The sequence below is a fragment of the Hypanus sabinus genome, chromosome 13 (assembly GCF_030144855.1).
Source record: "Hypanus sabinus isolate sHypSab1 chromosome 13, sHypSab1.hap1, whole genome shotgun sequence".
Classification (NCBI taxonomy): domain Eukaryota; kingdom Metazoa; phylum Chordata; class Chondrichthyes; order Myliobatiformes; family Dasyatidae; genus Hypanus; species Hypanus sabinus.
The window spans coordinates 109,957,950-110,025,512 of NC_082718.1; positions in this window are offsets into that span (position 1 = coordinate 109,957,950).

Consider the following 67,563-nt stretch of genomic DNA (forward strand, 5'->3'; position numbering starts at 1 on the left):
TAGCCGTCTCCTCTAGACCCCAGCCTCTAGCCGTCTCAAGCCGCTCGACCCCAGCCTCTAGCCGTCTCAAGCCGCTCGACCCCAGCTTCTAGCCGAGTCCCAAGCCGCTCGACCCCAGCCTCTAGCCGAGTCCCAAGCCGCTCGACCCCAGCCTCTAGCCGAGTCCCAAGCCGCTCGACCCCAGCCTCTAGCCGTCCCAAGCCGCTCGACCCCAGCCTCTAGCCGTCCCAAGCCGCTCGACCCCAGCCTCTAGCCGAGTCTCAAGCCGCTCGACCCCAGCCTCTAGCCGTCCCAAGCCGCTCGACCCCAGCCTCTAGCCGTCCCAAGCCGCTCGACCCCAGCCTCTAGCCGAGTCTCAAGCCTCTAGACCCCAGCCTCTAGCCGTCTCAAGCCTCTAGACCCCAGGCTCTAGCCGAGTCTCGCCTCTAGACCCCAGCCTCTAGCCGTCCCAAGCCTCTAGACCCCAGCCTCTAGCCGTCCCAAGCCTCTAGACCCCAGCCTCTAGCCGAGTCTCAAGCCTCTAGACCCCAGCCTCTAGCCGAGTCTCAAGCCAATAGACCCCAGCCTCTAGCCGTCTCAAGCCTCTAGACCCCAGCCTCTAGCCGAGTCCCAAGCCTCTAGACCCCAGCCTCTAGACTCCAGCCTCTAGCCGAGCCTCAAGCCTCTAGACCCCAGCCTCTAGCCGAGTCTCAAGCCTCTAGACCCCAGCCTCTAGCCGAGTCTCAAGCCCCTTGACCCCAGCCTCTACCCGAGTCTCAAGCCCCTTGACCCCAGCCTCTGGCCGTCTCAAGCCCCTTGACCCCAGCCTCTGGCCGTCTCAAGCCCCTTGACCCCAGCCTCTGGCCGTCTCAAGCCCCTTGACCCCAGCCTCTGGCCGTCTCAAGCCCCTTGACCCCAGCCTCTGGCCGTCTCAAGCCCCTTGACCCCAGCCTCTGGCCGTCTCAAGCCCCTTGACCCCAGCCTCTGGCCGTCTCAAGCCCCTTGTCCCCAGCCTCTGGCCGAGTCTCAAGCCTCTCGACCCCAGCCTCTAGCCGTCTCAAGCCTCTCGACCCCAGCCTCTAGCCGTCTCAAGCCTCTCGACCCCAGCCTCTAGCCGAGTCTCAAGCCTCTAGACCCCAGCCTCTAGCCGTCTCAAGCCTCTAGACCCCAGCCTTTAGCCGAGTCTCGCCTCTAGACCCCAGCCTCTAGCCGTCCCAAGCCTCTAGACCCCAGCCTCTAGCCGTCCCAAGCCTCTAGACCCCAGCCTCTAGCCGTCCCAAGCCTCTAGACCCCAGCCTCTAGCCGAGTCCCAAGCCTCTAGACCCCAGCCTCTAGCCGAGTCCCAAGCCGCTCGACCCCAGCCTCTCGCCGAGTCTCAAGCCTCTCGACCCCAGCCTCTAGCCGAGTCCCAAGCCTCCAGACCCCAGCCTCTAGCCGAGTCTCAAGCCTCTAGACCCCATCCTCTAGCCGTCTCAAGCCTCTCGACCCCGGCCTCTAGACCGCAGCCTCTAGCCGAGTCTCAAGCCTCTCTACCCCAGCCTCTAGCCGAGTCTCAAGCCTCCTGACCCCAGCCACTAGCCGAGTCTCAAGCCTCTAGCCAAGTCTCAAGCCTCTAGACCCCAGCCTCTAGCCGTCTCAAGCCTCTAGACCCCAGCTTCTAGCCGTCTCCTCTAGACCCCAGCCTCTAGCCGTCTCAAGCCGCTCGACCCCAGCCTCTAGCCGTCTCAAGCCGCTCGACCCCAGCTTCTAGCCGAGTCCCAAGCCGCTCGACCCCAGCCTCTAGCCGAGTCCCAAGCCGCTCGACCCCAGCCTCTAGCCGAGTCCCAAGCCGCTCGACCCCAGCCTCTAGCCGTCCCAAGCCGCTCGACCCCAGCCTCTAGCCGTCCCAAGCCGCTCGACCCCAGCCTCTAGCCGAGTCTCAAGCCGCTCGACCCCAGCCTCTAGCCGTCCCAAGCCGCTCGACCCCAGCCTCTAGCCGTCCCAAGCCGCTCGACCCCAGCCTCTAGCCGAGTCTCAAGCCTCTAGACCCCAGCCTCTAGCCGTCTCAAGCCTCTAGACCCCAGCCTCTAGCCGAGTCTCGCCTCTAGACCCCAGCCTCTAGCCGTCCCAAGCCTCTAGACCCCAGCCTCTAGCCGTCCCAAGCCTCTAGACCCCAGCCTCTAGCCGAGTCTCAAGCCTCTAGACCCCAGCCTCTAGCCGAGTCTCAAGCCAATAGACCCCAGCCTCTAGCCGTCTCAAGCCTCTAGACCCCAGCCTCTAGCCGAGTCCCAAGCCTCTAGACCCCAGCCTCTAGACTCCAGCCTCTAGCCGAGCCTCAAGCCTCTAGACCCCAGCCTCTAGCCGAGTCTCAAGCCTCTTGACCCCAGCCTCTAGCCGAGTCTCAAGCCGCTCGACCCCAGCCTCTAGCCGTCCCAAGCCGCTCGACCCCAGCCTCTAGCCGTCCCAAGCCGCTCGACCCCAGCCTCTAGCCGAGTCTCAAGCCTCTAGACCCCAGCCTCTAGCCGTCTCAAGCCTCTAGACCCCAGGCTCTAGCCGAGTCTCGCCTCTAGACCCCAGCCTCTAGCCGTCCCAAGCCTCTAGACCCCAGCCTCTAGCCGTCCCAAGCCTCTAGACCCCAGCCTCTAGCCGAGTCTCAAGCCTCTAGACCCCAGCCTCTAGCCGAGTCTCAAGCCAATAGACCCCAGCCTCTAGCCGTCTCAAGCCTCTAGACCCCAGCCTCTAGCCGAGTCCCAAGCCTCTAGACCCCAGCCTCTAGACTCCAGCCTCTAGCCGAGCCTCAAGCCTCTAGACCCCAGCCTGTAGCCGAGTCTCAAGCCTCTAGACCCCAGCCTCTAGCCGAGTCTCAAGCCCCTTGACCCCAGCCTCTACCCGAGTCTCAAGCCCCTTGACCCCAGCCTCTGGCCGTCTCAAGCCCCTTGACCCCAGCCTCTGGCCGTCTCAAGCCCCTTGACCCCAGCCTCTGGCCGTCTCAAGCCCCTTGACCCCAGCCTCTGGCCGTCTCAAGCCCCTTGACCCCAGCCTCTGGCCGTCTCAAGCCCCTTGACCCCAGCCTCTGGCCGTCTCAAGCCCCTTGACCCCAGCCTCTGGCCGTCTCAAGCCCCTTGACCCCAGCCTCTGGCCGAGTCTCAAGCCTCTCGACCCCAGCCTCTAGCCGTCTCAAGCCTCTCGACCCCAGCCTCTAGCCGTCTCAAGCCTCTCGACCCCAGCCTCTAGCCGAGTCTCAAGCCTCTAGACCCCAGCCTCTAGCCGTCTCAAGCCTCTAGACCCCAGCCTTTAGCCGAGTCTCGCCTCTAGACCCCAGCCTCTAGCCGTCCCAAGCCTCTAGACCCCAGCCTCTAGCCGTCCCAAGCCTCTAGACCCCAGCTTCTAGCCGTCCCAAGCCTCTAGACCCCAGCCTCTAGCCGAGTCCCAAGCCTCTAGACCCCAGCCTCTAGCCGAGTCCCAAGCCGCTCGACCCCAGCCTCTCGCCGAGTCTCAAGCCTCTCGACCCCAGCCTCTAGCCGAGTCCCAAGCCTCTAGACCCCAGCCTCTAGCCGAGTCTCAAGCCTCTAGACCCCATCCTCTAGCCGTCTCAAGCCTCTCGACCCCGGCCTCTAGACCGCAGCCTCTAGCCGAGTCTCAAGCCTCTCTACCCCAGCCTCTAGCCGAGTCTCAAGCCTCCTGACCCCAGCCTCTAGCCGAGTCTCAAGCCTCAAGCCAAGTCTCAAGCCTCTAGACCCCAGCCTCTAGCCGTCTCAAGCCTCTAGACCCCAGCTTCTAGCCGTCTCCTCTAGACCCCAGCCTCTAGCCGTCTCAAGCCGCTCGACCCCAGCCTCTAGCCGTCTCAAGCCGCTCGACCCCAGCTTCTAGCCGAGTCCCAAGCCGCTCGACCCCAGCCTCTAGCCGAGTCCCAAGCCGCTCGACCCCAGCCTCTAGCCGAGTCCCAAGCCGCTCGACCCCAGCCTCTAGCCGTCCCAAGCCGCTCGACCCCAGCCTCTAGCCGTCCCAAGCCGCTCGACCCCAGCCTCTAGCCGAGTCTCAAGCCGCTCGACCCCAGCCTCTAGCCGTCCCAAGCCGCTCGACCCCAGCCTCTAGCCGTCCCAAGCCGCTCGACCCCAGCCTCTAGCCGAGTCTCAAGCCTCTAGACCCCAGCCTCTAGCCGTCTCAAGCCTCTAGACCCCAGCCTCTAGCCGAGTCTCGCCTCTAGACCCCAGCCTCTAGCCGTCCCAAGCCTCTAGACCCCAGCCTCTAGCCGTCCCAAGCCTCTAGACCCCAGCCTCTAGCCGAGTCTCAAGCCTCTAGACCCCAGCCTCTAGCCGAGTCTCAAGCCAATAGACCCCAGCCTCTAGCCGTCTCAAGCCTCTAGACCCCAGCCTCTAGCCGAGTCCCAAGCCTCTAGACCCCAGCCTCTAGACTCCAGCCTCTAGCCGAGCCTCAAGCCTCTAGACCCCAGCCTCTAGCCGAGTCTCAAGCCTCTAGACCCCAGCCTCTAGCCGAGTCTCAAGCCCCTTGACCCCAGCCTCTACCCGAGTCTCAAGCCCCTTGACCCCAGCCTCTGGCCGTCTCAAGCCCCTTGACCCCAGCCTCTGGCCGTCTCAAGCCCCTTGACCCCAGCCTCTGGCCGTCTCAAGCCCCTTGACCCCAGCCTCTGGCCGTCTCAAGCCCCTTGACCCCAGCCTCTGGCCGTCTCAAGCCCCTTGACCCCAGCCTCTGGCCGTCTCAAGCCCCTTGACCCCAGCCTCTGGCCGTCTCAAGCCCCTTGACCCCAGCCTCTGGCCGAGTCTCAAGCCTCTCGACCCCAGCCTCTAGCCGTCTCAAGCCTCTCGACCCCAGCCTCTAGCCGTCTCAAGCCTCTCGACCCCAGCCTCTAGCCGAGTCTCAAGCCTCTAGACCCCAGCCTCTAGCCGTCTCAAGCCTCTAGACCCCAGCCTTTAGCCGAGTCTCGCCTCTAGACCCCAGCCTCTAGCCGTCCCAAGCCTCTAGACCCCAGCCTCTAGCCGTCCCAAGCCTCTAGACCCCAGCCTCTAGCCGTCCCAAGCCTCTAGACCCCAGCCTCTAGCCGAGTCCCAAGCCTCTAGACCCCAGCCTCTAGCCGAGTCCCAAGCCGCTCGACCCCAGCCTCTCGCCGAGTCTCAAGCCTCTCGACCCCAGCCTCTAGCCGAGTCCCAAGCCTCTAGACCCCAGCCTCTAGCCGAGTCTCAAGCCTCTAGACCCCATCCTCTAGCCGTCTCAAGCCTCTCGACCCCGGCCTCTAGACCGCAGCCTCTAGCCGAGTCTCAAGCCTCTCTACCCCAGCCTCTAGCCGAGTCTCAAGCCTCTTGACCCCAGCCTCTAGCCGAGTCTCAAGCCTCTAGACCCCAGCCTCTAGCCGAGTCCCAAGCCTCTCGACCCCAGCCTATAGCCGAGTCTCAAGCCTCTCGACCCCAGCCTCTAGCCGAGTCTCAAGCCTCTTGACCCCAGCCTCTAGCCGAGTCTCAAGCCTCTAGACCCCAGCCTCTAGCCGAGTCCCAAGCCTCTCGACCCCAGCCTCTAGCCGAGTCTCAAGCCTCTCGACCCCAGCCTCTAGCCGTCCCAAGCCTCTTGACCCCAGCCTCTAGCCGAGTCTCAAGCCTCTAGCCAAGTCTCAAGCCTCTAGACCCCAGCCTCTAGCCGTCTCAAGCCTCTAGACCCCAGCTTCTAGCCGTCTCCTCTAGACCCCAGCCTCTAGCCGTCTCAAGCCGCTCGACCCCAGCCTCTAGCCGTCTCAAGCCGCTCGACCCCAGCTTCTAGCCGAGTCCCAAGCCGCTCGACCCCAGCCTCTAGCCGAGTCCCAAGCCGCTCGACCCCAGCCTCTAGCCGAGTCCCAAGCCGCTCGACCCCAGCCTCTAGCCGTCCCACGCCGCTCGACCCCAGCCTCTAGCCGTCCCAAGCCGCTCGACCCCAGCCTCTAGCCGTCCCAAGCCGCTCGACCCCAGCCTCTAGCCGAGTCTCAAGCCGCTCGACCCCAGCCTCTAGCCGTCCCAAGCCGCTCGACCCCAGCCTCTAGCCGTCCCAAGCCGCTCGACCCCAGCCTCTAGCCGAGTCTCAAGCCTCTAGACCCCAGCCTCTAGCCGTCTCAAGCCTCTAGACCCCAGGCTCTAGCCGAGTCTCGCCTCTAGACCCCAGCCTCTAGCCGTCCCAAGCCTCTAGACCCCAGCCTCTAGCCGTCCCAAGCCTCTAGACCCCAGCCTCTAGCCGAGTCTCAAGCCTCTAGACCCCAGCCTCTAGCCGAGTCTCAAGCCAATAGACCCCAGCCTCTAGCCGTCTCAAGCCTCTAGACCCCAGCCTCTAGCCGCGTCCCAAGCCTCTAGACCCCAGCCTCTAGACTCCAGCCTCTAGCCGAGCCTCAAGCCTCTAGACCCCAGCCTCTAGCCGAGTCTCAAGCCTCTAGACCCCAGCCTCTAGCCGAGTCTCAAGCCCCTTGACCCCAGCCTCTACCCGAGTCTCAAGCCCCTTGACCCCAGCCTCTGGCCGTCTCAAGCCCCTTGACCCCAGCCTCTGGCCGTCTCAAGCCCCTTGACCCCAGCCTCTGGCCGTCTCAAGCCCCTTGACCCCAGCCTCTGGCCGTCTCAAGCCCCTTGACCCCAGCCTCTGGCCGTCTCAAGCCCCTTGACCCCAGCCTCTGGCCGTCTCAAGCCCCTTGACCCCAGCCTCTGGCCGTCTCAAGCCCCTTGACCCCAGCCTCTGGCCGAGTCTCAAGCCTCTCGACCCCAGCCTCTAGCCGTCTCAAGCCTCTCGACCCCAGCCTCTAGCCGTCTCAAGCCTCTCGACCCCAGCCTCTAGCCGAGTCTCAAGCCTCTAGACCCCAGCCTCTAGCCGTCTCAAGCCTCTAGACCCCAGCCTTTAGCCGAGTCTCAAGCCTCTAGACCCCAGCCTCTAGCCGTCTCAAGCCTCTAGACCCCAGCCTTTAGCCGAGTCTCGCCTCTAGACCCCAGCCTCTAGCCGTCCCAAGCCTCTAGACCCCAGCCTCTAGCCGTCCCAAGCCTCTAGACCCCAGCCTCTAGCCGTCCCAAGCCTCTAGACCCCAGCCTCTAGCCGAGTCCCAAGCCTCTAGACCCCAGCCTCTAGCCGAGTCCCAAGCCGCTCGACCCCAGCCTCTCGCCGAGTCTCAAGCCTCTCGACCCCAGCCTCTAGCTGAGTCCCAAGCCTCTAGACCCCAGCCTCTAGCCGAGTCTCAAGCCTCTAGACCCCATCCTCTAGCCGTCTCAAGCCTCTCGACCCCGGCCTCTAGACCGCAGCCTCTAGCCGAGTCTCAAGCCTCTCTACCCCAGCCTCTAGCCGAGTCTCAAGCCTCTTGACCCCAGCCTCTAGCCGAGTCTCAAGCCTCTAGACCCCAGCCTCTAGCCGAGTCCCAAGCCTCTCGACCCCAGCCTCTAGCCGAGTCTCAAGCCTCTCGACCCCAGCCTCTAGCCGAGTCTCAAGCCTCTTGACCCCAGCCTCTAGCCGAGTCTCAAGCCTCTAGACCCCAGCCTCTAGCCGAGTCCCAAGCCTCTCGACCCCAGCCTCTAGCCGAGTCTCAAGCCTCTCGACCCCAGCCTCTAGCCGTCCCAAGCCTCTTGACCCCAGCCTCTAGCCGAGTCTCAAGCCTCTAGCCAAGTCTCAAGCCTCTAGACCCCAGCCTCTAGCCGTCTCAAGCCTCTAGACCCCAGCTTCTAGCCGTCTCCTCTAGACCCCAGCCTCTAGCCGTCTCAAGCCGCTCGACCCCAGCCTCTAGCCGTCTCAAGCCGCTCGACCCCAGCTTCTAGCCGAGTCCCAAGCCGCTCGACCCCAGCCTCTAGCCGAGTCCCAAGCCGCTCGACCCCAGCCTCTAGCCGAGTCCCAAGCCGCTCGACCCCAGCCTCTAGCCGTCCCAAGCCGCTCGACCCCAGCCTCTAGCCGTCCCAAGCCGCTCGACCCCAGCCTCTAGCCGAGTCTCAAGCCGCTCGACCCCAGCCTCTAGCCGTCCCAAGCCGCTCGACCCCAGCCTCTAGCCGTCCCAAGCCGCTCGACCCCAGCCTCTAGCCGAGTCTCAAGCCTCTAGACCCCAGCCTCTAGCCGTCTCAAGCCTCTAGACCCCAGGCTCTAGCCGAGTCTCGCCTCTAGACCCCAGCCTCTAGCCGTCCCAAGCCTCTAGACCCCAGCCTCTAGCCGTCCCAAGCCTCTAGACCCCAGCCTCTAGCCGAGTCTCAAGCCTCTAGACCCCAGCCTCTAGCCGAGTCTCAAGCCAATAGACCCCAGCCTCTAGCCGTCTCAAGCCTCTAGACCCCAGCCTCTAGCCGAGTCCCAAGCCTCTAGACCCCAGCCTCTAGACTCCAGCCTCTAGCCGAGCCTCAAGCCTCTAGACCCCAGCCTCTAGCCGAGTCTCAAGCCTCTAGACCCCAGCCTCTAGCCGAGTCTCAAGCCCCTTGACCCCAGCCTCTACCCGAGTCTCAAGCCCCTTGACCCCAGCCTCTGGCCGTCTCAAGCCCCTTGACCCCAGCCTCTGGCCGTCTCAAGCCCCTTGACCCCAGCCTCTGGCCGTCTCAAGCCCCTTGACCCCAGCCTCTGGCCGTCTCAAGCCCCTTGACCCCAGCCTCTGGCCGTCTCAAGCCCCTTGACCCCAGCCTCTGGCCGTCTCAAGCCCCTTGACCCCAGCCTCTGGCCGTCTCAAGCCCCTTGTCCCCAGCCTCTGGCCGAGTCTCAAGCCTCTCGACCCCAGCCTCTAGCCGTCTCAAGCCTCTCGACCCCAGCCTCTAGCCGTCTCAAGCCTCTCGACCCCAGCCTCTAGCCGAGTCTCAAGCCTCTAGACCCCAGCCTCTAGCCGTCTCAAGCCTCTAGACCCCAGCCTTTAGCCGAGTCTCGCCTCTAGACCCCAGCCTCTAGCCGTCCCAAGCCTCTAGACCCCAGCCTCTAGCCGTCCCAAGCCTCTAGACCCCAGCCTCTAGCCGTCCCAAGCCTCTAGACCCCAGCCTCTAGCCGAGTCCCAAGCCTCTAGACCCCAGCCTCTAGCCGAGTCCCAAGCCGCTCGACCCCAGCCTCTCGCCGAGTCTCAAGCCTCTCGACCCCAGCCTCTAGCCGAGTCCCAAGCCTCCAGACCCCAGCCTCTAGCCGAGTCTCAAGCCTCTAGACCCCATCCTCTAGCCGTCTCAAGCCTCTCGACCCCGGCCTCTAGACCGCAGCCTCTAGCCGAGTCTCAAGCCTCTCTACCCCAGCCTCTAGCCGAGTCTCAAGCCTCCTGACCCCAGCCACTAGCCGAGTCTCAAGCCTCTAGCCAAGTCTCAAGCCTCTAGACCCCAGCCTCTAGCCGTCTCAAGCCTCTAGACCCCAGCTTCTAGCCGTCTCCTCTAGACCCCAGCCTCTAGCCGTCTCAAGCCGCTCGACCCCAGCCTCTAGCCGTCTCAAGCCGCTCGACCCCAGCTTCTAGCCGAGTCCCAAGCCGCTCGACCCCAGCCTCTAGCCGAGTCCCAAGCCGCTCGACCCCAGCCTCTAGCCGAGTCCCAAGCCGCTCGACCCCAGCCTCTAGCCGTCCCAAGCCGCTCGACCCCAGCCTCTAGCCGTCCCAAGCCGCTCGACCCCAGCCTCTAGCCGAGTCTCAAGCCGCTCGACCCCAGCCTCTAGCCGTCCCAAGCCGCTCGACCCCAGCCTCTAGCCGTCCCAAGCCGCTCGACCCCAGCCTCTAGCCGAGTCTCAAGCCTCTAGACCCCAGCCTCTAGCCGTCTCAAGCCTCTAGACCCCAGCCTCTAGCCGAGTCTCGCCTCTAGACCCCAGCCTCTAGCCGTCCCAAGCCTCTAGACCCCAGCCTCTAGCCGTCCCAAGCCTCTAGACCCCAGCCTCTAGCCGAGTCTCAAGCCTCTAGACCCCAGCCTCTAGCCGAGTCTCAAGCCAATAGACCCCAGCCTCTAGCCGTCTCAAGCCTCTAGACCCCAGCCTCTAGCCGAGTCCCAAGCCTCTAGACCCCAGCCTCTAGACTCCAGCCTCTAGCCGAGCCTCAAGCCTCTAGACCCCAGCCTCTAGCCGAGTCTCAAGCCTCTAGACCCCAGCCTATAGCCGAGTCTCAAGCCCCTTGACCCCAGCCTCTACCCGAGTCTCAAGCCCCTTGACCCCAGCCTCTGGCCGTCTCAAGCCCCTTGACCCCAGCCTCTGGCCGTCTCAAGCCCCTTGACCCCAGCCTCTGGCCGTCTCAAGCCCCTTGACCCCAGCCTCTGGCCGTCTCAAGCCCCTTGACCCCAGCCTCTGGCCGTCTCAAGCCCCTTGACCCCAGCCTCTGGCCGTCTCAAGCCCCTTGACCCCAGCCTCTGGCCGTCTCAAGCCCCTTGACCCCAGCCTCTGGCCGAGTCTCAAGCCTCTCGACCCCAGCCTCTAGCCGTCTCAAGCCTCTCGACCCCAGCCTCTAGCCGTCTCAAGCCTCTCGACCCCAGCCTCTAGCCGAGTCTCAAGCCTCTAGACCCCAGCCTCTAGCCGTCTCAAGCCTCTAGACCCCAGCCTTTAGCCGAGTCTCGCCTCTAGACCCCAGCCTCTAGCCGTCCCAAGCCTCTAGACCCCAGCCTCTAGCCGTCCCAAGCCTCTAGACCCCAGCCTCTAGCCGTCCCAAGCCTCTAGACCCCAGCCTCTAGCCGAGTCCCAAGCCTCTAGACCCCAGCCTCTAGCCGAGTCCCAAGCCGCTCGACCCCAGCCTCTCGCCGAGTCTCAAGCCTCTCGACCCCAGCCTCTAGCCGAGTCCCAAGCCTCTAGACCCCAGCCTCTAGCCGAGTCTCAAGCCTCTAGACCCCATCCTCTAGCCGTCTCAAGCCTCTCGACCCCGGCCTCTAGACCGCAGCCTCTAGCCGAGTCTCAAGCCTCTCTACCCCAGCCTCTAGCCGAGTCTCAAGCCTCTTGACCCCAGCCTCTAGCCGAGTCTCAAGCCTCTAGCCAAGTCTCAAGCCTCTAGACCCCAGCCTCTAGCCGTCTCAAGCCTCTAGACCCCAGCTTCTAGCCGTCTCCTCTCGACCCCAGCCTCTAGCCGAGTCTCAAGCCTCTCGACCCCAGCCTCTAGCCGTCCCAAGCCTCTTGACCCCAGCCTCTAGCCGAGTCTCAAGCCTCTAGCCAAGTCTCAAGCCTCTAGACCCCAGCCTCTAGCCGTCTCAAGCCTCTAGACCCCAGCTTCTAGCCGTCTCCTCTAGACCCCAGCCTCTAGCCGTCTCAAGCCGCTCGACCCCAGCCTCTAGCCGTCTCAAGCCGCTCGACCCCAGCATCTAGCCGAGTCCCAAGCCGCTCGACCCCAGCCTCTAGCCGAGTCCCAAGCCGCTCGACCCCAGCCTCTAGCCGAGTCCCAAGCCGCTCGACCCCAGCCTCTAGCCGTCCCAAGCCGCTCGACCCCAGCCTCTAGCCGAGTCTCAAGCCGCTCGACCCCAGCCTCTAGCCGTCCCAAGCCGCTCGACCCCAGCCTCTAGCCGTCCCAAGCCGCTCGACCCCAGCCTCTAGCCGAGTCTCAAGCCTCTAGACCCCAGCCTCTAGCCGTCTCAAGCCTCTAGACCCCAGGCTCTAGCCGAGTCTCGCCTCTAGACCCCAGCCTCTAGCCGTCCCAAGCCTCTAGACCCCAGCCTCTAGCCGTCCCAAGCCTCTAGACCCCAGCCTCTAGCCGAGTCTCAAGCCTCTAGACCCCAGCCTCTAGCCGAGTCTCAAGCCAATAGACCCCAGCCTCTAGCCGTCTCAAGCCTCTAGACCCCAGCCTCTAGCCGAGTCCCAAGCCTCTAGACCCCAGCCTCTAGACTCCAGCCTCTAGCCGAGCCTCAAGCCTCTAGACCCCAGCCTCTAGCCGAGTCTCAAGCCTCTAGACCCCAGCCTCTAGCCGAGTCTCAAGCCCCTTGACCCCAGCCTCTACCCGAGTCTCAAGCCCCTTGACCCCAGCCTCTGGCCGTCTCAAGCCCCTTGACCCCAGCCTCTGGCCGTCTCAAGCCCCTTGACCCCAGCCTCTGGCCGTCTCAAGCCCCTTGACCCCAGCCTCTGGCCGTCTCAAGCCCCTTGACCCCAGCCTCTGGCCGTCTCAAGCCCCTTGACCCCAGCCTCTGGCCGTCTCAAGCCCCTTGACCCCAGCCTCTGGCCGTCTCAAGCCCCTTGACCCCAGCCTCTGGCCGAGTCTCAAGCCTCTCGACCCCAGCCTCTAGCCGTCTCAAGCCTCTCGACCCCAGCCTCTAGCCGTCTCAAGCCTCTCGACCCCAGCCTCCAGCCGAGTCTCAAGCCTCTAGACCCCAGCCTCTAGCCGTCTCAAGCCTCTAGACCCCAGCCTTTAGCCGAGTCTCGCCTCTAGACCCCAGCCTCTAGCCGTCCCAAGCCTCTAGACCCCAGCCTCTAGCCGTCCCAAGCCTCTAGACCCCAGCTTCTAGCCGTCCCAAGCCTCTAGACCCCAGCCTCTAGCCGAGTCCCAAGCCTCTAGACCCCAGCCTCTAGCCGAGTCCCAAGCCGCTCGACCCCAGCCTCTCGCCGAGTCTCAAGCCTCTCGACCCCAGCCTCTAGCCGAGTCCCAAGCCTCTAGACCCCAGCCTCTAGCCGAGTCTCAAGCCTCTAGACCCCATCCTCTAGCCGTCTCAAGCCTCTCGACCCCGGCCTCTAGACCGCAGCCTCTAGCCGAGTCTCAAGCCTCTCTACCCCAGCCTCTAGCCGAGTCTCAAGCCTCCTGACCCCAGCCTCTAGCCGAGTCTCAAGCCTCAAGCCAAGTCTCAAGCCTCTAGACCCCAGCCTCTAGCCGTCTCAAGCCTCTAGACCCCAGCTTCTAGCCGTCTCCTCTAGACCCCAGCCTCTAGCCGTCTCAAGCCGCTCGACCCCAGCCTCTAGCCGTCTCAAGCCGCTCGACCCCAGCTTCTAGCCGAGTCCCAAGCCGCTCGACCCCAGCCTCTAGCCGAGTCCCAAGCCGCTCGACCCCAGCCTCTAGCCGAGTCCCAAGCCGCTCGACCCCAGCCTCTAGCCGTCCCAAGCCGCTCGACCCCAGCCTCTAGCCGTCCCAAGCCGCTCGACCCCAGCCTCTAGCCGAGTCTCAAGCCGCTCGACCCCAGCCTCTAGCCGTCCCAAGCCGCTCGACCCCAGCCTCTAGCCGTCCCAAGCCGCTCGACCCCAGCCTCTAGCCGAGTCTCAAGCCTCTAGACCCCAGCCTCTAGCCGTCTCAAGCCTCTAGACCCCAGCCTCTAGCCGAGTCTCGCCTCTAGACCCCAGCCTCTAGCCGTCCCAAGCCTCTAGACCCCAGCCTCTAGCCGTCCCAAGCCTCTAGACCCCAGCCTCTAGCCGAGTCTCAAGCCTCTAGACCCCAGCCTCTAGCCGAGTCTCAAGCCAATAGACCCCAGCCTCTAGCCGTCTCAAGCCTCTAGACCCCAGCCTCTAGCCGAGTCCCAAGCCTCTAGACCCCAGCCTCTAGACTCCAGCCTCTAGCCGAGCCTCAAGCCTCTAGACCCCAGCCTCTAGCCGAGTCTCAAGCCTCTAGACCCCAGCCTCTAGCCGAGTCTCAAGCCCCTTGACCCCAGCCTCTACCCGAGTCTCAAGCCCCTTGACCCCAGCCTCTGGCCGTCTCAAGCCCCTTGACCCCAGCCTCTGGCCGTCTCAAGCCCCTTGACCCCAGCCTCTGGCCGTCTCAAGCCCCTTGACCCCAGCCTCTGGCCGTCTCAAGCCCCTTGACCCCAGCCTCTGGCCGTCTCAAGCCCCTTGACCCCAGCCTCTGGCCGTCTCAAGCCCCTTGACCCCAGCCTCTGGCCGTCTCAAGCCCCTTGACCCCAGCCTCTGGCTGAGTCTCAAGCCTCTCGACCCCAGCCTCTAGCCGTCTCAAGCCTCTCGACCCCAGCCTCTAGCCGTCTCAAGCCTCTCGACCCCAGCCTCTAGCCGAGTCTCAAGCCTCTAGACCCCAGCCTCTAGCCGTCTCAAGCCTCTAGACCCCAGCCTTTAGCCGAGTCTCGCCTCTAGACCCCAGCCTCTAGCCGTCCCAAGCCTCTAGACCCCAGCCTCTAGCCGTCCCAAGCCTCTAGACCCCAGCCTCTAGCCGTCCCAAGCCTCTAGACCCCAGCCTCTAGCCGAGTCCCAAGCCTCTAGACCCCAGCCTCTAGCCGAGTCCCAAGCCGCTCGACCCCAGCCTCTCGCCGAGTCTCAAGCCTCTCGACCCCAGCCTCTAGCCGAGTCCCAAGCCTCTAGACCCCAGCCTCTAGCCGAGTCTCAAGCCTCTAGACCCCATCCTCTAGCCGTCTCAAGCCTCTCGACCCCGGCCTCTAGACCGCAGCCTCTAGCCGAGTCTCAAGCCTCTCTACCCCAGCCTCTAGCCGAGTCTCAAGCCTCTTGACCCCAGCCTCTAGCCGAGTCTCAAGCCTCTAGACCCCAGCCTCTAGCCGAGTCCCAAGCCTCTCGACCCCAGCCTATAGCCGAGTCTCAAGCCTCTCGACCCCAGCCTCTAGCCGAGTCTCAAGCCTCTTGACCCCAGCCTCTAGCCGAGTCTCAAGCCTCTAGACCCCAGCCTCTAGCCGAGTCCCAAGCCTCTCGACCCCAGCCTCTAGCCGAGTCTCAAGCCTCTCGACCCCAGCCTCTAGCCGTCCCAAGCCTCTTGACCCCAGCCTCTAGCCGAGTCTCAAGCCTCTAGCCAAGTCTCAAGCCTCTAGACCCCAGCCTCTAGCCGTCTCAAGCCTCTAGACCCCAGCTTCTAGCCGTCTCCTCTAGACCCCAGCCTCTAGCCGTCTCAAGCCGCTCGACCCCAGCCTCTAGCCGTCTCAAGCCGCTCGACCCCAGCTTCTAGCCGAGTCCCAAGCCGCTCGACCCCAGCCTCTAGCCGAGTCCCAAGCCGCTCGACCCCAGCCTCTAGCCGAGTCCCAAGCCGCTCGACCCCAGCCTCTAGCCGTCCCAAGCCGCTCGACCCCAGCCTCTAGCCGTCCCAAGCCGCTCGACCCCAGCCTCTAGCCGTCCCAAGCCGCTCGACCCCAGCCTCTAGCCGAGTCTCAAGCCGCTCGACCCCAGCCTCTAGCCGTCCCAAGCCGCTCGACCCCAGCCTCTAGCCGTCCCAAGCCGCTCGACCCCAGCCTCTAGCCGAGTCTCAAGCCTCTAGACCCCAGCCTCTAGCCGTCTCAAGCCTCTAGACCCCAGGCTCTAGCCGAGTCTCGCCTCTAGACCCCAGCCTCTAGCCGTCCCAAGCCTCTAGACCCCAGCCTCTAGCCGTCCCAAGCCTCTAGACCCCAGCCTCTAGCCGAGTCTCAAGCCTCTAGACCCCAGCCTCTAGCCGAGTCTCAAGCCAATAGACCCCAGCCTCTAGCCGTCTCAAGCCTCTAGACCCCAGCCTCTAGCCGCGTCCCAAGCCTCTAGACCCCAGCCTCTAGACTCCAGCCTCTAGCCGAGCCTCAAGCCTCTAGACCCCAGCCTCTAGCCGAGTCTCAAGCCTCTAGACCCCAGCCTCTAGCCGAGTCTCAAGCCCCTTGACCCCAGCCTCTACCCGAGTCTCAAGCCCCTTGACCCCAGCCTCTGGCCGTCTCAAGCCCCTTGACCCCAGCCTCTGGCCGTCTCAAGCCCCTTGACCCCAGCCTCTGGCCGTCTCAAGCCCCTTGACCCCAGCCTCTGGCCGTCTCAAGCCCCTTGACCCCAGCCTCTGGCCGTCTCAAGCCCCTTGACCCCAGCCTCTGGCCGTCTCAAGCCCCTTGACCCCAGCCTCTGGCCGTCTCAAGCCCCTTGACCCCAGCCTCTGGCCGAGTCTCAAGCCTCTCGACCCCAGCCTCTAGCCGTCTCAAGCCTCTCGACCCCAGCCTCTAGCCGTCTCAAGCCTCTCGACCCCAGCCTCTAGCCGAGTCTCAAGCCTCTAGACCCCAGCCTCTAGCCGTCTCAAGCCTCTAGACCCCAGCCTTTAGCCGAGTCTCAAGCCTCTAGACCCCAGCCTCTAGCCGTCTCAAGCCTCTAGACCCCAGCCTTTAGCCGAGTCTCGCCTCTAGACCCCAGCCTCTAGCCGTCCCAAGCCTCTAGACCCCAGCCTCTAGCCGTCCCAAGCCTCTAGACCCCAGCCTCTAGCCGTCCCAAGCCTCTAGACCCCAGCCTCTAGCCGAGTCCCAAGCCTCTAGACCCCAGCCTCTAGCCGAGTCCCAAGCCGCTCGACCCCAGCCTCTCGCCGAGTCTCAAGCCTCTCGACCCCAGCCTCTAGCTGAGTCCCAAGCCTCTAGACCCCAGCCTCTAGCCGAGTCTCAAGCCTCTAGACCCCATCCTCTAGCCGTCTCAAGCCTCTCGACCCCGGCCTCTAGACCGCAGCCTCTAGCCGAGTCTCAAGCCTCTCTACCCCAGCCTCTAGCCGAGTCTCAAGCCTCTTGACCCCAGCCTCTAGCCGAGTCTCAAGCCTCTAGACCCCAGCCTCTAGCCGAGTCCCAAGCCTCTCGACCCCAGCCTCTAGCCGAGTCTCAAGCCTCTCGACCCCAGCCTCTAGCCGAGTCTCAAGCCTCTTGACCCCAGCCTCTAGCCGAGTCTCAAGCCTCTAGACCCCAGCCTCTAGCCGAGTCCCAAGCCTCTCGACCCCAGCCTCTAGCCGAGTCTCAAGCCTCTCGACCCCAGCCTCTAGCCGTCCCAAGCCTCTTGACCCCAGCCTCTAGCCGAGTCTCAAGCCTCTAGCCAAGTCTCAAGCCTCTAGACCCCAGCCTCTAGCCGTCTCAAGCCTCTAGACCCCAGCTTCTAGCCGTCTCCTCTAGACCCCAGCCTCTAGCCGTCTCAAGCCGCTCGACCCCAGCCTCTAGCCGTCTCAAGCCGCTCGACCCCAGCTTCTAGCCGAGTCCCAAGCCGCTCGACCCCAGCCTCTAGCCGAGTCCCAAGCCGCTCGACCCCAGCCTCTAGCCGAGTCCCAAGCCGCTCGACCCCAGCCTCTAGCCGTCCCAAGCCGCTCGACCCCAGCCTCTAGCCGTCCCAAGCCGCTCGACCCCAGCCTCTAGCCGAGTCTCAAGCCGCTCGACCCCAGCCTCTAGCCGTCCCAAGCCGCTCGACCCCAGCCTCTAGCCGTCCCAAGCCGCTCGACCCCAGCCTCTAGCCGAGTCTCAAGCCTCTAGACCCCAGCCTCTAGCCGTCTCAAGCCTCTAGACCCCAGGCTCTAGCCGAGTCTCGCCTCTAGACCCCAGCCTCTAGCCGTCCAAAGCCTCTAGACCCCAGCCTCTAGCCGTCCCAAGCCTCTAGACCCCAGCCTCTAGCCGAGTCTCAAGCCTCTAGACCCCAGCCTCTAGCCGAGTCTCAAGCCAATAGACCCCAGCCTCTAGCCGTCTCAAGCCTCTAGACCCCAGCCTCTAGCCGAGTCCCAAGCCTCTAGACCCCAGCCTCTAGACTCCAGCCTCTAGCCGAGCCTCAAGCCTCTAGACCCCAGCCTCTAGCCGAGTCTCAAGCCTCTAGACCCCAGCCTCTAGCCGAGTCTCAAGCCCCTTGACCCCAGCCTCTACCCGAGTCTCAAGCCCCTTGACCCCAGCCTCTGGCCGTCTCAAGCCCCTTGACCCCAGCCTCTGGCCGTCTCAAGCCCCTTGACCCCAGCCTCTGGCCGTCTCAAGCCCCTTGACCCCAGCCTCTGGCCGTCTCAAGCCCCTTGACCCCAGCCTCTGGCCGTCTCAAGCCCCTTGACCCCAGCCTCTGGCCGTCTCAAGCCCCTTGACCCCAGCCTCTGGCCGTCTCAAGCCCCTTGACCCCAGCCTCTGGCCGAGTCTCAAGCCTCTCGACCCCAGCCTCTAGCCGTCTCAAGCCTCTCGAACCCAGCCTCTAGCCGTCTCAAGCCTCTCGACCCCAGCCTCTAGCCGAGTCTCAAGCCTCTAGACCCCAGCCTCTAGCCGTCTCAAGCCTCTAGACCCCAGCCTTTAGCCGAGTCTCGCCTCTAGACCCCAGCCTCTAGCCGTCCCAAGCCTCTAGACCCCAGCCTCTAGCCGTCCCAAGCCTCTAGACCCCAGCCTCTAGCCGTCCCAAGCCTCTAGACCCCAGCCTCTAGCCGAGTCCCAAGCCTCTAGACCCCAGCCTCTAGCCGAGTCCCAAGCCGCTCGACCCCAGCCTCTCGCCGAGTCTCAAGCCTCTCGACCCCAGCCTCTAGCCGAGTCCCAAGCCTCTAGACCCCAGCCTCTAGCCGAGTCTCAAGCCTCTAGACCCCATCCTCTAGCCGTCTCAAGCCTCTCGACCCCGGCCTCTAGACCGCAGCCTCTAGCCGAGTCTCAAGCCTCTCTACCCCAGCCTCTAGCCGAGTCTCAAGCCTCTTGACCCCAGCCTCTAGCCGAGTCTCAAGCCTCTAGCCAAGTCTCAAGCCTCTAGACCCCAGCCTCTAGCCGTCTCAAGCCTCTAGACCCCAGCTTCTAGCCGTCTCCTCTCGACCCCAGCCTCTAGCCGAGTCTCAAGCCTCTCGACCCCAGCCTCTAGCCGTCCCAAGCCTCTTGACCCCAGCCTCTAGCCGAGTCTCAAGCCTCTAGCCAAGTCTCAAGCCTCTAGACCCCAGCCTCTAGCCGTCTCAAGCCTCCAGACCCCAGCTTCTAGCCGTCTCCTCTAGACCCCAGCCTCTAGCCGTCTCAAGCCGCTCGACCCCAGCCTCTAGCCGTCTCAAGCCGCTCGACCCCAGCATCTAGCCGAGTCCCAAGCCGCTCGACCCCAGCCTCTAGCCGAGTCCCAAGCCGCTCGACCCCAGCCTCTAGCCGAGTCCCAAGCCGCTCGACCCCAGCCTCTAGCCGTCCCAAGCCGCTCGACCCCAGCCTCTAGCCGAGTCTCAAGCCGCTCGACCCCAGCCTCTAGCCGTCCCAAGCCGCTCGACCCCAGCCTCTAGCCGTCCCAAGCCGCTCGACCCCAGCCTCTAGCCGAGTCTCAAGCCTCTAGACCCCAGCCTCTAGCCGTCTCAAGCCTCTAGACCCCAGGCTCTAGCCGAGTCTCGCCTCTAGACCCCAGCCTCTAGCCGTCCCAAGCCTCTAGACCCCAGCCTCTAGCCGTCCCAAGCCTCTAGACCCCAGCCTCTAGCCGAGTCTCAAGCCTCTAGACCCCAGCCTCTAGCCGAGTCTCAAGCCAATAGACCCCAGCCTCTAGCCGTCTCAAGCCTCTAGACCCCAGCCTCTAGCCGAGTCCCAAGCCTCTAGACCCCAGCCTCTAGACTCCAGCCTCTAGCCGAGCCTCAAGCCTCTAGACCCCAGCCTCTAGCCGAGTCTCAAGCCTCTAGACCCCAGCCTCTAGCCGAGTCTCAAGCCCCTTGACCCCAGCCTCTACCCGAGTCTCAAGCCCCTTGACCCCAGCCTCTGGCCGTCTCAAGCCCCTTGACCCCAGCCTCTGGCCGTCTCAAGCCCCTTGACCCCAGCCTCTGGCCGTCTCAAGCCCCTTGACCCCAGCCTCTGGCCGTCTCAAGCCCCTTGACCCCAGCCTCTGGCCGTCTCAAGCCCCTTGACCCCAGCCTCTGGCCGTCTCAAGCCCCTTGACCCCAGCCTCTGGCCGTCTCAAGCCCCTTGTCCCCAGCCTCTGGCCGAGTCTCAAGCCTCTCGACCCCAGCCTCTAGCCGTCTCAAGCCTCTCGACCCCAGCCTCTAGCCGTCTCAAGCCTCTCGACCCCAGCCTCTAGCCGAGTCTCAAGCCTCTAGACCCCAGCCTCTAGCCGTCTCAAGCCTCTAGACCCCAGCCTTTAGCCGAGTCTCGCCTCTAGACCCCAGCCTCTAGCCGTCCCAAGCCTCTAGACCCCAGCCTCTAGCCGTCCCAAGCCTCTAGACCCCAGCCTCTAGCCGTCCCAAGCCTCTAGACCCCAGCCTCTAGCCGAGTCCCAAGCCTCTAGACCCCAGCCTCTAGCCGAGTCCCAAGCCGCTCGACCCCAGCCTCTCGCCGAGTCTCAAGCCTCTCGACCCCAGCCTCTAGCCGAGTCCCAAGCCTCCAGACCCCAGCCTCTAGCCGAGTCTCAAGCCTCTAGACCCCATCCTCTAGCCGTCTCAAGCCTCTCGACCCCGGCCTCTAGACCGCAGCCTCTAGCCGAGTCTCAAGCCTCTCTACCCCAGCCTCTAGCCGAGTCTCAAGCCTCCTGACCCCAGCCACTAGCCGAGTCTCAAGCCTCTAGCCAAGTCTCAAGCCTCTAGACCCCAGCCTCTAGCCGTCTCAAGCCTCTAGACCCCAGCTTCTAGCCGTCTCCTCTAGACCCCAGCCTCTAGCCGTCTCAAGCCGCTCGACCCCAGCCTCTAGCCGTCTCAAGCCGCTCGACCCCAGCTTCTAGCCGAGTCCCAAGCCGCTCGACCCCAGCCTCTAGCCGAGTCCCAAGCCGCTCGACCCCAGCCTCTAGCCGAGTCCCAAGCCGCTCGACCCCAGCCTCTAGCCGTCCCAAGCCGCTCGACCCCAGCCTCTAGCCGTCCCAAGCCGCTCGACCCCAGCCTCTAGCCGAGTCTCAAGCCGCTCGACCCCAGCCTCTAGCCGTCCCAAGCCGCTCGACCCCAGCCTCTAGCCGTCCCAAGCCGCTCGACCCCAGCCTCTAGCCGAGTCTCAAGCCTCTAGACCCCAGCCTCTAGCCGTCTCAAGCCTCTAGACCCCAGCCTCTAGCCGAGTCTCGCCTCTAGACCCCAGCCTCTAGCCGTCCCAAGCCTCTAGACCCCAGCCTCTAGCCGTCCCAAGCCTCTAGACCCCAGCCTCTAGCCGAGTCTCAAGCCTCTAGACCCCAGCCTCTAGCCGAGTCTCAAGCCAATAGACCCCAGCCTCTAGCCGTCTCAAGCCTCTAGACCCCAGCCTCTAGCCGAGTCCCAAGCCTCTAGACCCCAGCCTCTAGACTCCAGCCTCTAGCCGAGCCTCAAGCCTCTAGACCCCAGCCTCTAGCCGAGTCTCAAGCCTCTAGACCCCAGCCTATAGCCGAGTCTCAAGCCCCTTGACCCCAGCCTCTACCCGAGTCTCAAGCCCCTTGACCCCAGCCTCTGGCCGTCTCAAGCCCCTTGACCCCAGCCTCTGGCCGTCTCAAGCCCCTTGACCCCAGCCTCTGGCCGTCTCAAGCCCCTTGACCCCAGCCTCTGGCCGTCTCAAGCCCCTTGACCCCAGCCTCTGGCCGTCTCAAGCCCCTTGACCCCAGCCTCTGGCCGTCTCAAGCCCCTTGACCCCAGCCTCTGGCCGTCTCAAGCCCCTTGACCCCAGCCTCTGGCCGAGTCTCAAGCCTCTCGACCCCAGCCTCTAGCCGTCTCAAGCCTCTCGACCCCAGCCTCTAGCCGTCTCAAGCCTCTCGACCCCAGCCTCTAGCCGAGTCTCAAGCCTCTAGACCCCAGCCTCTAGCCGTCTCAAGCCTCTAGACCCCAGCCTTTAGCCGAGTCTCGCCTCTAGACCCCAGCCTCTAGCCGTCCCAAGCCTCTAGACCCCAGCCTCTAGCCGTCCCAAGCCTCTAGACCCCAGCCTCTAGCCGTCCCAAGCCTCTAGACCCCAGCCTCTAGCCGAGTCCCAAGCCTCTAGACCCCAGCCTCTAGCCGAGTCCCAAGCCGCTCGACCCCAGCCTCTCGCCGAGTCTCAAGCCTCTCGACCCCAGCCTCTAGCCGAGTCCCAAGCCTCTAGACCCCAGCCTCTAGCCGAGTCTCAAGCCTCTAGACCCCATCCTCTAGCCGTCTCAAGCCTCTCGACCCCGGCCTCTAGACCGCAGCCTCTAGCCGAGTCTCAAGCCTCTCTACCCCAGCCTCTAGCCGAGTCTCAAGCCTCTTGACCCCAGCCTCTAGCCGAGTCTCAAGCCTCTAGCCAAGTCTCAAGCCTCTAGACCCCAGCCTCTAGCCGTCTCAAGCCTCTAGACCCCAGCTTCTAGCCGTCTCCTCTCGACCCCAGCCTCTAGCCGAGTCTCAAGCCTCTCGACCCCAGCCTCTAGCCGTCCCAAGCCTCTTGACCCCAGCCTCTAGCCGAGTCTCAAGCCTCTAGCCAAGTCTCAAGCCTCTAGACCCCAGCCTCTAGCCGTCTCAAGCCTCTAGACCCCAGCTTCTAGCCGTCTCCTCTAGACCCCAGCCTCTAGCCGTCTCAAGCCGCTCGACCCCAGCCTCTAGCCGTCTCAAGCCGCTCGACCCCAGCATCTAGCCGAGTCCCAAGCCGCTCGACCCCAGCCTCTAGCCGAGTCCCAAGCCGCTCGACCCCAGCCTCTAGCCGAGTCCCAAGCCGCTCGACCCCAGCCTCTAGCCGTCCCAAGCCGCTCGACCCCAGCCTCTAGCCGAGTCTCAAGCCGCTCGACCCCAGCCTCTAGCCGTCCCAAGCCGCTCGACCCCAGCCTCTAGCCGTCCCAAGCCGCTCGACCCCAGCCTCTAGCCGAGTCTCAAGCCTCTAGACCCCAGCCTCTAGCCGTCTCAAGCCTCTAGACCCCAGGCTCTAGCCGAGTCTCGCCTCTAGACCCCAGCCTCTAGCCGTCCCAAGCCTCTAGACCCCAGCCTCTAGCCGTCCCAAGCCTCTAGACCCCAGCCTCTAGCCGAGTCTCAAGCCTCTAGACCCCAGCCTCTAGCCGAGTCTCAAGCCAATAGACCCCAGCCTCTAGCCGTCTCAAGCCTCTAGACCCCAGCCTCTAGCCGAGTCCCAAGCCTCTAGACCCCAGCCTCTAGACTCCAGCCTCTAGCCGAGCCTCAAGCCTCTAGACCCCAGCCTCTAGCCGAGTCTCAAGCCTCTAGACCCCAGCCTCTAGCCGAGTCTCAAGCCCCTTGACCCCAGCCTCTACCCGAGTCTCAAGCCCCTTGACCCCAGCCTCTGGCCGTCTCAAGCCCCTTGACCCCAGCCTCTGGCCGTCTCAAGCCCCTTGACCCCAGCCTCTGGCCGTCTCAAGCCCCTTGACCCCAGCCTCTGGCCGTCTCAAGCCCCTTGACCCCAGCCTCTGGCCGTCTCAAGCCCCTTGACCCCAGCCTCTGGCCGTCTCAAGCCCCTTGACCCCAGCCTCTGGCCGTCTCAAGCCCCTTGACCCCAGCCTCTGGCCGAGTCTCAAGCCTCTCGACCCCAGCCTCTAGCCGTCTCAAGCCTCTCGACCCCAGCCTCTAGCCGTCTCAAGCCTCTCGACCCCAGCCTCTAGCCGAGTCTCAAGCCTCTAGACCCCAGCCTCTAGCCGTCTCAAGCCTCTAGACCCCAGCCTTTAGCCGAGTCTCGCCTCTAGACCCCAGCCTCTAGCCGTCCCAAGCCTCTAGACCCCAGCCTCTAGCCGTCCCAAGCCTCTAGACCCCAGCCTCTAGCCGTCCCAAGCCTCTAGACCCCAGCCTCTAGCCGAGTCCCAAGCCTCTAGACCCCAGCCTCTAGCCGAGTCCCAAGCCGCTCGACCCCAGCCTCTCGCCGAGTCTCAAGCCTCTCGACCCCAGCCTCTAGCCGAGTCCCAAGCCTCTAGACCCCAGCCTCTAGCCGAGTCTCAAGCCTCTAGACCCCATCCTCTAGCCGTCTCAAGCCTCTCGACCCCGGCCTCTAGACCGCAGCCTCTAGCCGAGTCTCAAGCCTCTCTACCCCAGCCTCTAGCCGAGTCACAAGCCTCCTGACCCCAGCCTCTAGCCGAGTCTCAAGCCTCTAGCCAAGTCTCAAGCCTCTAGACCCCAGCCTCTAGCCGTCTCAAGCCTCTAGACCCCAGCTTCTAGCCGTCTCCTCTAGACCCCAGCCTCTAGCCGTCTCAAGCCGCTCGACCCCAGCCTCTAGCCGTCTCAAGCCGCTCGACCCCAGCTTCTAGCCGAGTCCCAAGCCGCTCGACCCCAGCCTCTAGCCGAGTCCCAAGCCGCTCGACCCCAGCCTCTAGCCGAGTCCCAAGCCGCTCGACCCCAGCCTCTAGCCGTCCCAAGCCGCTCGACCCCAGCCTCTAGCCGTCCCAAGCCGCTCGACCCCAGCCTCTAGCCGAGTCTCAAGCCGCTCGACCCCAGCCTCTAGCCGTCCCAAGCCGCTCGACCCCAGCCTCTAGCCGTCCCAAGCCGCTCGACCCCAGCCTCTAGCCGAGTCTCAAGCCTCTAGACCCCAGCCTCTAGCCGTCTCAAGCCTCTAGACCCCAGCCTCTAGCCGAGTCTCGCCTCTAGACCCCAGCCTCTAGCCGTCCCAAGCCTCTAGACCCCAGCCTCTAGCCGTCCCAAGCCTCTAGACCCCAGCCTCTAGCCGAGTCTCAAGCCTCTAGACCCCAGCCTCTAGCCGAGTCTCAAGCCAATAGACCCCAGCCTCTAGCCGTCTCAAGCCTCTAGACCCCAGCCTCTAGCCGAGTCCCAAGCCTCTAGACCCCAGCCTCTAGACTCCAGCCTCTAGCCGAGCCTCAAGCCTCTAGACCCCAGCCTCTAGCCGAGTCTCAAGCCTCTAGACCCCAGCCTATAGCCGAGTCTCAAGCCCCTTGACCCCAGCCTCTACCCGAGTCTCAAGCCCCTTGACCCCAGCCTCTGGCCGTCTCAAGCCCCTTGACCCCAGCCTCTGGCCGTCTCAAGCCCCTTGACCCCAGCCTCTGGCCGTCTCAAGCCCCTTGACCCCAGCCTCTGGCCGTCTCAAGCCCCTTGACCCCATCCTCTAGCCGTCTCAAGCCTCTCGACCCCGGCCTCTAGACCGCAGCCTCTAGCCGAGTCTCAAGCCTCTCTACCCCAGCCTCTAGCCGAGTCTCAAGCCTCTTGACCCCAGCCTCTAGCCGAGTCTCAAGCCTCTAGCCAAGTCTCAAGCCTCTAGACCCCAGCCTCTAGCCGTCTCAAGCCTCTAGACCCCAGCTTCTAGCCGTCTCCTCTCGACCCCAGCCTCTAGCCGAGTCTCAAGCCGCTCGACCCCAGCCTCTAGCCGTCCCAAGCCGCTCGACCCCAGCCTCTAGCCGTCCCAAGCCGCTCGACCCCAGCCTCTAGCCGAGTCCCAAGCCGCTCGACCCCAGCCTCTAGCCGAGTCCCAAGCCACTCGACCCCAGCCTCTAGCCGAGTCTCAAGCCTCTCGACCCCAGCCTCTAGCCGAGTCTCAAGCCTCTCGGCCCCAGCCTCTAGCCGTCTCAAGCCTCTTGACCCCAGCCTCTAGCCGAGTATCAAGCCTCTTGACCCCAGCCTCTAGCCGTCTCCTCTAGACCCCAGCCGCTAGCCGTCTCAAGCCTCTTGACCCCAGCCTCTAGCCGTCTCAAGCCTCTTGACCCCAGCCTCTAGCCGTCCCAAGCCTCTTGACCCCAGCTTCTAGCCGAGTCCCAAGCCTCTAGCCGTCTCAAGCCTCTAGACCCCAGCCTCTAGCTGTCTCAAGCCTCTAGACCCCAGCCTCTAGCCGTCTCGCCGCTCGACCCCAGCCTCTAGCCGTCCCAAGCCGCTCGACCCCAGCCTCTAACCGAGTCCCAAGCCGCTCGACCCCAGCCTCTAGCCGAGTCCCAAGCCGCTCGACCCCAGCCTCTAGCCGAGTCCCAAGCCGCTCGACCCCAGCCTGTAGCCGAGTCCCAAGCCGCTCGACCACAGCCTCTAGCCGAGTCCCAAGCCGCTCGACCCCAGCCTCTAGCCGAGTCCCAAGCCGCTCGACCCCAGCCTCTAGCCGAGTCCCAAGCCGCTCGACCCCAGCCTCTAGCCGAGTCCCAAGCCGCTCGACCCCTGCCTCTAGCCGTCCCAAGCCGCTCGACCCCAGCCTCTAGCCGAGTCCCAAGCCGCTCGACCCCAGCCTCTAGCCGTCCCAAGCCGCTCGACCCCAGCCTCTAGCCGAGTCCCAAGCCGCTCGACCCCAGCCTCTAGCCGAGTCCCAAGCCTCTAGACCCCAGCCTCTAGCCGTCCCAAGCCTCTAGACTCCAGCCTCTAGCCGTCCCAAGCCTCTAGACCCCAGCCTCTAGCCGTCCCAAGCCTCTTGACCCCAGCCTCTAGCCGAGTCCCAAGCCTCTAGCCAAGTCTCAAGCCTCTAGACCCCAGCCTCTAGCCGTCTCAAGCCTCTAGACCCCAGCTTCTAGCCGTCTCCTCTAGACCCCAGCCTCTAGCCGTCTCAAGCCGCTCGACCCCAGCCTCTAGCCGTCTCAAGCCGCTCGACCCCAGCTTCTAGCCGAGTCCCAAGCCGCTCGACCCCAGCCTCTAGCCGAGTCCCAAGCCGCTCGACCCCAGCCTCTAGCCGAGTCCCAAGCCGCTCGACCCCAGCCTCTAGCCGTCCCAAGCCGCTCGACCCCAGCCTCTAGCCGTCCCAAGCCGCTCGACCCCAGCCTCTAGCCGAGTCCCAAGCCGCTCGACCCCAGCCTCTAGCCGTCCCAAGCCGCTCGACCCCAGCCTCTAGCCGTCCCAAGCCGCTCGACCCCAGCCTCTAGCCGAGTCCCAAGCCGCTCGACCCCAGCCTCTAGCCGAGTCCCAAGCCGCTCGACCCCAGCCTCTAGCCGAGTCCCAAGCCGCTCGACCCCAGCCTCTAGCCGAGTCCCAAGCCGCTCGACCCCAGCCTCTAGCCGAGTCCCAAGCCGCTCGACCCCAGCCTCTAGCCGAGTCCCAAGCCGCTCGACCCCAGCCTCTAGCCGAGTCCCAAGCCGCTCGACCCCAGCCTCTAGCCGAGTCCCAAGCCGCTCGACACCAGCCTCTAGCCGAGTCTCAAGCCGCTCGAACCCAGCCTCTAGCCGAGTCCCAAGCCGCTCGACCCCAGCCTCTAGCCGAGTCCCAAGCCGCTCGACCCCAGCCTCTAGCCGAGTCCCAAGCCGCTCGACCCCAGCCTCTAGCCGTCCCAAGCCTCTAGACCCCAGCCTCTAGCCGTCCCAAGCCTCTAGACCCCAGCCTCTAGCCGTCCCAAGCCTCTAGACCCCAGCCTCTAGCCGAGTCCCAAGCCTCTCGACCCCAGCCGCTAGCCGAGTCCCAAGCCTCTCGACCCCAGCCGCTAGCCGAGTCCCAAGCCTCTCGACCCCAGCCGCTAGCCGAGTCCCAAGCCTCTCGACCCCAGCCGCTAGCCGAGTCCCAAGCCTCTCGACCCCAGCCGCTAGCCGAGTCCCAAGCCTCTCGACCCCAGCCGCTAGCCGAGTCCCAAGCCTCTCGACCCCAGCCGCTAGCCGAGTCCCAAGCCTCTCGACCCCAGCCGCTAGCCGAGTCCCAAGCCTCTCGACCCCAGCCGCTAGCCGAGTCCCAAGCCTCTCGACCCCAGCCGCTAGCCGAGTCTCAAGCCCCTTGACCCCAGCCTCTGGCCGTCTCAAGCCCCTTGACCCCAGCCTCTGGCCGTCTCAAGCCCCTTGACCCCAGCCTCTGGCCGTCTCAAGCCCCTTGACCCCAGCCTCTGGCCGTCTCAAGCCCCTTGACCCCAGCCTCTGGCCGTCTCAAGCCCCTTGACCCCAGCCTCTGGCCGTCTCAAGCCCCTTGACCCCAGCCTCTGGCCGTCTCAAGCCCCTTGACCCCAGCCTCTGGCCGTCTCAAGCCCCTTGACCCCAGCCTCTGGCCGAGTGTCAAGCCTCTAGACCCCAGCCTCTAGCCGAGTCTCGCCTCTAGACCCCAGCCTCTAGCCGTCCCAAGCCTCTAGACCCCAGCCTCTAGCCGTCCCAAGCCTCTAGACCCCAGCCTCTAGCCGTCCCAAGCCTGTAGACCCCAGCCTCTAGCCGTCTCAAGCCTCTAGACCCCAGCCTCTAGCCGAGTCTCGCCTCTAGACCCCAGCCTCTAGCCGTCCCAAGCCTCTAGACCCCAGCCTCTAGCCGTCCCAAGCCTCTAGACCCCAGCCTCTAGCCGTCCCAAGCCTCTAGACCCCAGCCTCTAGCCGTCTCGAGCCCCTTGACCCCAGCCTCTAGCCGAGTCTCGAGCCCCTTGACCCCAGACTCTAGCCGAGTCTCGAGCCCCTTGACCCCAGCCTCTAGCCGAGTCTCAAGCCTCTAGACCCCAGCCTCTAGCCGAGTCTCAAGCCCCTTGACCCCAGGCTCTAGCCGAGTCTCAAGCCCCTTGACCCCAGCCTCTTGACCCCAGCCTCTAGCCGAGTCTCAAGCCTCTAGACCCCAGCCTCTAGCCGTCTCAAGCATCTAGACCCCAGCCTCTAGCCGAGTCTCAAGCCTCTAGACCCCAGCCTCTAGCCGTCTCAAGCCTCTAGACCCCAGCCTCTAGCCGAGTCCCAAGCCTCTAGACCCCAGCCTCTAGCCGAGTCTCAAGCCTCTAGACCCCAGCCTCTAGCCGAGTCTCAAGCCTCTAGACCCCAGCCTCTAGCCGAGTCTCAAGCCCCTTGACCCCAGCCTCTAGCCGAGTCTCAAGCCCCTTGACCCCAGCCTCTAGCCGTCTCAAGCCCCTTGACCCCAGCCTCTAGCCGAGTCCCAAGCCTCTAGACCCCAGCCGCTAGCCGATTCCCAAGCCTCTAGCCTCTAGCCGAGTCTCAAGCCTCTTGACCCCAGCCTCTAGCCGTCTCAAGCCTCTTGACCCCAGCCTCTAGCCGAGTCTCAAGCCTCTAGACCCCAGCCTCTAGCCGTCTCAAGCCTCTAGACCCCAGCCTCTAGCCGAGTCTCAAGCCTCTAGACCCCAGCATCTAGCCGAGTCTCAAGCCAATAGACCCCAGCCTCTAGCCGTCTCAAGCCTCTAGACCCCAGCCTCTAGCCGAGTCCCAAGCCTCTAGACCACAGCCTCTAGACTCCAGCCTCTAGCCGAGCCTCAAGCCTCTAGACCCCAGCCTCTAGCCGAGTCTCAAGCCTCTAGACCCCAGCCTCTAGCCGAGTCTCAAGCCCCTTGACCCCAGCCTCTACCCGAGTCTCAAGCCCCTTGACCCCAGCCTCTGGCCGTCTCAAGCCCCTTGACCCCAGCCTCTGGCCGTCTCAAGCCCCTTGACCCCAGCCTCTGGCCGTCTCAAGCCCCTTGACCCCAGCCTCTGGCCGTCTCAAGCCCCTTGACCCCAGCCTCTGGCCGTCTCAAGCCCCTTGACCCCAGCCTCTGGCCGTCTCAAGCCCCTTGACCCCAGCCTCTGGCCGTCTCAAGCCCCTTGACCCCAGCCTCTGGCCGTCTCAAGCCCCTTGACCCCAGCCGCTGACCGAGTCTCAAGCCTCTCGACCCCAGCCTCTAGCCGTCTCAAGCCTCTCGACCCCAGCCTCTAGCCGAGTCTCAAGCCTCTAGACCCCAGCCTCTAGCCGTCTCAAGCCTCTAGACCCCAGCCTCTAGCCGAGTCTCGCCTCTAGACCCCAGCCTCTAGCCGTCCCAAGCCTCTAGACCCCAGCCTCTAGCCGTCCCAAGCCTCTAGACCCCAGCCTCTAGCCGAGTCTCAAGCCTCTAGACCCCAGCCTCTAGCCGAGTCTCAAGCCAATAGACCCCAGCCTCTAGCGGTCTCAAGCCTCTAGACCCCAGCCTCTAGCCGAGTCCCAAGCCTCTAGACCCCAGCCTCTAGACTCCAGCCTCTAGCCGAGCCTCAAGCCTCTAGACCCCAGCCTCTAGCCGAGTCTCAAGCCTCTAGACCCCAGCCTCTAGCCGAGTCTCAAGCCCCTTGACCCCAGCCTCTACCCGAGTCTCAAGCCCCTTGACCCCAGCCTCTGGCCGTCTCAAGCCCCTTGACCCCAGCCTCTGGCCGTCTCAAGCCCCTTGACCCCAGCCTCTGGCCGTCTCAAGCCCCTTGACCCCAGCCTCTAGCCGTCTCAAGCCTCTAGACCCCAGCCTCTAGCCGAGTCTCGCCTCTAGACCCCAGCCTCTAGCCGTCCCAAGCCTCTAGACCCCAGCCTCTAGCCGTCCCAAGCCTCTAGACCCCAGCCTCTAGCCGTCCCAAGCCTCTAGACCCCAGCCTCTAGCCGAGTCCCAAGCCTCTAGACCCCAGCCTCTAGCCGAGTCCCAAGCCGCTCGACCCCAGCCTCTCGCCGAGTCTCAAGCCTCTCGACCCCAGCCTCTAGCCGAGTCCCAAGCCTCTAGACCCCAGCCTCTAGCCGAGTCTCAAGCCTCTAGACCCCATCCTCTAGCCGTCTCAAGCCTCTCGACCCCGGCCTCTAGACCGCAGCCTCTAGCCGTCTCAAGCCTCTCTACCCCAGCCTCTAGCCGAGTCTCAAGCCTCTTGACCCCAGCCTCTAGCCGAGTCTCAAGCCTCTCGACCCCAGCCTCTAGCCCTAAAGCCTCTCGACCCCAGCCTCTAGCCGAGTCTCAAGCCTCTTGACCCCAGCCTCTAGCCGATTCTCAAGCCTCTAGACCCCAGCCTCTAGCCGAGTCCCAAGCCTCTCGACCCCAGCCTCTAGCCGAGTCTCAAGCCTCTCGACCCCAGCCTCTAGCCGTCCCAAGCCTCTTGACCCCAGCCTCTAGCCGAGTCCCAAGCCTCTAGCCACGTCTCAAGCCTCTAGACCCCAGCCTCTAGCCGTCTCAAGCCTCTAGACCCCAGCTTCTAGCCGTCTCCTCTAGACCCCAGCCTCTAGCCGTCTCAAGCAGCTCGACCCCAGCCTCTAGCCGTCTCAAGCCGCTCGACCCCAGCTTCTAGCCGAGTCCCAAGCCGCTCGACCCCAGCCTCTAGCCGAGTCCCAAACCGCTCGACCCCAGCCTCTAGCCGAGTCCCAAGCCGCTCGACCCCAGCCTCTAGCCGTCCCAAGCCGCTCGACCCCAGCCTCTAGCCGTCCCAAGCCGATCGACCCCAGCCTCTAGCCGAGTCTCAAGCCGCTCGACCCCAGCCTCTAGCCGTCCCAAGCCGCTCGACCCCAGCCTCTAGCCGTCCCAAGCCGCTCGACCCCAGCCTCTAGCCGAGTCCCAAGCCGCTCGACCCCAGCCTCTAGCCGAGTCCCAAGCCGCTCGACCCCAGCCTCTAGCCGAGTCTCAAGCCTCTCGACCCCAGCCTCTAGCCGAGTCTCAAGCCTCTCGGCCCCAGCCTCTAGCCGTCTCAAGCCTCTTGACCCCAGCCTCTAGCCGAGTATCAAGCCTCTTGACCCCAGCCTCTAGCCGTCTCAAGCCTCTAGACCCCAGCCGCTAGCCGTCTCAAGCCTCTTGACCCCAGCCTCTAGCCGTCTCAAGCCTCTTGACCCCAGCCTCTAGCTGTCCCAAGCCTCTTGACCCCAGCTTCTAGCCGAGTCCCAAGCCTCTAGCCAAGTCTCAAGCCTCTAGACGCCAGCCTCTAGCTGTCTCAAGCCTCTAGACCCCAGCCTCTAGCCGTCTCGCCGCTCGACCCCAGCCTCTAGCCGAGTCCCAAGCCGCTCGACCCCAGCCTCTAACCGAGTCCCAAGCAGCTCGACCCCAGCCTCTAGCCGAGTCCCAAGCCGCTCGACCCCAGCCTCTAGCCGAGTCCCAAGCCGCTCGACCCCAGCCTGTAGCCGAGTCCCAAGCCGCTCGACCACAGCCTCTAGCCGAGTCCCAAGCCGCTCGACCCCAGCCTCCAGCCGAGTCCCAAGCCGCTCGACCCCAGCCTCTAGCCGAGTCCCAAGCCGCTCGACCCCAGCCTCTAGCTGAGTCCCAAGCCGCTCGACCCCTGCCTCTAGCCGTCCCAAGCCGCTCGACCCCAGCCTCTAGCCGAGTCCCAAGCCGCTCGACCCCAGCCTCTAGCCGAGTCCCAAGCCGCTCGACCCCCGCCTCTAGCCGAGTCCCAAGCCGCTCGACCCCAGCCTCTAGCCGAGTCCCAAGCCTCTAGACCCCAGCCTCTAGCCGTCCCAAGCCTCTAGACCCCAGCCTCTAGCCGTCCCAAGCCTCTAGACCCCAGCCTCTAGCCGTCACAAGCCTCTTGACCCCAGCCTCTAGCGGAGTCCCAAGCCTCTAGCCAAGTCTCAAGCCTCTAGACCCCAGCCTCTAGCCGTCTCAAGCCTCTAGACCCCAGCTTCTAGCCGTCTCCTCTAGACCCCAGCCTCTAGCCGTCTCAAGCCGCTCGACCCCAGCCTCTAGCCGTCTCAAGCCTCTAGACCCCAGCCTCTAGCCGAGTCTCAAGCCTCTAGACCCCAGCATCTAGCCGAGTCTCAAGCCAATAGACCACAGCCTCTAGCCGTCTCAAGCCTCTAGACCCCAGCCTCTAGCCGAGTCCCAAGCCTCTAGACCCCAGCCTCTAGACTCCAGCCTCTAGCCGAGCCTCAAGCCTCTAGACCCCAGCCTCTAGCCGAGTCTCAAGCCTCTAGACCCCAGCCTCTAGCCGAGTCTCAAGCCCCTTGACCCCAGCCTCTACCCGAGTCTCAAGCCCCTTGACCCCAGCCTCTGGCCGTCTCAAGCCCCTTGACCCCAGCCTCTGGCCGTCCAAGCCCCTTGACCCCAGCCTCTGGCCGTCTCAAGCCCCTTGACCCCAGCCTCTGGCCGTCTCAAGCCCCTTGACCCCAGCCTCTGGCCATCTCAAGCCCCTTGACCCCAGCCTCTGGCCGTCTCAAGCCCTTGACCCCAGCCTCTGGCCGTCTCAAGCCCCTTGACCCAGCCGCTGACCGAGTCTCAAGCCTCTCGACCCAGCCTCTAGCCGTCTCAAGCCTCTCGACCCCAGCCTCTAGCCGTCTCAAGCCTCTCGACCCCAGCCTCTAGCCGTCTCAAGCCTCTAGACCCCAGCCTCTAGCCGTCTCAAGCCTCTAGACCCCAGCCTCTAGCCGAGTCTCGCCTCTAGACCCCAGCCTCTAGCCGTCCCAAGCCTCTAGACCCCAGCCTCTAGCCGTCCCAAGCCTCTAGACCCCAGCCTCTAGCCGAGTCTCAAGCCTCTAGACCCCAGCCTCTAGCCGAGTCTCAAGCCAATAGACCCCAGCCTCTAGCCGTCTCAAGCCTCTAGACCCCAGCCTCTAGCCGAGTCCCAAGCCTCTAGACCCAGCCTCTAGACTCCAGCCTTTAAGCCGAGCCTCAAGCCTCTAGACCCCAGCCTCTAGCCGAGTCTCAAGCCTCTAGACCCCAGCCTCTAGCCGAGTCTCAAGCCCCTTGACCCCAGCCTCTACCCGAGTCTCAAGCCCCTTGACCCCAGCCTTGGCCGTCTCAAGCCCCTTGACCCCAGCCTCTGGCCGTCTCAAGCCCCTTGACCCCAGCCTCTGGCCGTCTCAAGCCCCTTGACCCCAGCCTCTGGCCGTCTCAAGCCCCTTGACCCCAGCCTCTGGCCGTCTCAAGCCCCTTGACCCCAGCCTCTGGCTGAGTCTCAGCCTCTCGACCCCAGCCTCTGGCCGTCTCAAGCTCCTTGACCCCAGCCTCTGGCTGAGTCTCAAGCCTCTCGACCCCAGCCTCTAGCCGTCTCAAGCCTCTCGACCCCAGCCTCTAGCCGTCTCAAGCCTCTCGACCCCAGCCTCTAGCCGAGTCTCAAGCCTCTAGACCCCAGCCTCTAGCCGTCTCAAGCCTCTAGACCCCAGCCTTTAGCCGAGTCTCGCCTCTAGACCCCAGCCTCTAGCCGTCCCAAGCCTCTAGACCCCAGCCTCTAGCCGTCCCAAGCCTCTAGACCCCAGCCTCTAGCCGTCCCAAGCCTCTAGACCCCAGCCTCTAGCCGAGTCCCAAGCCTCTAGACCCCAGCCTCTAGCCGAGTCCCAAGCCGCTCGACCCCAGCCTACTTCGCCGAGTCTCAAGCCTCTCGACCCCAGCCTCTAGCCGAGTCCCAAGCCTCTAGACCCCAGCCTCTAGCCGAGTCTCAAGCCTCTAGACCCCATCCTCTAGCCGTCTCAAGCCTCTCGACCCCGGCCTCTAGACCGCAGCCTCTAGCCGAGTCTCAAGCCTCTCTACCCCAGCTCTAGCCGAGTCTCAAGCCTCTTGACCCCAGCCTCTAGCCGAGTCTCAAGCCTCTAGACCCCAGCCTCTAGCCGAGTCCCAAGCCTCTCGACCCCAGCCTCTAGCCGAGTCTCAAGCCTCTCGACCCCAGCTCTAGCCGAGTCTCAAGCCTCTTGACCCCAGCCTCTAGCCGAGTCTCAAGCCTCTAGACCCCAGCCTCTAGCCGAGTCCCAAGCCTCTCGACCCCAGCCTCTAGCCGAGTCTCAAGCCTCTCGACCCCAGCCTCTAGCCGTCCCAAGCCTCTTGACCCCAGCTCTAGCCGAGTCTCAAGCCTCTAGCCAAGTCTCAAGCCTCTAGACCCCAGCCTCTAGCCGTCTCAAGCCTCTAGACCCCAGCTTCTAGCCGTCTCCTCTAGACCCCAGCCTCTAGCCGTCTCAAGCCGCTCGACCCCAGCCTCTAGCCGTCTCAAGCCGCTCGACCCCAGCTTCTAGCCGACTCCCAAGCCGCTCGACCCCAGCCTCTAGCCGAGTCCCAAGCCGCTCGACCCCAGCCTCTAGCCGAGTCCAAGCCGCTCGACCCCAGCCTCTAGCCGTCCCAAGCCGCTCGACCCCAGCCTCTAGCCGTCCCAAGCCGCTCGACCCCAGCCTCTAGCCGAGTCTCAAGCCTCTAGACCCCAGCCTCTAGCCGTCTCAAGCCTCTAGACCCCAGCCTCTAGCCGAGTCTCGCCTCTAGACCCCAGCCTCTAGCCGTCCCAAGCCTCTAGACCCCAGCCTCTAGACTCCAGCCTCTAGCCGAGCCTCAAGCCTCTAGACCCCAGCCTCTAGCCGAGTCTCAAGACTCTAGACCCCAGCCTCTAGCCGAGTCTCAAGCCCCTTGACCCCAGCCTCTACCCGAGTCTCAAGCCCCTTGACCCCAGCCTCTGGCCGTCTCAAGCCCCTTGACCCCAGCCTCTGGCCGTCTCAAGCCCCTTGACCCCAGCCTCTGGCCGTCTCAAGCCCCTTGACCCCAGCCTCTGGCCGTCTCAAGCCCCTTGACCCCAGCCTCTGGCCGTCTCAAGCCCCTTGACCCCCAGCCTCTGGCCGTCTCAAGCCCCTTGACCCCAGCCTCTGGCCGTCTCAAGCCCCTTGACCCCAGCCTCTGGCCGTCTCAAGCCCCTTGACCCCAGCCTCTGGCCGAGTCTCAAGCCTCTCGACCCCCGCCTCTAGCCGTCTCAAGCCTCTCGACCCCAGCCTCTAGCCGTCTCAAGCCTCTTGACCCCAGCCTCTAGCCGAGTCTCAAGCCTCTAGACCCCAGCCTCTAGCCGTCTCAAGCCTCTAGACCCCAGCCTTTAGCCGAGTCTCGCCTCTAGACCCCAGCCTCTAGCCGTCCCAAGCCTCTAGACCCCAGCCTCTAGCCGTCCCAAGCCTCTAGACCCCAGCCTCTAGCCGTCCCAAGCCTCTAGACCCCAGCCTCTAGCCGAGTCCCAAGCCTCTAGACCCCCAGCCTCTAGCCGAGTCCCAAGCCGCTCGACCCCAGCCTCTCGCCGAGTCTCAAGCCTCTCGACCCCAGCCTCTAGCCGAGTCCCAAGCCTCTAGACCCCAGCCTCTAGCCGAGTCTCAAGCCCCTTGACCCCAGCCTCTGGCCGTCTCAAGCCCTTGACCCCAGCCTCTGGCCGTCTCAAGCCCCTTGACCCAGCCTCTGGCCGTCTCAAGCCCCTTGACCCCAGCCTCTGGCTGTCTCAAGCCCCTTGACCCCAGCCTCTGGCCGTCTCAAGCTCCTTGACCCCAGCCTCTGGCCGTCTCAAGCCCCTTGACCCCAGCCTCTGGCCGTCTCAAGCCCTTGACCCCAGCCTCTGGCCGTCTCAAGCCCTTGACCCCAGCCGCTGACCGAGTCTCAAGCCTCTCGACCCCAGCCTCTAGCCGTCTCAAGCCTCTCGACCCCAGCCTCTAGCCGTCTCAAGCCTCTCGACCCCAGCCTCTAGCCGAGTCTCAAGCCTCTAGACCCCAGCCTCTAGCCGTCTCAAGCCTCTAGACCCCAGCCTCTGGCCGAGTCTCGCCTCTAGACCCCCAGCCTCTAGCCGTCCCAAGCCTCTAGACCCCAGCCTCTAGCCGTCCCAAGCTCTAGACCCCAGCCTCTAGCCGAGTCTCAAGCCTCTAGACCCCAGCCTCTAGCCGAGTCTCAAGCCAATAGACCCCCAGCCTCTAGCCGTCTCAGGCCTCTAGACCCCAGCCTCTAGCCGAGTCCCAAGCCTCTAGACCCCAGCCTCTAGACTCCAGCCTCTAGCCGAGCCTCAAGCCTCTAGACCCCCAGCCTCTAGCCGAGTCTCAAGCCTCTAGACCCCAGCCTCTAGCCGAGTCTCAAGCCCCTTGACCCCAGCCTCTACCCGAGTCTCAAGCCCCTTGACCCCAGCCTCTGGCCGTCTCAAGCCCCTTGACCCCAGCCTCTGGCCGTCTCAAGCCCCTTGACCCCAGCCTCTGGCCGTCTCAAGCCCCTTGACCCCCAGCCTCTGGCCGTCTCAAGCCCTTGACCCCAGCCTCTGGCCGTCTCAAGCCCTTGACCCCAGCCTCTGGCCGTCTCAAGCCCCTTGACCCCAGCCTCTGGCCGTCTCAAGCCCCTTGACCCCAGCCTCTGGCCGAGTCTCAAGCCTCTCGACCCCAGCCTCTAGCCGTCTCAAGCCTCTCGACCCCAGCCTCTAGCCGTCTCAAGCCTCTCGACCCCAGCCTCTAGCCGAGTCTCAAGCCTCTAGACCCCAGCCTCTAGCCGTCTCAAGCCTCTAGACCCCAGCCTTTAGCCGAGTCTCGCCTCTAGACCCCAGCCTCTAGCCGTCCCAAGCCTCTAGACCCCAGCCTCTAGCCGTCCCAAGCCTCTAGACCCCAGCCTCTAGCCGTCCCAAGCCTCTAGACCCCAGCCTCTAGCCGAGTCCCAAGCCTCTAGACCCCAGCCTCTAGCCGAGTCCAAAGCCGCTCGACCCCAGCCTCTCGCCGAGTCTCAAGCCTCTCGACCCCAGCCTCTAGCCGAGTCCCAAGCCTCTAGACCCCAGCCTCTAGCCGAGTCTCAAGCCTCTAGACCCCATCCTCTAGCCGTCTCAAGCCTCTCGACCCCGGCCTCTAGACCGCAGCCTCTAGCCGAGTCTCAAGCCTCTCTACCCCAGCCTCTAGCCGAGTCTCAAGCCTCTTGACCCAAGCCTCTAGCCGAGTCTCAAGCCTCTAGACCCCAGCCTCTAGCCGAGTCCCAAGCCTCTCGACCCCAGCCTCTAGCCGAGTCTCAAGCCTCTCGACCCAGCCTCTAGCCGAGTCTCAAGCCTCTTGACCCCAGCCTCTAGCCGAGTCTCAAGCCTCTAGACCCCAGCCTCTAGCCGAGTCCCAAGCCTCTCGACCCCAGCCTCTAGCCGAGTCTCAAGCCTCTCGACCCCAGCCTCTAGCCGTCCCAAGCCTCTTGACCCCAGCCTCTAGCCGAGTCTCAAGCCTCTAGCCAAGTCTCAAGCCTCTAGACCCCAGCCTCTAGCCGTCTCAAGCCTCTAGACCCCAGCTTCTAGCCGTCTCCTCTAGACCCCAGCCTCTAGCCGTCTCAAGCCGCTCGACCCCAGCCTCTAGCCGTCTCAAGCCGCTCGACCCCAGCTTCTAGCCGAGTCCCAAGCCGCTCGACCCCAGCCTCTAGCCGAGTCCCAAGCCGCTCGACCCCAGCCTCTAGCCGAGTCCCAAGCCGCTCGACCCCAGCCTCTAGCCGTCCCAAGCCGCTCGACCCCAGCCTCTAGCCGTCCCAAGCCGCTCGACCCCAGCCTCTAGCCGAGTCTCAAGCCGCTCGACCCCAGCCTCTAGCCGTCCCAAGCCGCTCGACCCCAGCCTCTAGCCGTCCCAAGCCGCTCGACCCCAGCCTCTAGCCGAGTCTCAAGCCTCTAGACCCCAGCCTCTAGCCGTCTCAAGCCTCTAGACCCCAGCCTCTAGCCGAGTCTCGCCTCTTGACCCCAGCCTCTAGCCGTCCCAAGCCTCTAGACCCCAGCCTCTAGCCGTCCCAAGCCTCTAGACCCCAGCCTCTAGCCGAGTCTCAAGCCTCTAGACCCTAGCCTCTAGCCGAGTCTCAAGCCAATAGACCCCAGCCTCTAGCCGTCTCAAGCCTCTAGACCCCAGACTCTAGCCGAGTCCCAAGCCTCTAGACCCCAGCCTCTAGACTCCAGCCTCTAGCCGAGCCTCAAGCCTCTAGACCCCAGCCTCTAGCCGAGTCTCAAGCATCTAGACCCCAGCCTCTAGCCGAGTCTCAAGCCCCTTGACCCCAGCCTCTACCCGAGTCTCAAGCCCCTTGACCCCAGCCTCTGGCCATCTCAAGCCCCTTGACCCCAGCCTCTGGCCGTCTCAAGCCCCTTGACCCCAGCCTCTGGCCGTCTCAAGCCCCTTGACCCCAGCCTCTGGCCGTCTCAAGCCCCTTGACCCCAGCCTCTGGCCGTCTCAAGCCCCTTGACCCCAGCCTCTGGCCGTCTCAAGCCCCTTGACCCCAGCCTCTGGCCGTCTCAAGCCCCTTGACCCCAGCCTCTGGCCGCCTCAAGCCCCTTGACCCCAGCCTCTGGCCGAGTCTCAAGCCTCTCGACCCCAGCCTCTAGCCGTCTCAAGCCTCTCGACCCCAGCCTCTAGCCGTCTCAAGCCTCTCGACCCCAGCCTCTAGCCGAGTCTCAAGCCTCTAGACCCCAGCCTCTAGCCGTCTCAAGCCTCTAGACCCCAGCCTTTAGCCGAGTCTCGCCTCTAGACCCCAGCCTCTAGCCGTCCCAAGCCTCTAGACCCCAGCCTCTAGCCGTCCCCCGCCTCTAGACCCCAGCCTCTAGCCGAGTCCCAAGCCTCTAGACCCCAGCCTCTAGCCGAGTCCCAAGCCGCTCGACCCCAGCCTCTCGCCGAGTCTCAAGCCTCTCGACCCCAGCCTCTAGCCGAGTCCCAAGCCTCTAGACCCCAGCCTCTAGCCGAGTCTCAAGCCTCTAGACCCCATCCTCTAGCCGTCTCAAGCCTCTCGACCCCGGCCTCTAGTCCGCAGCCTCTAGCCGAGTCTCAAGCCTCTCTACCCCAGCCTCTAGCCGAGTCTCAAGCCTCTTGACCCCAGCCTCTAGCCGAGTCTCAAGCCTCTAGACCCCAGCCTCTAGCCGAGTCCCAAGCCTCTCGACCCCAGCCTCTAGCCGAGTCTCAAGCCTCTCGACCCCAGCCTCTAGCCGAGTCTCAAGCCTCTTGACCCCAGCCTCTAGCCGAGTCTCAAGCCTCTAGACCCCAGCCTCTAGCCGAGTCCCAAGCCTCTCGACCCCAGCCTCTAGCCGAGTCTCAAGCCTCTCGACCCCAGCCTCTAGCCGTCCCAAGCCTCTTGACCCCAGCCTCTAGCCGAGTCTCAAGCCTCTAGCCAAGTCTCAAGCCTCTAGACCCCAGCCTCTAGCCGTCTCAAGCCTCTAGACCCCAGCTTCTAGCCGTCTCCTCTAGACCCCAGCCTCTAGCCGTCTCAAGCCGCTCGACCCCAGCCTCTAGCCGTCTCAAGCCGCTCGACCCCAGCTTCTAGCCGAGTCCCAAGCCGCTCGACCCCAGCCTCTAGCCGAGTCCCAAGCCGCTCGACCCCAGCCTCTAGCCGAGTCCCAAGCCGCTCGACCCCAGCCTCTAGCCGTCCCAAGCCGCTCGACCCCAACCTCTAGCCGTCCCAAGCCGCTCGACCCCAGCCTCTAGCCGAGTCTCAAGCCGCTCGACCCCAGCCTCTAGCCGTCCCAAGCCGCTCGACCCCAGCCTCTAGCCGTCCCAAGCCGCTCGACCCCAGCCTCTAGCCGAGTCTCAAGCCTCTAGACCCCAGCCTCTAGCCGTCTCAAGCCTCTAGACCCCAGCCTCTAGCCGAGTCTCGCCTCTAGACCCCAGCCTCTAGCCGTCCCAAGCCTCTAGACCCCAGCCTCTAGCCGTCCCAAGCCTCTAGACCCCAGCCTCTAGCCGAGTCTCAAGCCTCTAGACCCTAGCCTCTAGCCGAGTCTCAAGCCAATAGACCCCAGCCTCTGGCCGTCTCAAGCCCCTTGACCCCAGCCTCTGGCCGTCTCAAGCCCCTTGACCCCAGCCTCTGGCCGTCTCAAGCCCCTTGACCCCAGCCTCTGGCCGTCTCAAGCCCCTTGACCCCAGCCTCTGGCCGTCTCAAGCCCCTTGACCCCAGCCTCTGGCCGTCTCAAGCCCCTTGACCCCAGCCTCTGGCCGAGTCTCAAGCCTCTCGACCCCAGCCTCTAGCCGTCTCAAGCCTCTCGACCCCAGCCTCTAGCCGTCTCAAGCCTCTCGACCCCAGCCTCTAGCCGAGTCTCAAGCCTCTAGACCCCAGCCTCTAGCCGTCTCAAGCCTCTAGACCCCAGCCTTTAGCCGAGTCTCGCCTCTAGACCCCAGCCTCTAGCCGTCCCAAGCCTCTAGACCCCAGCCTCTAGCCGTCCCAAGCCTCTAGACCCCAGCCTCTAGCCGTCCCAAGCCTCTAGACCCCAGCCTCTAGCCGAGTCCCAAGCCTCTAGACCCCAGCCTCTAGCCGAGTCCCAAGCCGCTCGACCCCAGCCTCTCGCCGAGTCTCAAGCCTCTCGACCCCAGCCTCTAGCCGAGTCCCAAGCCTCTAGACCCCAGCCTCTAGCCGAGTCTCAAGCCTCTAGACCCCATCCTCTAGCCGTCTCAAGCCTCTCGACCCCGGCCTCTAGACCGCAGCCTCTAGCCGAGTATCAAGCCTCTCTACCCCAGCCTCTAGCCGAGTCTCAAGCCTCTTGACCCCAGCCTCTAGCCGAGTCTCAAGCCTCTAGACCCCAGCCTCTAGCCGAGTCCCAAGCCTCTCGACCCCAGCCTCTAGCCGAGTCTCAAGCCTCTCGACCCCAGCCTCTAGCCGAGTCTCAAGCCTCTTGACCCCAGCCTCTAGCCGAGTCTCAAGCCTCTAGACCCCAGCCTCTAGCCGAGTCCCAAGCCTCTCGACCCCAGCCTCTAGCCGAGTCTCAAGCCTCTCGACCCCAGCCTCTAGCCGTCCCAAGCCTCTTGACCCCAGCCTCTAGCCGAGTCTCAAGCCTCTAGTCAAGTCTCAAGCCTCTAGACCCCAGCCTCTAGCCGTCTCAAGCCTCTAGACCCCAGCTTCTAGCCGTCTCCTCTAGACCCCAGCCTCTAGCCGTCTCAAGCCGCTCGACCCCAGCCTCTAGCCGTCTCAAGCCGCTCGACCCCAGCTTCTAGCCGAGTCCCAAGCCGCTCGACCCCAGCCTCTAGCCGAGTCCCAAGCCGCTCGACCCCAGCCTCTAGCCGAGTCCCAAGCCACTCGACCCCAGCCTCTAGCCGTCCCAAGCCGCTCGACCCCAGCCTCTAGCCGTCCCAAGCCGCTCGACCCCAGCCTCTAGCCGAGTGTCAAGCCGCTCGACCCCAGCCTCTAGCCGTCCCAAGCCGCTCGACCCCAGCCTCTAGCCGTCCCAAGCCGCTCGACCCCAGCCTCTAGCCGAGTCCCAAGCCGCTCGACCCCAGCCTCTAGCCGAGTCCCAAGCCGCTCGACCCCAGCCTCTAGCCGAGTCTCAAGCCTCTCGACCCCAGCCTCTAGCCGAGTCTCAAGCCTCTCGACCCCAGCCTCTAGCCGAGTCTCAAGCCTCTCGGCCCCAGCCTCTAGCCGTCTCAAGCCTCTTGACCCCAGCCTCTAGCCGAGTATCAAGCCTCTTGACCCCAGCCTCTAGCCGTCTCAAGCCTCTAGACCCCAGCCGCTAGCCGTCTCAAGCCTCTTGACCCCAGCCTCTAGCCGTCTCAAGCCTCTTGACCCCAGCCTCTAGCCGTCCGAAGCCTCTTGACCCCAGCTTCTAGCCGAGTCCCAAGCCTCTAGCCAAGTCTCAAGCCTCTAGACCCCAGCCTTTAGCCGTCTCGCCGCTCGACCCCAGCCTCTAGCCGAGTCCCAAGCCGCTCGACCCCAGCCTCTAACCGAGTCCCAAGCCGCTCGACCCCAGCCTCTAGCCGAGTCCCAAGCCGCTCGACCCCAGCCTCTAGCCGAGTCCCAAGCCGCTCGACCCCAGCCTGTAGCCGAGTCCCAAGCCGCTCGACCACAGCCTCTAGCCGAGTCCCAAGCCGCTCGACCCCAGCCTCTAGCCGAGTCCCAAGCCGCTCGACCCCAGCCTCTAGCCGAGTCCCAAGCCGCTCGACCCCAGCCTCTAGCCGAGTCCCAAGCCGCTCGACCCCTGCCTCTAGCCGTCCCAAGCCGCTCGACCCCAGACTCTAGCCGAGTCCCAAGCCGCTCGACCCCAGCCTCTAGCCGAGTCCCAAGCCGCTCGACCCCAGCCTCTAGCCGAGTCCCAAGCCGCTCGACCCCAGCCTCTAGCCGAGTCCCAAGCCTCTAGACCCCAGCCTCTAGCCGTCCCAAGCCTCTAGACCCCAGCCTCTAGCCGTCCCAAGCCTCTAGACCCCAGCCTCTAGCCGTCCCAAGCCTCTTGACCCCAGCCTCTAGCCGAGTCCCAAGCCTCTAGCCAAGTCTCAAGCCTCTAGACCCCAGCCTCTAGCCGTCTCAAGCCTCTAGACCCCAGCTTCTAGCCGTCTCCTCTAGACCCCAGCCTCTAGCCGTCTCAAGCCGCTCGACCCCAGCCTCTAGCCGTCTCAAGCCGCTCGACCCCAGCTTCTAGCCGAGTCCCAAGCCGCTCGACCCCAGCCTCTAGCCGAGTCCCAAGCCGCTCGACCCCAGCCTCTAGCCGAGTCCCAAGCCGCTCGACCCCAGCCTCTAGCCGTCCCAAGCCGCTCGACCCCAGCCTCTAGCCGTCCCAAGCCGCTGACCCCAGCCTCTAGCCGAGTCCCAAGCCGCTCGACCCCAGCCTCTAGCCGTCCCAAGCCGCTCGACCCCAGCCTCTAGCCGTCCCAAGCCGCTCGACCCCAGCCTCTAGCCGAGTCCCAAGCCGCTCGACCCCAGCCTCTAGCCGAGTCCCAAGCCGCTCGACCCCAGCCTCTAGCCGAGTCCCAAGCCGCTCGACCCCAGCCTCTAGCCGTCCCAAACCTCTAGACCCCAGCCTCTAGCCGTCTCAAGCCTCTAGACCCCAGCCTCTAGCCGTCCCAAGCCTCTAGACCCCAGCTGCTAGCCGAGTCCCAAGCCTCTCGACCCCAGCTGCTAGCCGAGTCCCAAGCCTCTCGACCCCAGCCGCTAGCCGAGTCCCAAGCCTCTCAACCCCAGCCGCTAGCCGTCCCAAGCCTCTCGACCCCAGCCTCTAGACTCCAGCCTCTAGCCGAGCCTCAAGCCTCTAGACCCCAGCCTCTAGCCGAGTCTCAAGCCTCTAGACCCCAGCCTCTGGCCGTCTCAAGCCCCTTGACCCCAGCCTCTGGCCGTCTCAAGCCCCTTGACCCCAGCCTCTGGCCGTCTCAAGCCCCTTGACCCCAGCCTCTGGCCGTCTCAAGCCCCTTGACCCCAGCCTCTGGCCGTCTCAAGCCCCTTGACCCCAGCCTCTGGCCGTCTCAAGCCCCTTGACGCCAGCCTCTGGCCATCTCAAGCCCCTTGACCCCAGCCTCTGGCCGAGTCTCAAGCCTCTCGACCCCAGCCTCTAGCCGTCTCAAGCCTCTCGACCCCAGCCTCTAGCCGTCTCAAGCCTCTCGACCCCAGCCTCTAGCCGAGTCTCAAGCCTCTAGACCCCAGCCTCTAGCCGTCTCAAGCCTCTAGACCCCAGCCTTTAGCCGAGTCTCGCCTCTAGACCCCAGCCTCTAGCCGTCCCAAGCCTCTAGACCCCAGCCTCTAGCCGTCCCAAGCCTCTAGACCCCAGCCTCTAGCCGTCCCAAGCCTCTAGACCCCAGCCTCTAGCCGTCCCAAGCCGCTCGACCCCAGCCTCTAGCCGTCCCAAGCCGCTCGACCCCAGCCTCTAGCCGAGTCTCAAGCCGCTCGACCCCAGCCTCTAGCCGTCCCAAGCCGCTCGACCCCAGCCTCTAGCCGTCCCAAGCCGCTCGACCCCAGCCTCTAGCCGAGTCTCAAGCCTCTAGACCCCAGCCTCTAGCCGTCTCAAGCCTCTAGACCCCAGCCTCTAGCCGAGTCTCGCCTCTAGACCCCAGCCTCTAGCCGTCCCAAGCCTCTAGACCCCAGCCTCTAGCCGTCCCAAGCCTCTAGACCCCAGCCTCTAGCCGAGTCTCAAGCCTCTAGACCCTAGCCTCTAGCCGAGTCTCAAGCCAATAGACCCCAGCCTCTGGCCGTCTCAAGCCCCTTGACCCCAGCCTCTGGCCGTCTCAAGCCCCTTGACCCCAGCCTCTGGCCGTCTCAAGCCCCTTGACCCCAGCCTCTGGCCGTCTCAAGCCCCTTGACCCCAGCCTCTGGCCGTCTCAAGCCCCTTGACCCCAGCCTCTGGCCGTCTCAAGCCCCTTGACCCCAGCCTCTGGCCGAGTCTCAAGCCTCTCTACCCCAGCCTCTAGCCGTCTGAAGCCTCTCGACCCCAGCCTCTAGCCGTCTCAAGCCTCTCGACCCCAGCCTCTAGCCGAGTCTCAAGCCTCTAGACCCCAGCCTCTAGCCGTCTCAAGCCTCTAGACCCCAGCCTTTAGCCGAGTCTCGCCTCTAGACCCCAGCCTCTAGCCGTCCCAAGCCTCTAGACCCCAGCCTCTAGCCGTCCCAAGCCTCTAGACCCCAGCCTCTAGCCGTCCCAAGCCTCTAGACCCCAGCCTCTAGCCGAGTCCCAAGCCTCTAGACCCCAGCCTCTAGCCGAGTCTCAAGCCTCTAGACCCCATCCTCTAGCCGTCTCAAGCCTCTCGACCCCGGCCTCTAGACCGCAGCCTCTAGCCGAGTCTCAAGCCTCTCTACCCCAGCCTCTAGCCGAGTCTCAAGCCTCTTGACCCCAGCCTCTAGCCGAGTCTCAAGCCTCTAGACCCCAGCCTCTAGCCGAGTCCCAAGCCTCTCGACCCCAGCCTCTAGCCGAGTCTCAAGCCTCTCGACCCCAGCCTCTAGCCGAGTCTCAAGCCTCTTGACCCCAGCCTCTAGCCGAGTCTCAAGCCTCTAGACCCCAGCCTCTAGCCGAGTCCCAAGCCTCTCGACCCCAGCCTCTAGCCGAGTCTCAAGCCTCTCGACCCCAGCCTCTAGCCGTCCCAAGCCTCTTGACCCCAGCCTCTAGCCGAGTCTCAAGCCTCTAGCCAAGTCTCAAGCCTCTAGACCCCAGCCTCTAGCCGTCTCAAGCCTCTAGACCCCAGCTTCTAGCCGTCTCCTCTAGACCCCAGCCTCTAGCCGTCTCAAGCCGCTCGACCCCAGCCTCTAGCCGTCTCAAGCCGCTCGACCCCAGCTTCTAGCCGAGTCCCAAGCCGCTCGACCCCAGCCTCTAGCCGAGTCCCAAGCCGCTCGACCCCAGCCTCTAGCCGAGTCCCAAGCCACTCGACCCCAGCCTCTAGCCGTCCCAAGCCGCTCGACCCCAGCCTCTAGCCGTCCCAAGCCGCTCGACCCCAGCCTCTAGCCGAGTGTCAAGCCGCTCGACCCCAGCCTCTAGCCGTCCCAAGCCGCTCGACCCCAGCCTCTAGCCGTCCCAAGCCGCTCGACCCCAGCCTCTAGCCGAGTCCCAAGCCGCTCGACCCCAGCCTCTAGCCGAGTCCCAAGCCGCTCGACCCCAGCCTCTAGCCGAGTCTCAAGCCTCTCGACCCCAGCCTCTAGCCGAGTCTCAAGCCTCTCGACCCCAGCCTCTAGCCGAGTCTCAAGCCTCTCGGCCCCAGCCTCTAGCCGTCTCAAGCCTCTTGACCCCAGCCTCTAGCCGAGTATCAAGCCTCTTGACCCCAGCCTCTAGCCGTCTCAAGCCTCTAGACCCCAGCCGCTAGCCGTCTCAAGCCTCTTGACCCCAGCCTCTAGCCGTCTCAAGCCTCTTGACCCCAGCCTCTAGCCGTCCCAAGCCTCTTGACCCCAGCTTCTAGCCGAGTCCCAAGCCTCTAGCCAAGTCTCAAGCCTCTAGACCCCAGCCTTTAGCCGTCTCGCCGCTCGACCCCAGCCTCTAGCCGAGTCCCAATCCGCTCGACCCCAGCCTCTAACCGAGTCCCAAGCCGCTCGACCCCAGCCTCTAGCCGAGTCCCAAGCCGCTCGACCCCAGCCTCTAGCCGAGTCCCAAGCCGCTCGACCCCAGCCTGTAGCCGAGTCCCAAGCCGCTCGACCACAGCCTCTAGCCGAGTCCCAAGCCGCTCGACCCCAGCCTCTAGCCGAGTCCCAAGCCGCTCGACCCCAGCCTCTAGCCGAGTCCCAAGCCGCTCGACCCCAGCCTCTAGCCGAGTCCCAAGCCGCTCGACCCCTGCCTCTAGCCGTCCCAAGCCGCTCGACCCCAGACTCTAGCCGAGTCCCAAGCCGCTCGACCCCAGCCTCTAGCCGAGTCCCAAGCCGCTCGACCCCAGCCTCTAGCCGAGTCCCAAGCCGCTCGACCCCAGCCTCTAGCCGAGTCCCAAGCCTCTAGACCCCAGCCTCTAGCCGTCCCAAGCCTCTAGACCCCAGCCTCTAGCCGTCCCAAGCCTCTAGACCCCAGCCTCTAGCCGTCCCAAGCCTCTTGACCCCAGCCTCTAGCCGAGTCCCAAGCCTCTAGCCAAGTCTCAAGCCTCTAGACCCCAGCCTCTAGCCGTCTCAAGCCTCTAGACCCCAGCTTCTAGCCGTCTCCTCTAGACCCCAGCCTCTAGCCGTCTCAAGCCGCTCGACCCCAGCCTCTAGCCGTCTCAAGCCGCTCGACCCCAGCTTCTAGCCGAGTCCCAAGCCGCTCGACCCCAGCCTCTAGCCGAGTCCCAAGCCGCTCGACCCCAGCCTCTAGCCGAGTCCCAAGCCGCTCGACCCCAGCCTCTAGCCGTCCCAAGCCGCTCGACCCCAGCCTCTAGCCGTCCCAAGCCGCTGACCCCAGCCTCTAGCCGAGTCCCAAGCCGCTCGACCCCAGCCTCTAGCCGTCCCAAGCCGCTCGACCCCAGCCTCTAGCCGTCCCAAGCCGCTCGACCCCAGCCTCTAGCCGAGTCCCAAGCCGCTCGACCCCAGCCTCTAGCCGAGTCCCAAGCCGCTCGACCCCAGCCTCTAGCCGAGTCCCAAGCCGCTCGACCCCAGCCTCTAGCCGTCCCAAACCTCTAGACCCCAGCCTCTAGCCGTCTCAAGCCTCTAGACCCAAGCCTCTAGCCGTCCCAAGCCTCTAGACCCCAGCTGCTAGCCGAGTCCCAAGCCTCTCGACCCCAGCTGCTAGCCGAGTCCCAAGCCTCTCGACCCCAGCCGCTAGCCGAGTCCCAAGGCTCTCAACCCCAGCCGCTAGCCGTCCCAAGCCTCTCGACCCCAGCCTCTAGACTCCAGCCTCTAGCCGAGCCTCAAGCCTCTAGACCCCAGCCTCTAGCCGAGTCTCAAGCCTCTAGACCCCAGCCTCTGGCCGTCTCAAGCCCCTTGACCCCAGCCTCTGGCCGTCTCAAGCCCCTTGACCCCAGCCTCTGGCCGTCTCAAGCCCCTTGACCCCAGCCTCTGGCCGTCTCAAGCCCCTTGACCCCAGCCTCTGGCCGTCTCAAGCCCCTTGACCCCAGCCTCTGGCCGTCTCAAGCCCCTTGACCCCAGCCTCTGGCCATCTCAAGCCCCTTGACCCCAGCCTCTGGCCGAGTCTCAAGCCTCTCGACCCCAGCCTCTAGCCGTCTCAAGCCTCTCGACCCCAGCCTCTAGCCGTCTCAAGCCTCTCGACCCCAGCCTCTAGCCGAGTCTCAAGCCTCTAGACCCCAGCCTCTAGCCGTCTCAAGCCTCTAGACCCCAGCCTTTAGCCGAGTCTCGCCTCTAGACCCCAGCCTCTAGCCGTCCCAAGCCTCTAGACCCCAGCCTCTAGCCGTCCCAAGCCTCTAGACCCCAGCCTCTAGCCGTCCCAAGCCTCTAGACCCCAGCCTCTAGCCGAGTCCCAAGCCTCTAGACCCCAGCCTCTAGCCGAGTCCCAAGCCGCTCGACCCCAGCCTCTCGCCGAGTCTCAAGCCTCTCGAACCCAGCCTCTAGCCGAGTCCCAAGCCTCTAGACCCCAGCCTCTAGCCGAGTCTCAAGCCTCTAGACCCCATCCTCTAGCCGTCTCAAGCCTCTCGACCCCGGCCTCTAGACCGCAGCCTCTAGCCGAGTCTCAAGCCTCTAGACCCCAGCCTCTAGCCGAGTCTCGCCTCTAGACCCCAGCCTCTAGCCGTCCCAAGCCTCTAGACCCCAGCCTCTAGCCGTCCCAAGCCTCTAGACCCCAGCCTCTAGCCGAGTCTCAAGCCTCTAGACCCCAGCCTCTAGCCGAGTCTCAAGCCAATAGACCCCAGCCTCTAGCCGTCTCAAGCCTCTAGACCCCAGCCTCTAGCCGAGTCCCAAGCCTCTAGACCCCAGCCTCTAGACTCCAGCCTCTAGCCGAGCCTCAAGCCTCTAGACCCCAGCCTCTAGCCGAGTCTCAAGCCTCTAGACCCCAGCCTCTAGCCGAGTCTCAAGCCCCTTGACCCCAGCCTCTACCCGAGTCTCAAGCCCCTTGACCCCAGCCTCTGGCCGTCTCAAGCCCCTTGACCCCAGCCTCTGGCCGTCTCAAGCCCCTTGACCCCAGCCTCTGGCCGTCTCAAGCCCCTTGACCCCAGCCTCTGGCCGAGTCTCAAGCCTCTCGACCCCAGCCTCTAGCCGTCTCAAGCCTCTCGACCCCAGCCTCTAGCCGTCTCAAGCCTCTCGACCCCAGCCTCTAGCCGAGTCTCAAGCCTCTAGACCCCAGCCTCTAGCCGTCTCAAGCCTCTAGACCCCAGCCTTTAGCCGAGTCTCGCCTCTAGACCCCAGCCTCTAGCCGTCCCAAGCCTCTAGACCCCAGCCTCTAGCCGTCCCAAGCCTCTAGACCCCAGCCTCTAGACCCCAGCCTCTAGCCGAGTCCCAAGCCTCTAGACCCCAGCCTCTAGCCGAGTCCCAAGCCGCTCAACCCCAGCCTCTCGCCGAGTCTCAAGCCTCTCGACCCCAGCCTCTAGCCGAGTCCCAAGCCTCTAGACCCCAGCCTCTAGCCGAGTCTCAAGCCTCTAGACCCCATCCTCTAGCCGTCTCAAGCCTCTCGACCCCGGTCTCTAGACCGCAGCCTCTAGCCGAGTCTCAAGCCTCTCTACCCCAGCCTCTAGCCGAGTCTCAAGCCTCTTGACCCCAGCCTCTAGCCGAGTCTCAAGCCTCTAGACCCCAGCCTCTAGCCGAGTCCCAAGCCTCTCGACCCCAGCCTCTAGCCGAGTCTCAAGCCTCTCGACCCCAGCCTCCAGCCGAGTCTCAAGCCTCTTGACCCCAGCCTCTAGCCGAGTCTCAAGCCTCTAGACCCCAGCCTCTAGCCGAGTCCCAAGCCTCTCGACCCCAGCCTCTAGCCGAGTCTCAAGCCTCTCGACCCCAGCCTCTAGCCGTCCCAAGCCTCTTGACCCCAGCCTCTAGCCGAGTCTCAAGCCTCTAGCCAAGTCTCAAGCCTCTAGACCCCAGCCTCTAGCCGTCTCAAGCCTCTAGACCCCAGCTTCTAGCCGTCTCCTCTAGACCCCAGCCTCTAGCCGTCTCAAGCCGCTCGACCCCAGCCTCTAGCCGTCTCAAGCCGCTCGACCCCAGCTTCTAGCCGAGTCCCAAGCCGCTCGACCCCAGCCTCTAGCCGAGTCCCAAGCCGCTCGACCCCAGCCTCTAGCCGTCCCAAGCCGCTCGACCCCAGCCTCTAGCCGTCCCAAGCCGCTCGACCCCAGCCTCTAGCCGTCCCAAGCCGCTCGACCCCAGCCTCTAGCCGAGTCTCAAGCCGCTCGACCCCAGCCTCTAGCCGTCCCAAGCCGCTCGACCCCAGCCTCTAGCCGTCCCAAGCCGCTCGACCCCAGCCTCTAGCCGAGTCCCAAGCCGCTCGACCCCAGCCTCTAGCCGAGTCCCAAGCCGCTCGACCCCAGCCTCTAGCCGAGTCTCAAGCCTCTCGACCCCAGCCTCTAGCCGAGTCTCAAGCCTCTCGGCCCCAGCCTCTAGCCGTCTCAAGCCTCTTGACCCCAGCCTCTAGCCGAGTATCAAGCCTCTTGACCCCAGCCTCTAGCCGTCTCAAGCCTCTAGACCCCAGCCGCTAGCCGTCTCAAGCCTCTTGACCCCAGCCTCTAGCCGTCTCAAGCCTCTTGACCCCAGCCTCTAGCCGTCCCAAGCCTCTTGACCCCAGCTTCTAGCCGAGTCCCAAGCCTCTAGCCAAGTCTCAAGCCTCTAGACCCCAGCCTCTAGCTGTCTCAAGCCTCTAGACCCCAGCGTCTAGCCGTCTCGCCGCTCGACCCCAGCCTCTAGCCGAGTCCCAAGCCGCTCGACCCCAGCCTCTAACCGAGTCCCAAGCCGCTCGACCCCAGCCTCTAGCCGAGTCCCAAGCCGCTCGACCCCAGCCTCTAGCCGAGTCCCAAGCCGCTCGACCCCAGCCTGTAGCCGAGTCCCAAGCCGCTCGACCACAGCCTCTAGCCGAGTCCCAAGCCGCTCGACCCCAGCCTCTAGCCGAGTCCCAAGCCGCTCGACCCCAGCCTCTAGCCGAGTCCCAAGCCGCTCGACCCCAGCCTCTAGCCGAGTCCCAAGCCGCTCGACCCCTGCCTCTAGCCGTCCCAAGCCGCTCGACCCCAGCCTCTAGCCGTCCCAAGCCGCTCGACCCCAGCCTCTAGCCGAGTCCCAAGCCGCTCGACCCCAGCCTCCAGCCGAGTCCCAAGCCGCTCGACCCCAGCCTCTAGCCGAGTCCCAAGCCTCTAGACCCCAGCCTCTAGCCGTCCCAAGCCTCTAGACCCCAGCCTCTAGCCGTCCCAAGCCTCTAGACCCCAGCCTCTAGCCGTCCCAAGCCTCTTGACCCCAGCCTCTAGCCGAGTCCCAAGCCTCTAGCCAAGTCTCAAGCCTCTAGACCCCAGCCTCTAGCCGTCTCAAGCCTCTAGACCCCAGCTTCTAGCCGCCTCCTCTACACCCCAGCCTCTGGCCGTCTCAAGCCCCTTGACCCCAGCCTCTGGCCGTCTCAAGCCCCTTGACCCCAGCCTCTGGCCGTCTCAAGCCCCTTGACCCCAGCCTCTGGCCGTCTCAAGCCCCTTGACCCCAGCCTCTGGCCGTCTCAAGCCCCTTGACCCCAGCCTCTGGCCGTCTCAAGCCCCTTGACCCCAGCCTCTGGCCGAGTCTCAAGCCTCTCGACCCCAGCCTCTAGCCGTCTCAAGCCTCTCGACCCCAGCCTCTAGCCGTCTCAAGCCTCTCGACCCCAGCCTCTAGCCGAGTCTCAAGCCTCTAGACCCCAGCCTCTAGCCGTCTCAAGCCTCTAGACCCCAGCCTTTAGCCGAGTCTCGCCTCTAGACCCCAGCCTCTAGCCGTCCCAAGCCTCTAGACCCCAGCCTCTAGCCGTCCCAAGCCTCTAGACCCCAGCCTCTAGCCGTCCCAAGCCTCTAGACCCCAGCCTCTAGCCGAGTCCCAAGCTTCTAGACCCCAGCCTCTAGCCGAGTCCCAAGCCGCTCGACCCCAGCCTCTCGCCGAGTCTCAAGCCTCTCGACCCCAGCCTCTAGCCGAGTCTCAAGCCTCTCGACCCCAGCCTCTAGCCGTCCCAAGCCTCTTGACCCCAGCCTCTAGCCGAGTCTCAAGCCTCTAGCCAAGTCTCAAGCCTCTAGACCCCAGCCTCTAGCCGTCTCAAGCCTCTAGACCCCAGCTTCTAGCCGTCTCCTCTAGACCCCAGCCTCTAGCCGTCTCAAGCCGCTCGACCCCAGCCTCTAGCCGTCTCAAGCCGCTCGACCCCAGCTTCTAGCCGAGTCCCAAGCCGCTCGACCCCAGCCTCTAGCCGAGTCCCAAGCCGCTCGACCCCAGCCTCTAGCCGTCCCAAGCCGCTCGACCCCAGCCTCTAGCCGTCCCAAGCCGCTCGACCCCAGCCTCTAGCCGTCCCAAGCCGCTCGACCCCAGCCTCTAGCCGAGTCTCAAGCCGCTCGACCCCAGCCTCTAGCCGTCCCAAGCCGCTCGACCCCAGCCTCTAGCCGTCCCAAGCCGCTCGACCCCAGCCTCTAGCCGAGTCCCAAGCCGCTCGACCCCAGCCTCTAGCCGAGTCCCAAGCCGCTCGACCCCAGCCTCTAGCCGAGTCTCAAGCCTCTCGACCCCAGCCTCTAGCCGAGTCTCAAGCCTCTCGGCCCCAGCCTCTAGCCGTCTCAAGCCTCTTGACCCCAGCCTCTAGCCGAGTATCAAGCCTCTTGACCCCAGCCTCTAGCCGTCTCAAGCCTCTAGACCCCAGCCGCTAGCCGTCTCAAGCCTCTTGACCCCAGCCTCTAGCCGTCTCAAGCCTCTTGACCCCAGCCTCTAGCCGTCCCAAGCCTCTTGACCCCAGCTTCTAGCCGAGTCCCAAGCCTCTAGCCAAGTCTCAAGCCTCTAGACCCCAGCCTCTAGCTGTCTCAAGCCTCTAGACCCCAGCGTCTAGCCGTCTCGCCGCTCGACCCCAGCCTCTAGCCGAGTCCCAAGCCGCTCGACCCCAGCCTCTAACCGAGTCCCAAGCCGCTCGACCCCAGCCTCTAGCCGAGTCCCAAGCCGCTCGACCCCAGCCTCTAGCCGAGTCCCAAGCCGCTCGACCCCAGCCTGTAGCCGAGTCCCAAGCCGCTCGACCACAGCCTCTAGCCGAGTCCCAAGCCGCTCGACCCCAGCCTCTAGCCGAGTCCCAAGCCGCTCGACCCCAGCCTCTAGCCGAGTCCCAAGCCGCTCGACCCCAGCCTCTAGCCGAGTCCCAAGCCGCTCGACCCCTGCCTCTAGCCGTCCCAAGCCGCTCGACCCCAGCCTCTAGCCGTCCCAAGCCGCTCGACCCCAGCCTCTAGCCGAGTCCCAAGCCGCTCGACCCCAGCCTCCAGCCGAGTCCCAAGCCGCTCGACCCCAGCCTCTAGCCGAGTCCCAAGCCTCTAGACCCCAGCCTCTAGCCGTCCCAAGCCTCTAGACCCCAGCCTCTAGCCGTCCCAAGCCTCTAGACCCCAGCCTCTAGCCGTCCCAAGCCTCTTGACCCCAGCCTCTAGCCGAGTCCCAAGCCTCTAGCCAAGTCTCAAGCCTCTAGACCCCAGCCTCTAGCCGTCTCAAGCCTCTAGACCCCAGCTTCTAGCCGCCTCCTCTACACCCCAGCCTCTGGCCGTCTCAAGCCCCTTGACCCCAGCCTCTGGCCGTCTCAAGCCCCTTGACCCCAGCCTCTGGCCGTCTCAAGCCCCTTGACCCCAGCCTCTGGCCGTCTCAAGCCCCTTGACCCCAGCCTCTGGCCGTCTCAAGCCCCTTGACCCCAGCCTCTGGCCGTCTCAAGCCCCTTGACCCCAGCCTCTGGCCGAGTCTCAAGCCTCTCGACCCCAGCCTCTAGCCGTCTCAAGCCTCTCGACCCCAGCCTCTAGCCGTCTCAAGCCTCTCGACCCCAGCCTCTAGCCGAGTCTCAAGCCTCTAGACCCCAGCCTCTAGCCGTCTCAAGCCTCTAGACCCCAGCCTTTAGCCGAGTCTCGCCTCTAGACCCCAGCCTCTAGCCGTCCCAAGCCTCTAGACCCCAGCCTCTAGCCGTCCCAAGCCTCTAGACCCCAGCCTCTAGCCGTCCCAAGCCTCTAGACCCCAGCCTCTAGCCGAGTCCCAAGCTTCTAGACCCCAGCCTCTAGCCGAGTCCCAAGCCGCTCGACCCCAGCCTCTCGCCGAGTCTCAAGCCTCTCGACCCCAGCCTCTAGCCGAGTCCCAAGCCTCTAGACCCCAGCCTCTAGCCGAGTCTCAAGCCTCTAGACCCCATCCTCTAGCCGTCTCAAGCCTCTCGACCCCGGCCTCTAGACCGCAGCCTCTAGCCGAGTCTCAAGCCTCTCTACCCCAGCCTCTAGCCGAGTCTCAAGCCTCTTGACCCCAGCCTCTAGCCGAGTCTCAAGCCTCTAGACCCCAGCCTCTAGCCGAGTCCCAAGCCTCTCGACCCCAGCCTCTAGCCGAGTCTCAAGCCTCTCGACCCCAGCCTCTAGCCGAGTCTCAAGCCTCTTGACCCCAGCCTCTAGCCGAGTCTCAAGCCTCTAGACCCCAGCCTCTAGCCGAGTCCCAAGCCTCTCGACCCCAGCCTCTAGCCGAGTCTCAAGCCTCTCGACCCCAGCCTCTAGCCGTCCCAAGCCTCTTGACCCCAGCCTCTAGCCGAGTCCCAAGCCTCTAGACCCCAGCCTCTAGCCGAGTCTCAAGCCTCTAGACCCCATCCTCTAGCCGTCTCAAGCCTCTCGACCCCGGCCTCTAGACCGCAGCCTCTAGCCGAGTCTCAAGCCTCTCTACCCCAGCCTTTAGCCGAGTCTCAAGCCTCTTGACCCCAGCCTCTAGCCGAGTCTCAAGCCTCTAGACCCCAGCCTCTAGCCGAGTCCCAAGCCTCTCGACCCCAGCCTCTAGCCGAGTCTCAAGCCTCTCGACCCCAGCCTCTAGCCGAGTCTCAAGCCTCTTGACCCCAGCCTCTAGCCGAGTCTCAAGCCTCTAGACCCCAGCCTCTAGCCGAGTCCCAAGCCTCTCGACCCCAGCCTCTAGCCGAGTCTCAAGCCTCTCGACCCCAGCCTCTAGCCGTCCCAAGCCTCTTGACCCCAGCCTCTAGCCGAGTCTCAAGCCTCTAGCCAAGTCTCAAGCCTCTAGACCCCAGCCTCTAGCCGTCTCAAGCCTCTAGACCCCAGCTTCTAGCCGTCTCCTCTAGACCCCAGCCTCTAGCCGTCTCAAGCCGCTCGACCCCAGCCTCTAGCCGTCTCAAGCCGCTCGACCCCAGCTTCTAGCCGAGTCCCAAGCCGCTCGACCCCAGCCTCTAGCCGAGTCCCAAGCCGCTCGACCCCAGCCTCTAGCCGAGTCCCAAGCCGCTCGACCCCAGCCTCTAGCCGTCCCAAGCCGCTCGACCCCAGCCTCTAGCCGTCCCAAGCCGCTCGACCCCAGCCTCTAGCCGAGTCTCAAGCCGCTCGACCCCAGCCTCTAGCCGTCCCAAGCCGCTCGACCCCAGCCTCTAGCCGTCCCAAGCCGCTCGACCCCAGCCTCTAGCCGAGTCCCAAGCCGCTCGACCCCAGCCTCTAGCCGAGTCCCAAGCCGCTCGACCCCAGCCTCTAGCCGAGTCTCAAGCCTCTCGACCCCAGCCTCTAGCCGAGTCTCAAGCCTCTCGGCCCCAGCCTCTAGCCGTCTCAAGCCTCTTGACCCCAGCCTCTAGCCGAGTATCAAGCCTCTTGACCCCAGCCTCTAGCCGTCTCAAGCCTCTAGACCCCAGCCGCTAGCCGTCTCAAGCCTCTTGACCCCAGCCTCTAGCCGTCTCAAGCCTCTTGACCCCAGCCTCTAGCCGTCCCAAGCCTCTTGACCCCAGCTTCTAGCCGAGTCCCAAGCCTCTAGCCAAGTCTCAAGCCTCTAGACCCCAGCCTCTAGCTGTCTCAAGCCTCTAGACCCCAGCCTCTAGCCGTCTCGCCGCTCGACCCCAGCCTCTAGCCGAGTCCCAAGCCGCTCGACCCCAGCCTCTAACCGAGTCCCAAGCCGCTCGACCCCAGCCTCTAGCCGAGTCCCAAGCCGCTCGACCCCAGCCTCTAGCCGAGTCCCAAGCCGCTCGACCCCAGCCTGTAGCCGAGTCCCAAGCCGCTCGACCACAGCCTCTAGCCGAGTCCCAAGCCGCTCGACCCCAGCCTCTAGCCGAGTCCCAAGCCGCTCGACCCCAGCCTCTAGCCGAGTCCCAAGCCGCTCGACCCCAGCCTCTAGCCGAGTCCCAAGCCGCTCGACCCCTGCCTCTAGCCGTCCCAAGCCGCTCGACCCCAGCCTCTAGCCGAGTCCCAAGCCGCTCGACCCCAGCCTCTAGCCGAGTCCCAAGCCGCTCGACCCCAGCCTCTAGCCGAGTCCCAAGCCGCTCGACCCCAGCCTCTAGCCGAGTCCCAAGCCTCTAGACCCCAGCCTCTAGCCGTCCCAAGCCTCTAGACCCCAGCCTCTAGCCGTCCCAAGCCTCTAGACCCCAGCCTCTAGCCGTCCCAAGCCTCTTGACCCCAGCCTCTAGCCGAGTCCCAAGCCTCTAGCCAAGTCTCAAGCCTCTAGACCCCAGCCTCTAGCCGTCTCAAGCCTCTAGACCCCAGCTTCTAGCCGTCTCCTCTAGACCCCAGCCTCTAGCCGTCTCAAGCCGCTCGACCCCAGCCTCTAGCCGTCTCAAGCCGCTCGACCCCAGCTTCTAGCCGAGTCCCAAGCCGCTCGACCCCAGCCTCTAGCCGAGTCCCAAGCCGCTCGACCCCAGCCTCTAGCCGAGTCCCAAGCCGCTCGACCCCAGCCTCTAGCCGTCCCAAGCCGCTCGACCCCAGCCTCTAGCCGTCCCAAGCCGCTGACCCCAGCCTCTAGCCGAGTCCCAAGCCGCTCGACCCCAGCCTCTAGCCGTCCCAAGCCGCTCGACCCCAGCCTCTAGCCGTCCCAAGCCGCTCGACCCCAGCCTCTAGCCGAGTCCCAAGCCGCTCGACCCCAGCCTCTAGCCGAGTCCCAAGCCGCTCGACCCCAGCCTCTAGCCGAGTCCCAAGCCGCTCGACCCCAGCCTCTAGCCGAGTCCCAAGCCGCTCGACCCCAGCCTCTAGCCGAGTCCCAAGCCGCTCGACCCCAGCCTCTAGCCGAGTCCCAAGCCGCTCGACCCCAGCCTCTAGCCGAGTCCCAAGCCGCTCGACCCCAGCCTCTAGCCGAGTCCCAAGCCGCTCGACCCCAGCCTCTAGCCGAGTCCCAAGCCGCTCGACCCCAGCCTCTAGCCGAGTCCCAAGCCGCTCGACCCCAGCCTCTAGCCGAGTCCCAAGCCGCTCGACCCCAGCCTCTAGCCGAGTCCCAAGCCGCTCGACCCCAGCCTCTAGCCGTCCCAAGCCTCTAGACCCCAGCCTCTAGCCGTCCCAAGTCTCTAGACCCCAGCCTCTAGCCGTCCCAAGCCTCTAGACCCCAGCCTCTAGCCGAGTCCCAAGCCTCTCGACCCCAGCCGCTAGCCGAGTCCCAAGCCTCTGGACCCCAGCCGCTAGCCGAGTCCCAAGCCTCTCGACCCCAGCCGCTAGCCGAGTCCCAAGCCTCTCGACCCCAGCCGCTAGCCGAGTCCCAAGCCTCTCGACCCCAGCCGCTAGCCGAGTCCCAAGCCTCTCGACCCCAGCCGCTAGCCGAGTCCCAAGCCTCTCGACCCCAGCCGCTAGCCGAGTCCCAAGCCTCTCGACCCCAGCCGCTAGCCGAGTCCCAAGCCTCTCGACCCCAGCCGCTAGCCGAGTCCCAAGCCTCTCGACCCCAGCCGCTAGCCGAGTCCCAAGCCTCTCGACCCCAGCCGCTAGCCGAGTCCCAAGCCTCTCGACCCCAGCCGCTAGCCGAGTCCCAAGCCTCTCGACCCCAGCCGCTAGCCGAGTCCGAAGCCTCTCCACCCCAGCCGCTAGCCGTCCCAAGCCTCTCGACCCCAGCCGCTAGCCGAGTCCCAAGCCTCTCGACCCCAGCCGCTAGCCGTCCCGCCGCTCGACCCCAGCCGCTAGCCGAGTCCCAAGCCTCTAGACCCCAGCCTCTAGCCGTCCCAAGCCTCTCGACCCCAGCCGCTAGCCGAGTCCCAAGCCTCTCGACCCCAGCCTCTAGCCGTCCCAAGCCTCTCGACCCCAGCCTCTAGCCGTCCCAAGCCTCTCGACCCCAGCCTCTAGCCGAGTCCCAAGCCTCTCGACCCCAGCCTCTAGCCGAGTCCCAAGCCTCTCGACCCCAGCCTCTAGCCGAGTCCCAAGCCTCTCGACCCCAGCCTCTAGCCGAGTCTCAAGCCTCTCGACCCCAGCCTCTAGCCGAGTCTCAAGCCTCTCGACCCCAGCCTCTAGCCGAGTCTCAAGCCGCTCGACCCCAGCCTCTAGCCGAGTCTCAAGCCTCTCGACCCCAGCCTCTAGCCATCCCAAGCCTCTAGACCCCAGCCTCTAGCCGAGTCTCAAGCCTCTAGACCCCAGCCTCTAGCCGAGTCTCAAGCCTCTAGACCCCAGCCTCTAGCCAAGTCTCAAGCCTCTATACCCCAGCTTCTAGCCGTCTCAAGCCTCTAGACCCCAGCCTCTAGCCGTCTCAAGCCTCTAGACCCCAGCCTCTAGCCGTCTCAAGCCGCTCGACCCCAGCCTCTAGCCGAGTCCCAAGCCGCTCGACCCCAGCCTCTAGCCGTCCCAAGCCGCTCGACCCCAGCCTCTAGCCGAGACCCAAGCCGCTCGACCCCAGCCTCTAGCCGAGTCCCAAGCCGCTCGACCCCAGCCTCTAGCCGAGTCCCAAGCCGCTCGACCCCAGCCTCTAGCCGAGTCCCAAGCCGCTCGACACCAGCCTCTAGCCGAGTCCCAAGCCGCTCGACCCCAGCCTCTAGCCGAGTCCCAAGCCGCTCGACCCCAGCCTCTAGCCGAGTCCCAAGCCGCTCGACCCCAGCCTCTAGCTGAGTCCCAAGCCGCTCGACCCCAGCCTCTAGCCGAGTCCCAAGCCGCTCGACCCCAGCCTCTAGCCGTCCCAAACCTCTAGACCCCAGCCTCTAGCCGTCTCAAGCCTCTAGACCCCAGCCTCTAGCCGTCCCAAGCCTCTAGACCCCAGCTGCTAGCCGAGTCCCAAGCCTCTCGACCCCAGCTGCTAGCCGTCCCAAGCCTCTCGACCCCAGCCGCTAGCCGAGTCCCAAGCCTCTCGACCCCAGCCGCTAGCCGTCCCAAGCCTCTCGACCCCAGCCGCTAGCCGAGTCCCAAGCCTCTCGACCCCAGCCGCTAGCCGAGTCCCAAGCCTCTCGACCCCAGCCGCTAGCTGTCCCAAGCCGCTCGACCCCAGCCGCTAGCCGAGTCCCAAGCCTCTAGACCCCAGCCTCTATCCGTCCCAAGCCTCTCGACCCCAGCCACTAGCCGAGTCCCAAGCCTCTCGACCCCAGCCTCTAGCCGAGTCTCAAGCCTCTCGACCCCAGCCTCTAGCCGAGTCCCAAGCCTCTCGACCCCAGCCTCTAGCCGTCCCAAGCCTCTCGACCCCAGCCTCTAGCCGAGATCCAAGCCTCTCGACCCCAGCCTCTAGCCGAGTCTCAAGCCTCTCGACCCCAGCCTCTAGCCGAGTCCCAAGCCTCTCGACCCCAGCCTCTAGCCGAGTCTCAAGCCTCTCGACCCCAGCCTCTAGCCGAGTCTCAAGCCGCTCGACCCCAGCCTCTAGCCGAGTCTCAAGCCTCTCGACCCCAGCCTCTAGCCATCCCAAGCCTCTAGACCCCAGCCTCTAGCTGAGTCTCAAGCCTCTAGACCCCAGCCTCTAGCCAAGTCTCAAGCCTCTAGACCCCAGCCTCTAGCCAAGTCTCAAGCCTCTCGACCCCAGCCTCTAGCCGAGTCCCAAGCCTCTCGACCCCAGCCTCTAGCCGAGTCTCAAGCCTCTCGACCCCAGCCTCTAGCCGAGTCTCAAGCCGCTCGACCCCAGCCTCTAGCCGAGTCTCAAGCCTCTCGACCCCAGCCTCTAGCCATCCCAAGCCTCTAGACCCCAGCCTCTAGCTGAGTCTCAAGCCTCTAGACCCCAGCCTCTAGCCAAGTCTCAAGCCTCTAGACCCCAGCCTCTAGCCAAGTCTCAAGCCTCTAGACCCCAGCCTCTAGCCAAGTCTCATGCCTCTAGATCCCAGCCTCTAGCCAAATCTCAAGCCAAGCCTCGAGAGCATCTCTGAACTCCAAGATCCTCTCTGCACGCCAGGATCCTCTCTGTCCGCCACGGTCTCCACGATCGCCACGGTCTTCTATCCTTTAGCTCGTCCCATCCTGCCCTCAGTGCTTCAGTGCCTGCCTCCTGCATTTGTGTCCAGTCTCACCTCCCTTATGCCAGTTTTAGTCATCCTGTTAACGGAAAGATGTCATTAAGTTGGAAAGAGGCAAAGATTTCTGAGAACGCAGAGCCTGAGCTATCGGAAGAGGTTGGGAAGGTTAGGACTTTATTCCTAAAATCAGAAGTGGTATAAATAGGGTGACTGCACCCAGGGAAAGAAAACTGCATAGGTTTAAGGGGGTAGGAGAAGAATTTGTAATTGCTTCACTCAGAGGATGATGCATTTATGGAACAAGCTGCCAGAGGAAATGGTTGAGGTAGGTACAACAACAATATTTAGAAGACATTTGGAGAAATACATGAATTGGAATGGTTGAGGAGGATGTGGACCAAACCCGAATTATATGGTCACCTGAATGAGATGGGTCAAAGGGCCCCATGCTATAGCACTCTGTGACTATTAAATGACAACTAATGGCCAGGACTCTATGGATAACTCCAGTACTCTTCCCCAAAACTGTGCCAGTGAATCCAAAAAGCAGTAGGATGTTGTTCTCTGCTTCAAGAAAGAGAGAGAGAGTAGAGATTGCCCAGGAAATTATAGACCAGTGAGTCTTACTTCAGTGGTTGGTAAGTTGATGGAGAAGATCCTGAGAGGCAGGATTTATGAACATTTGGAGAGGCATGATATGATTAGGAGTAGTCAGCATGGCTTTGCCAAAGGCAGGTCGTGCCTTACGAGCCTGATTGAATTTTTTGAACAGATTGATGGAGGAAGAACAGTAGATGTAGTGTATGGATTTCAAAAGGGCATTTGATAAGGTACCCCATGCAAGGCTTACTGAGAAAGTAAGAAGGCATGGGATCCAAAGTAACATTGCTTTGTGAATCCAGAATTGACTTGCCCACAGAAGGCAAAGAGTGGTTGTAATGTTACAGCTATATAGGACCCTGGTCAGACCCCACTTGGAGTACTGTGCTCAGTTCTGGTCACCTCACTACAGGAAGGATGTGGAAGCCATAGAAAAGCTGCAGAGGAGATTTACAAGGATGTTGCCTGGACTGGGGAGCATGCCTTATGAGAATACGTTGAGTGAACTCGGCCTTTTCTGCTTGGAGTGATGGAAGATGAGAGGTGACCTGATAGAGGTGTATAAGATGATGAGAGGCATTGATTGTCTGGGTAGTCAGAGGATTTTTCCCAGGACTGAAATGGCTAGCATGGGAGGGCACAGTTTAAGGTGCTTGGGAGTAGGTACAGAGGAGATGTTGGGGTAAGTTTTTTTACTCAGAGTGGTGAGTACATGGAACTGGCTGCTGGTGACGGTGGTGGAGGCGGATACAATCGGGTCTTTTAAGAGACTCCAGGACAGGTACCTGGAGCTTAGAAAAATAGAACTATGGGTAACCTTAGGTAATTTCGAAGGTAAGGACATGTTCGGCACAGCTTTGTGGGCCAAAGGGCCTGTATTGTGCCGTAGGTTTTCTATGTTTCTAAAAGATTGCCTCTCTAACAGTGTAACACTGTAAATGAAGGCACTGGAGTCCACAGCGTTCTTCTCACTGTTATCACCCAGAGAACAACAGCATGTTCACCCGTCACTGTTGCTGTGACCCCAGCCTCTAGCAGAAATGTCAGTGCAGTTTAAGGAAATATCAAAGATGACTGTGTTTGCATTTTACATGAATGTGCAAACAACTCTCATCTTAGCAGAGCCTCCCTCTTCCTATTACTAATAACGTTTCTTCTTTGGCTATCTGTTGTGATCTTTATAACACAATGCCAAGTTCATACAATTGAAGAGGCCATGCAGAGTGAAGGGAGGGAGGGGGTGGTGAACAGACAGACAGAGACACAGATTCAAAAGGGGAGATAGAGACAGAGGCAGAGACACAGAAAACAGATAAACAGAGAGACAACAGAAGAGGCAGAGGGGGAAAGAAAATTTTGCAACACACTGAAAATGCTGGAGGAACACAGCAGGTCAGACAGCATCTATGGAAATGAATAAACAGTTAATGTTTCAGGCCGAGACCCTTCATCAGGATTGGAAAGGAAGGGGGAAGGTGCTAGAAGAAGAAGATGGGGTGAAGGGAAGGAGGACAAGCTAGAAGGTGATAGGTGAAGCCAGGTGGGTGGAATGACATAAGAAGCTGGGAGGTGATGGGAGCAATTGGCAAAGGTCTGGAGAAGACGGAATCTGATAGGTGAGTTGTCTATGAGAGAAAAGGAAGGGGGAGGGACAACTAGGGAGAGGTGATAGACAAGTGAGGAGCGGAGGTATGAGGCCAGAGTGGGGAATTTAAAAAGAGTGATGCACCATCAATAACTCTCTCTGAGACGTGAAGTGGAGATATCGGCTTTTATTGACTGGAAGAAAGAACAAGCAGTAGTTGACCACCATACTACATCCTGGAAAATGAGGGCCGGCTCAGGCCTCAATCGCCTTTATACCAGGGTCTGTGGGAGGAGCCACAGGAGCAGTCAGCAGGGGACGTGTCCACAGGGGTCTGTGGGAGGAGCCACAGGAGCAGTCAGCAGGGGACGTGTCCACAGGGGTCTGTGGGAGGAGCCACAGGAGCAGTCAGCAGGGGGCGTGTCCAGACAGGTATATGTAGTTCACCAAAAAGAGGGAATGGGGAAGGTGAAATAGACATTTGCGCAATCAGGTTGGAGGCTACCTTAGAGGCCAGTTTTGCACATCATCACTAAGTGCTAGAGTCATTTACAATGAACAAACAAAGCAGTCTTTACTAACAACACCTGTATTAACAGCAAATTTGTAGATGGCATTTGAGCTATACTTAGCCACATAGTCCTGGGCACAGAGGGAGCAGAGCAGAGGGCTAAGCACACACCCCTGAGGTGCACCAGTGTTGATCGTCAGCGAGGATGAGATAATATTACCAACCCACAAAGATCGTGGACTTCTGGTTAGGAAGTGAAGGATCCAGTTGCAGAGGGAGGTACAGAGGCCCAGGTTCTGTAGCTATAGCAGGTTCTACAGGCCAACAAATTACTCAACAAAAATCAATACAGTGCAGAAACATTCCCTTTGGCCCACTATGTCTGTGACAAATACATAATTACAGTATGGGAACAGGATCTTTGGCCCACAAGAACACTAATTAAACTAAATCTGCCTGTACATAATCCACATCTTTCTGCATATTCATGTGCCTATTCACTGCTGACATATCGGCTTCCCCCACCCCTGATGGTCTGTTCCAAGCAAGTACCACTGATTGTGTAAAATACCTGCCCCAAGAACAATTCCAGGAATGAAATCATTAATGTATTTGATGGCTGTGGGCCTGTACTTGCTGGAGTTTAGAAGACTGAGGGGAAGATAACTATCAAATATTGAAAGGCCTAGATAGGGTGGATGTGGAATGGATGTTTCCTATAGTGAGGAAGTCTAGGATCAGAGGGCACAGCCTCAGAAGAGGGATGTCCATAAAGAACGGAGAGGAGGAGGAATAAATCAGCTTTGGTGTGATGGTGGAGCAGTCTCGATGGGCTGAATAACCTAATTTTGCTCCTGTGTCGTGGTCATATGGTCTTAAACTTTCCCCCACTCTCCTTAAATGCATGTCCTTTACCCTGAGAAAATGATTACCTAATGAGAGGCTATGGATGGGGAGGCTATCACACCCTCAGAACTGCTTGTGTACCTGGAAATGCGATTTCTGTGCAAGTTACATCATTTGTCATTGATAAAGATTCACTCTTAAAGATCTCAGGTCAACCAACAAGGAGCTGGAGCCAGTGCTGAACATTTCACTTGTCTCCATTCTGGTGTCATGTTGACATCTCTAGGTCTGTCAGAAAACATAAAGTCTAGTTATTGAAGCTACACGTTTTGTTTTTTTCATCTTTTGGGAAGTTGAAAATGAAGCACCTCTTCATTGGGGTTTAATTTCCTTTTCGGCAGTGGAAGCTAATTTATCTCGACAATAAGTCCACTGATCTGATGGGTTGTCACCGAGAGGGCTCTCTCAAAGGTGATATTGCTGTAAAAGCTCAAATTTGATGCTTTAATGCTCAGAGGGCAATTATTCTCACCAGACTGAAAGCTGGAGAGCAATTCAAATAAACTGATGTCAGTTCAGTGGAAGGAAGAGAGAGCGATTTCTGTTTCAAATAGAATAAAGCCCCAATTAAGGTGTACGTTGAGAGGCATGAGTTTGAGCACGCAGGCTGTCAGGTATGGATGGTGAGCACCTTGGGCAGGCAGCTTTAAACTAAGCTCTGAAAAGCTCACTGGCAGCTCAGTTGCAATGATCACAGTGCCTTCCCTTTAGAGACGGAATGCAATTGACATCCAAGCTTCCCAGCTTCTGGAGGACTGTGCCACACCCCCACCCTCTTTTTAAAGATTAGCTTTGATTCTCGCATGTATATTGAGACATCGAAGCCTTCAGTGAAACGTGTCATTTGCATCAACGACCAACACAGTGCGAGGATGTGCTGAGGGCAGCCCACAAGTGTCGCAATGCTCCCAACATCGCATGCTCACAACTTACTAACCCTAACCCATATGATTTTGGGGTGTGGGAGGAAACCGGAACACTCAGAGGAAACCCAAATGGTCACAAGGAATAGGGATAACGTACAGTAAAATCTCCATACAATGGTGGAAACTGCACCCTGAATGTGATTGCTTGTACTGTAAAGCATTGTGATAACCATTGTATAACCATGCTCGACTGTATCATTATCTCAGCAGACCTTACTGGCACTGAGGGAGCTCGACTTTACAGAGAAAGGCATCTGAAGCTTCCCATAAAATTAAAGTATACCTGAAGTGGAGATGGCGTCAGTACTGAGGGAGTGTCACACTGTCAGAGTGACAGTACTGAGAGAGCGTTACACTGTCAGAGGGACAGTACTGAGGGAGTGTCACACTGTCAGAGGGACAGTACTGAGGGAGTGTCACACCCTCAGAGTGACAGTACTGAGGGAGTGTCACACTGTCAGAGGGACAGTACTGAGGGAGTGTCACACTGTCAGAGGGACAGTACTGAGGGAGCGTTACACTCTCAGAGGGTCGGTACTGAGGGAGCATTACACTGTCAGAGGGACAGTACTGAGGGAGCGTTACACTGTCAGAGGGACAGTACTGAGGGAGTGTCACACTGTCAGAGGGACAGTACTGAGGGAGTGTCACACTGTCAGAGGGACAGTACTGAGGGAGTGTCACACTCTCAGAGGGACAGTACTGAGGGAGCGTTACACTGTCAGAGTGACAGTACTGAGGGAGCGTTACACTCTCAGAGGGACAGTACTAAGAGAGCAATACACTCTCAGAGGGACAGTACTGAGGGAGTGTTACACTGTCAGAGGGACAGTACTGAGGGAGCGTTTCCCTCTCAGAGGGACAGTACTGAGGGAGTGTCACACTGTCAGAGGGCCAGTACTGAGGGAGAGTTACGCTGTCAAAGGGATAGTACTGAGGGAGCGTTACACTCTCAGAGAGACAGTACTGAGGGAGCATTACACTGTCAGAGGGTCAGTACTGAAGGAGTGTCTCACTGTCAGAGGGAGAGTACTAAGGGAGCGTTACACTCTCAGAGGGTCAGTACTGAGGGAGCGTTACACTCTCAGAGGGACAGTACTGAGGGAGAGTTACACTGCCAGAGGGTCAGTACTGAGAGAGCATTACACTGTCAGAGGGACAGTACTGAGGGAGCGTTACACTGTCAGAGGGACAGTACTGAGGGAGAGTTACACTGTCAGAGGGTCAGTACTGAGGGAGCATTACACTCTCAGAGGGACAGTACTGAGGGAGCGTTACACTGTCGGAGTGACAGTACTGAGGGAGCATTACACTGTCGGAGTGACAGTACTGAGGGAGCATTACACTCTCAGAGGGCCAGTACTGAGGGAGCGTTACACTCAGAGGGTCAGTACTGATGGAGCGTTACACTGTCAGAGGGTCAGTACTGATGGAGCGTTACACTCTCAGAGGGTCAGTACTGAGGGAGCATTACACTCTCAGAGGGACAGTACTGAGGGAGTGTCACACTCTCAGAGGGACGGTACTGAGGGAGTGTTACACTGTCAGAGGGTCAGTACTGAGGGAGTGTCACACTCTCAGAGGGACAGTACTGAGGGAGTGTTACACTGTCAGAGGGACAGTACTGAAGGAGTGTCTCACTGTCAGAGGGACAGTACTGAGGGAGAGTTACACTCTCAGAGGGACAGTACTGAGGGAGCGTTACACTGTCAGAGGGACAGTACTGAGGGAGAGTTACACTGTCAGAGGGTCAGTACTGAAGAAGTGCTGCTCTGTCAGAGGGACAGTACTGAGGGAGTGTTACACTGTCAGAGGGACAGTACTGAGGGAGTGTCCGGAAATAGTAAGGGACCGGGGGTCTAGTGAGATGGAGGAACTGAGAGAAATACTTGTTAGTAGGCAAGTGGTGTTAGGTAAATTGAAGGGATTAAAGGGAGATAAATCCCCAGTGCCAGATGATCTGCATCCCAGAGTACTCAATGAAGTAGCCCAAGAAATAGTGGATGCATTAGTGATAATTTTTCAAAACTCCTTAGATTCTGGATTAGTTCCTGAGGATTGGAGGGTGGCTAATGTAACCCCACTTTTTAAAAAAGGAGGGAGAGAGAAACCGGGGAATTCTAGACCGGTTAGTCTGACATCGGTGGTGAGAAAAATCTAAACGTCAGTGAGTATAGGGCCAGAACTATCAAACATTCCTCATATGTTAACGCCTTTGTTCCTGGGATCATTCTCATTAACCTCTTCTGAACCCTTTCCAATGCTAGAACATCTTTTCTGAGATAAGAGGCCCAAAACTGCTCACAATACCCTAAGTGTAGACTGACTAATGCCTTATAAAGCCTCTGCACCACATCCTTGCTTTTGTATTTGTGTCCTCTCAAAATAATTTTAACATTGTATTTGCCTTCCACTGACACATTACTAATGTGTCACATTAGTAATGTAAGATCATTACTAATGCCTCCACAATCTCTTCAGCTGTCTCTTTCAGAACCCTGGGATATAGTCTATCTCGTGCAGGCGACTTACCCACCGTCAGACCTTTCAGCTTCCCAAGCTCCTTCTCCTTAGTAATAGCAATAACTCTCACTTCTGCATCTGACGTTCTTGAGTTCTCAGCATTCAGCTAGTGTCCTCCACAGTGAAAACTGGAACAAAATAGCTAATAAGTTCATCCACCATTTCTTTTTCACAAGTTACTACCTCTCCAGCATCATTTATGGGGATGGAAAAAGCAAAAGGTGTCAGGTAGAAAAGAGCGTTTCACCAGCTGAGACAGCGCAAGAGGGCAGGCGTGAGGAGCCGATGGAGGTGAGAGGACCTAGGTCAGGTTGCGACCATTCTGATTCAGATTGAGACAGCAAGCAGGGAGGGGGTGTCTGAGGAATCAATTTTGAGGGTATTATTAGTCCCACTACTTTCCTCTTACAGCCAGCAATGAAAGGAGAATTGGACAAATCTCCAGCTGGAAAGAATGACTATGAGGAGAATTGATTTGTAAATGGAGCTAAATCTCTGAATGGATTATAGTTGGGGAAGAAAACAATGGGAACAATGTCAGGGTGAAAAGCTTAAGGTAAAGGAACCATTTGGAGTAAGTGATCATGATATGATCAAACTCACCCTGAAATCTGAGACGGAGAAGCTAAAGTCAGATGTGTCAGTATTCCAGTGGAGTAAAGGGAATTACAGAGGCATGAGAGAGGAGTTGGCCAGAATAGTTTGGAAAAGAACACTGGCAGGTATGACGTCAGAGCAGCAATGGCAGGAATTTTTGGAAGCAACTCAGAAGGCACAGGATATATACATTCCAAAGAGCAAGAATTATTCTAAAGACAAAGTCTCACAACCGTGACTAACAAGAGAAATAGAAGTCAAACTAAAAAAAAAACAAAAGAGAGGGCATAAAATAGAGCAAAAATTAGTGGGAAGTTAGGGGATTGGGAAGCTTTTAAAAACCAACAGAAGGCATCTAAAAAAGTCATTAAGAAGGAAGATGAAATACAGAAGTAAGCAAAGCAGTAATATTAAAGAAGATACCAAAGGTTTCTTCAGATACATGGAGTGTAAAAGTGAGGCAAGCATGGATATTGGACCACTGGCAAATGATGCTGGAGAGGTAGTAAATACAGCGATTAAGTATTTTGCATCATTCTTCACTGTGCAAGAAACTAGCAGTATGTTGGAAGTTCCAGCTGTCAGGGTCAGAAGTGTGAAGTTGCCATTACCAGGGAGAAGGTTCTTGGGAATCTGAAAGTTCTGAAGGAAGATAAGTCACCTGGACTAGATGGTGTACACCCCAGGGTTCTGAGAGGTGGCTGAAGAGATTGTGGAGGCAACAGTAATGATCTTTTGAGAATCTCTAGATTCTGGAATGGCTCTGAAAGACTGGAAAATTGCAAATGTCACTCCACTCTTCAAGAAGGGAGAGAGGCAGAAGATAGGAAACTATAGGCCAGTTGGTCTGACCTCAGTGTTTAGGAATATGTTGGAGTCAATTGTTAAGGATGAAGTCTCAAGGTACTTGGAGGCACATGATAAAATAGGCTGTGGTCAGCATGGTTTCCTCAAGGGAAAATCTTGCTTGACAAACGTGTTGGAATTCTTTGAAGAAATATCAAGCAGGATAGACAAAGGAGAATTGGTTGATGTGGTGTAATTAGCTTTCCAGAAGGCCTTTGATAAGATGCGAAACATGAGGCTGCTTAATGAGTTTAGAATCCATGGTGTTACAGGAAAGATATTAGCATGGATAAAGCAGTGGCTGATTGTCAG